This window comes from Callorhinchus milii, unplaced genomic scaffold (genome assembly GCF_018977255.1).
Source record: "Callorhinchus milii isolate IMCB2004 unplaced genomic scaffold, IMCB_Cmil_1.0 Scaffold30, whole genome shotgun sequence".
Classification (NCBI taxonomy): Eukaryota; Metazoa; Chordata; class Chondrichthyes; order Chimaeriformes; family Callorhinchidae; genus Callorhinchus; species Callorhinchus milii.
Window position 1 is genome coordinate 1,370,293 of NW_024704771.1, and position 72,089 is coordinate 1,442,381.

At 46.8% G+C, this 72,089-nt stretch overlaps 1 protein-coding gene across 2 annotated transcripts; it reads right to left on the minus strand.

Annotated features, from left to right (window-relative positions):
- Window positions 1-4,665: 4,665 nt before the first annotated feature.
- LOC103181032 lies at window positions 4,666-39,481 on the minus strand. 2 transcript variants are annotated; one of them, XM_007897228.2, is made up of 7 exons: window positions 39,354-39,481; window positions 37,592-37,665; window positions 35,478-35,577; window positions 17,577-17,745; window positions 13,389-13,505; window positions 8,621-11,497; window positions 4,666-5,911 (listed from the first exon to the last, which is right to left on the minus strand). In XM_007897228.2, the coding sequence occupies exons 5-7, from the start codon at window positions 13,477-13,479 to the stop codon at window positions 5,400-5,402; spliced, it is 3,480 nt and encodes a 1,159-aa protein (XP_007895419.1). In that variant the 5' UTR covers window positions 13,480-13,505; window positions 17,577-17,745; window positions 35,478-35,577; window positions 37,592-37,665; window positions 39,354-39,481; the 3' UTR covers window positions 4,666-5,399. The 2 variants fall into 2 exon arrangements, with proteins under 2 accessions (XP_007895419.1, XP_042200731.1); XM_042344797.1 differs by lacking the exon at window positions 39,354-39,481 and adding an exon at window positions 39,081-39,145.
- Window positions 39,482-72,089: the final 32,608 nt, after the last annotated feature.

Genomic DNA, 72,089 nt, shown 5'->3' on the forward strand with positions numbered 1-72,089 from the left:
CTCTCCATCTTTCTCTCTCACTGTGTGTTTCCTCTCTCACTCTGTCTCTAACAATCTGTCTCTCTCTGTCTCTCTCAAACTCTTTCTTGCAATCTCACTCTCGTAACATGTCTCTTGCAAGCTCTCTCTCACAATATCTGTGTCTCTGTCTATGTGTGTGTATCTCTTTCTTGAGTAATGTGTATCCCTCTCTCTTTCTCTGTCTCAGTCTCTCTCTCACACCGTCTCTCTGTCATAAAAACATAAGAACATAAAAATTAGGAGCAGGAGTAGGCCATTCGGCCCCTCGAACCTGCCCCGCCATTCAATAAGATCATGGCTTATCTATTCTAACTCCACCTACTCACCTTATCCCCATATCCCTTAATTCCTTTATCCACAAGAAATCAATCTCAGTCTTGAACATGTTCAAGGACTGAGCATCTACAGCCCTTTGGGGTAGAGAATTCCATAAATTCCATAAATACTGATTTCCTTTCTGTGTCTTTCTGTGTTTCGCCTCATCATCCTGGGCGACTTTAACCTACACTTCACACCCTCCTGCTCCATCTCCACAGACTTCTCTTCCCTGCTCTCCTCACTCAACCTCTCCTTACACATAAACTCCCCCACTCACAGTCACGGCCACCCACTCGATTTGGTGATCACCCGGGGCCTCAGTGTCTCGGATGTCACTATTACCGACAAGGCCATCTCTGACCACTACTTCATCTCCTTCACCACCTCCACCCCCCTCCCCACCTCCACCAGACCCACCACCATCTTCTACCGCCCTTGGAAGAAGTTACCCCCACAATCCCTAACCGATGCCTTGGAGTCCTCTGAACTCCTCTCCCTCTGGCCTTCAACCCTCACCGACCCCTCTTCTCCTCTCTCCCTCCTCCACAATACCCTCTCCTCCACACTCGATACTCTTGCCCCCATCACTTCCCGCACTGTCTCCTACTCCCGCTCCTCCCCCTGGTACACCACCCACCTCCGCTCACTGAAAAGCCAGGTGCGGGCTGCTGAACGCACCTGTGTCAAATCTGGCCTAACGGTCCACCGACAAATCTGGCTGGACCTCCTCAAAATTTACCGCTCCACTCTAGCCTCGGCCAAGTCGTCCTTCTACTCCAGGATAATCCTGGAGGCGAAGAACAACCCCAGGCTACTGTTTTCCACCACAACCCGACTCCTCCGTCCCCCCCGCCACCCCGCGCAGGTCATCTCCTCCAACCTTCACTGCGAGGAGATGCTGGATTTCCTTGAATCCAAGATCAAGGGAATCCGCTCCGCGGTCACTTCCCCTCCAACTTCCACCCACCACCCACCCCTTCCCTCCCACACTCCGACTCCTACCCATCCTCCCCTACACACCTTCGTACCCGTTTCCCCACCCTCTGTCACTGAACTCATCCTATCCCTAAAACCAACCACCTGCTCCCTTGACCCCATCCCCACTCCACTCCTTATCTCCCAGCTCCACTTTCTTGCCCCACATATCACTGACATCATCAACCTGTCCCTCTCCTCTGGCTCTGTCCCCATTCCATTAAAAACTGCCATCATCACGCCCACCCTGAAAAAACCCTCCCTTGATGCGTCGCAGCTATCAAGCTACCGGCCCATCTCCAACCTCCCCTTTCTCTCCAAGGTCTTGGAAAGAGTTGTCGCCTCCCAACTGCGCTCTTTCCTTCCACCCATTCTCCTTTCGAACCCCTTCAGTCAGGTTTCCGTGCTGCCCATAGCACAGAAACTGCCCTGGTCAAGGTCACCAATGATATCCTGACCATCTGTGACCAGGGCTCCCTCTGTCTCCTCGTCCTCCTCGACCTATCGGCAGCATTCGATACGGTCGACCACGCTATCCTACTCCACCGCTTGTCCTCCCACCTCAACCTTCAAGGCACTGTCCTTGAATGGTTTAGGTCGTACCTTTCTCACCGTCTTCACTTTGTCTCGACGAATGGCTTCTCCTCCACCCCCCGTACTGTCTCATGTGGTGTCCCTCAGGGCTCTGTCCTCGGTCCCCTCCTCTTCACCCTCTATATGCTCCCCCTTGGTGACATCATCCGCAGACATGGAGTTAACTTCCACATGTATGCGGATGACACCCAACTCTACCTTTCCTCCTCTACTCTCAACTCCACGACCACCGATGTCCTGACAGCTGCCTGTCCGACATCGAGTCCTGGACGAGAGACAACTTTCTTCAGCTCAACGTGCGAAAAACCGAGGCCCTCCTGATTGGCTCACGTCAGCGCCTCCGCACCTCAGGCGCTGACACCATCAGCATCCAAGGCTGCACTCTCCACCTCTCAAAGCCAGTCAGGAACCTCGGCGTTTTGTTCGACCCTGAGCTGTCCTTTCTCCCTCACATCCGCACCACAACTGGCACCGCCTTCCATCACCTCCGGAATATCGCCAGACTACGGCACTACCTCACCCCTCACGCTGCTGAAACCCTGGTTCACGCCTTTGTCACCTCAAGGCTGGACTATGGGAACTCTCTCCTCGCCGGCCTTCCCGCCACCTCCCTCCACAAGCTGCAGGTCATTCAGAACTCTGCAGCTCGTGTACTGTCCCGCACCAGGCTTCGGGACCACATCACTCCCACCCTCGCTCGCCTCCACTGGCTCCCCATCCCCCAGAGGATTGATTTCAAGATCCTCATCCTCACCTACAAGGCCATTCACGGCCTTGCTCCCTCCTACCTCTCCAACCTACTATCCCCCTACCTACCTGCCCGTACCCTCCGTTCCTCTGGCTCCGGTCTGCTCCACGTCCCCCGCCCCAACCGCCCTACCATCGGTGGTCGGGCCTTCAGCCTCTCAGCCCCAGGCTCTGGAACTCCATCCCCCAGTGCCTTCGCCTTGCTTCCTCCCTTTCCTCCTTCAAGGCCGGTCTCAAAACCTTTCTCTTTGACCGTGCCTTCAGCTCCCCTCTCGACTCTCTTCCCCTCCTCGCTCCCTCCCTTCCCTCCCCTCACCCTGACCATTTCCCCCTCCTCGCTCCCTCCCTTCCCTCCCCTCACCCTGACCATTTCCCCCCAATGCTCGGGTCATGACCCAACTGTGCAGCGCCTTGGGACGTCCTCCTGACGTGAAAGGCGCTTTATAAATGGAATCTTGTTGTTGTTGTTGTTTCTCTCTCTCTCTCTTAGTCTGTGTGTGTCTCTATCTTCTTTCATCCACTCTCTCCCTCTCTCACACTCTTCCCTCTCCCTCTCTCTCTTTATCTCGCTCACACACTTCCTATCTCTCCTCATCTATCTCATGCTCTCACTTTCCTATTCTCCCCATCTCTTACACACACTCTCACGCTCCCTTTAACTCACACACTTTCTCTCTCTCACTCTCTCCGCAGGTCTCTCCTGCTTCTCTCTCTCTGCTCTCGTTGTCCCAGAATACTCTGAGATTAAACTGTGATTTGACTCTCAACATACAGCTCGCTCCTGCTCTCCTTTCTCAGTGAAATCCCTTCTCTCTCATTCTGACATATCACACGTTGAACGGAATCAGTCACTTGGTAATTACGAGGATGGTACCAGGAATGAGGGACCTTGATTATGAGGAAAGGCTGGAGAGGTTAGGATTATTCTCATTGGAGCAGAGAAGGTTACGAGGAGACCTAATAGAGGTCTTCAATATAATGAGGGGATTTGATAGGTTAGAAAGGGAAAAACTGTTGGGCGTGTCGGTGACTCGAGGGCACAGATTCAAAATAGTATCTAAAAGAAGCAGAGGGGAGGTGAGAAGAAATTTCTTCACGCAGTGTGTTGTTCGAATCTGGAACACATTGACTGAAAGGGTGGTCGAGGCCGATTCGATAACTACTTTCAAAAATGCGGTTGATGGGTATTTGAGGAGGATGGGTTTGCAGGGTTAAGGGGAAAGGGCTGGGGAGTGGGATTGACATTACGTTGCTCTTTTCAAAGAGCCGCACAGACTCGATGGACCGAATGGCCTGTTTTTGTGCTGTACGATTCTATGATTCTATGATTCTAAGTGTGACAGAGAGAGATACATAGAAAGAAAGAGATCCTGAATGATTATATGAACTCCTCTGCTCAGTTATAAGCTAATTGTTAACATCAGCTATACTGAGAGAGAGAGAGAATGAAACAGAATGAGGGAGAGCGAATCAGGGATAGATTGAGATGGAATGAGAGTTTGAGTACGAGAGACAAAGAAAGAGTGTGAGAAGCTGGGAAATGAGAGAGAGATTGAGTGAATGAGGAAGGAAGGGAGGGAGGATGTGACTGAGGAATTGGCTGATGTGAATGAGTTCATGATTGAGGGCCAAACTGATTGACTGAATAAGAGAGGGAGTGACAGAGGGAAGGGCCAGTCATTCAGTGAATGAAGGAGGGATGAGTGAGTGATTGGGTGAGTGAGTGAGAGTCAACTTTCTCCAGTTGGACGCCCCCCTTGCTCGCCTACTTCAAAGGCTGTCTCAAGAACTTCCTCTTCGACCGCACATTTGGTCATCATCTTACCCCTACCTTCCAATAACAGTGACGCATCTATAAAGTCTGATATTAACAGTGACAAGTCCATATAGGCTGTCCTACCCTGTGACACCGCAGTCTGGCGTCTCCTGTATCTACTCCTCGTTCTGTTTCGTGTCTCATATTTCATCACAGCCAATCCTGACATTACGGTTTCACACTTCAAAAGATTGTACATTCGTCAATTTTATTGCGACACGAACTCAACACAAAACAAAACAGCATTTGTGTATAGCGCTTTTCACATCAGGAGGACGTTCCAAGGCTGAAAGTGTTAAATTATGAGGACAGCTTGCATGAACTTGGTCTCTATTCCCTTGAGTTTAGAAGGAGGAGGGGTGATTTAATCGAGGATTTTAAATAATAAAGAAATTCGATAGTGTAGATACAGAGAAACTAGGCCCCTTGTTGGGGGGCAACGTGGAGCAAGGGGGGCATTGTCTTAGTATTACAGCCAGGCCATTTGGGAGTAAAATTAGGAGCAGTTTTTCACCCAAAGGCCAGTGGGAATCTGGAACCCTCTCCCCCAAATGGCTGTGGATTATGCTGGATCCATTCACATTGTCCAGACGGAGGCGGAGAGATGTTTGTCAGGTCGGGGTGTTAAGGGATACGGGGCAAAGGCAGGTAACTGGAGTTGAGATACAGATCAGCCGTGATCTGAAAGAAAAGCCGAACAGGCTCGAGGGGCTGAATGGCCTCCTCCCTTTTCTATGTTCCTACATCACCTCCATTCTCTGCCCGGTAACCCCCATACCCTCTCTCTGAATGGTCACCCTCACCCATCTCTCTCTGCCCGGTAACAGGTGACTCACCCCGTATGCACTCTCTGATTGGTCCCCATCATATCTCTCTCTGACTGGTAATGGACCCCGTTCCCCCTCTCTGATGGTCACCGTCGCCCCTGCTATTGGATCAGTGTCAGCTCGGTGCCCCGCCGTATGCTGAAGTAAGGGTAGAGTTTCTCAGTGAACGTGTCGATGAAAGTGAAGAGACGAGACATGTGGACAGCGTTGTACAGCGACACCTGTCCTCCCTCATAGTCCAGGTACACGCCCAGCACCCGGGGGTTCACACTCATGTGGAGGGGTGCAAGAGGTGATGTTAAAGCTTGATATTCCCGATTGACCAGCCTCACAGCCCAGACTCCAGTCTCAGGTTCATGTGTGAAACTCTCCTTCCTGGGCACAGACTCTTGGGCCACCCCCACTATCCAATATGGGCTGTTTTCCACTGCTACCTCCCAGTAGTGTCTCCCTGATGTGAACCCCTCAGACCCCAGGACACTGGCCCAGTGACTGAACCTCTCCGGGGTGTCAGGAAACTGCTGACTGTAACCGAGTCTCACTCGGGTTCGGTCCGGCGACAGGAAGAGCCGGGGATTGGCTGTGTTAGGATCCAGAGTCAGAGAGGCTGGAGCTGAAACAGAGAATGTTGACATGTTGGTGTTCATGTGGTGAACGGTTGATGTTATATTTCAATGGTTCATTCAGTGAGGTTTGGATTCCTGCTATGTGTGTCTCAGCCAATTGTGCACAGAATGGCCCACAAACAGTCATGGATTGAGTGACAAATTAAATTTTTTTAAAGGAAGTATTACCACCACAAATGTAAGTTGCCAATCGACTGACAAACCAGGTTCCTATTTACTTCCTATTTACAGATACAGATAGCAGAGGCATGTGGAGTAAGAAAATTTGCCCAACCAGGAATCGAACCCATGTCTCTCCTTTGTAAGATTGAATGCTCTAAACGCTGTGCTACAGGTCTCCATTTCATATGGATTTGCAAGTATGAAAAAAGTGGGTTATAAACTCTCTAATATGATATGTGAAAAGGTTAATTTGGCTGTTGAGACTATGATTTCCAAAGCCACCAATATTGTTTTTTCACCTCGTTGTGGAGCAGAAAAGTATAAAGAGTAGAATATATGTTGATTTTCTACTTTGATTACCTTTTAGTGTGATCTTTCAGCTCTGTAGCCTCTCAATGTATTGTTACTTTAGTGATACTTGTGTAAGACAAGGGTGCTCACTATTTTCAATGTAACATTTAGGTTTCAAGGAGACTTTGGATTATTTATTTAATATTTGGTTGATGACCAGCTGCATCACCGCAAGTGTGGTGTCTTTGCTGTGTTCCCTTTAGTGTCAGAGGTAAATGTGTACAAAACGGTTGGGTTGCACACTGGGGCTGGTGTAAGGAGAGTCAAGGCTTTATTGAGCAATAAGAGTACAGATACTTATCGTAAAGTTACGTGGAGTTCCTGGCAGCTTCCATCTGCACTTGTTGGATATCAGATGACAAGTGACTAAACTCTGGGGGACAGCGGGATTCGGGAGAGGGTGGAGGGGGGGAGGGGTGTGTGTGAAACGGGGGCTGTTTAGCGGGGATCCCTCGTAGCTGAACTGTCTCAAAGTAGGGTAGAGAGCGGGGGAGTAGAATTGATTTGGGTATCTCTAACTGGCACAGATACGATGGGCTGAATGGCCTCCTTCTGTGCTGTATAATTCTATGATTCTTTTCAGTAATATGCTTACAATGAGATATGAGAATCGAGCTCACCATCTGTGGCAATCTCCAGCCTGGTCTCTGAGCCTGGCAGTGCTCCATGCCTGATGACAGTGCAGTCAGCCTGTCTCATTGGCAGGACATAGAAGGGCAGCCGTCACTGGGGATAGGGATTCTCCCAATAGGCCCTTAAGCATGCCAAAGTCCTTGTGGGTTGAGCAGCCCTTTGGCCCAGCAAAGGGAACCCTGCCAGAGGATACCCTGAATGGCGAATTATGTGGTTTCAGCTGGTTAGTTTCCAGCAGTTACTTCAACTCAAACTCCGGTGTCACTAAGCCATGGCTCTCGCCAATTTGCAGCTATTATTCTCCCGAATTATGTAAGCAGGATGTGTCCCTCCAGGAAGAGTATGGATTCCATTCCAGATATGGGAATATCCATTGTCAGTGGGATACATGAAATTTTACGTCTGTTTTGGATTCTCTTTAGCTTGTTGATGAGAATAACCTATGTCAGATACCTAGCTGTCCACAAAAAATGCCTGTATACAGATTCAACGTAAAGTAAATAGCACAAATTTGTGCATCAGCATTGTGACTGATAATTTCTCTTCTTTTACATATCAGATTTCTAATATGTTGAGATATAAAGCACACAAAATACCCTGACCATTACCCTGAACATACTCTTCCCACGCAATCATTGACCACCCGCCACATCACCCACTGGTCGATCACCTCTTCAACCCCTCACCTCCCCTAACTTTCCATCACCTCACTGCCCCTGCACCATTCCCCCCTCCCCAGTTCTGCTTTGCCATATGATATATCCCACAAACTTGTCATGCTCCCTGGAAGCTTATATCATTCCACTTATCCCTCACCCAATATTCTCCTTATTTCTCACGCGATATTCTCCTTATTTCTCATACAATATTCTCCTGATCTCTCACTATTCTCAAAACGTGAATCTCTGTATCTTGTTCTGAACAACTCAGCCCCCAGTCCCAGTTCCTATTATTCCACTGCCCATACCCAGTGTCTCACTCAATGTGTCTCCATATCTCACTTTTGTGTCCTTATTACTCCTCATACCACACTCCTCCTTCATGAACACTCTCCATCTGATACATTAATCATTGGTGTGAATTGATATCTTTCCTTGAGCCGGTGCGGTCACGAAGGGCCAAATGGCCATGTTGTGCACTGTAGCTTCCATTGTTTCTATAAACATATATGAGTTATTTGCATCCCTCTTGGTCATAGTCAAAATGTTTGAAAGCGGATGTTTGAAATCTTGTGGTCGAAGCCTCTATTATATTCTCCCTGGCTTCCCTCAGACTTCTATTAGGGATAATTTGACTCTTAACTGCCTTTGATTATAAAGGAAATGTATTGCTATGGCATGATTTTCTGTTCATCACTCGAATTTATGTGCAGTATCTCGCACTCTACCCCATTTCCATTGCTGTAGATGTCAGTGAAAAAATTCAAAAAGAGGAACAGTTCAATTCATACCTTGCCTTCAAATTCCATTCATATTATTCTGATCCAATTTTCAATAGAATCTTGATTAACAACTTCACTCTCCCATTTTTCCTATCTCTCTCTCACTTACCTTTATGAAGAACCCCCGTCAAACTTTTTGTTTTCATCTTGCTCAGAGCTGTAAAGAGTTGTGTCATACTGTGAAAGTTATCGTCCTCCCTATCACTGTCATTGCAATTGGTGGGCTCTCCAGAGGTTACGGTATTGGTGAACATAGCTGAGGTGTTGAATCTGAAGTGAACTGGCATCTTGTCTTCTTTGGGACATGGTAAGTCAGATTGGACGATGGCTTCGAGAACAGGAGGAAGCTGTGTATCTGCGAAGGTGACCAGTACACGGATGTTCTCAGTCACATCTTTACTAAACAGGGAAAGAAATGAACTAAATTGATATTCCTGACCAGAAGTTAATTGCACTAAATAGGCTTGGACAACAAGATACAAAGCATCGATGTGTTTTACACCATCTTGAGAAGAAAAGATGCCTTTGATCTGATGATAAAGCTTGTACCATCTAATGTATTCAGGCACATGCTTATTTTGTGATGTTTCCCCCAATCTGGGGATATCTACAATATTCAGAGAGAAAGGAATCCTGAATTGCTCTTGGTGGTTGACTTCATAGACAATGATTGAAGATGTTTCAGCCTGGGAGCGGTTTGTTACTTCCTCGGTCATTTTGTAACGGAACGAGTCCTCCTGCTCCACACCAAGGATGTAGTTGATCATAGCATTGATGAGACTGTTTTTTCCAAATTCTCTTTCTCCGAGAAGCAAGATGGTCTTTTCACTCCGTGTGGGTGAGCAGCTTCCAAAGCTGTATTTTATAAGCTCTCCATTCTTGCCAAGTCTCTGTGTATGTAATGGGAGCTTGTAAATAGCATGACTTCTGGTTATTAATGTGCTTCCTGTGAGAGGCCTTCGGGCCCCTGACTTTGGTTCTTTGTCTGTTGTTATTGAGGCCAGCTGACTGGGTGCACTCGCTACCTGTCCACACACAGCAGACACCCTCAGTGTGTAAGTTGTGCCGGGGTTCAGCCCCTTCAACATATGAAGAAGTTCACTGCTTTTCGTCCTAATCGTTTTCCATATGTTGGGCTCAGGGCTGGGGATTCCGCTCATGGTTTCTCTATACTCTAACTTGTAGTGGTCTATAATGACCCCATGTCCAATCTGGGCAGGCATGTCCCAGGAGACTTCCACATTACACTCCCCTACCAGGCACATTGTAACCTTCTCTGGGGCACTTGTGGGCAGTGTTGTCACACTCACAATATCACTAGGTGGACTACACGCTGCTCTGTATTGGATCTGATACTCCAGGTATGGAGATAAACTAGTTATGGTGCATAAGTCTGATTCCATCTCTGTGTTTGAAGTTGCCCATTCTTCCCCCTGGGCATTGCGATATTCCACCCAGAACTGGACGGACTCACCATTGCCAGGGTCTAGTGCCTGTAACTGTAGCTTTATACTGTCGTGTGTCTTTCTACAAACTGAGGGAGCCTGTGGTTGTGCTAGAGGCTTGAAACAGCGGCTTACCAACACTCCCCCTTCATACAGGTAAATGGAAGCTCCCACATGCTCCTCGTCTGGCTCAGAAGCAACAATGAACTTTGTGTTTTTATCCGCTTTGTTGGCTTTGTGAAACATCAGGAATAATCGTGCTCGCTCTCTCATTTCACGGGACACATTCACTGAGTAAATCCATTCCTTCTCATCTGATGTTGCAAGCTGGGTCTTCTCAGTGGTTTCACATTGAAGATAGTTGGCCATTTCTAACAAATACAAATCTTCCTTGTGCAGCGATGTGAACATGAAGCAGATCACATACACTGTGGTCATGTCCAGTATCTCCCTATCCAGCTCACTGCGTGATTTTACCATTTTTATGTCATTCATTTTGCTGAGGTAACCTCTGACCAGAGAAATTTCCCTGTTCTTGTTGTCCAGCCATTGTATGAGTGATTGGCTTCTGAATGGAGATTGTTCCATGTTCTTCAGAATATCTGCCAGTTTCCCTTCCTCCTCCTCACCTCCCCGTATCGATGGCAACACTCTAGCCAAGACTTTCTGGAAATCCTGTTTGTACTCCACGCACATCGCTCTGAACCTTTCGATCTTTTTTTTTATCTCTGGACATTGATCACTGACTTGGTCTTTCATCATATCATTGCATCTTATCTCAACCTCATTGATTTGCTCCAGAACAGCCTGGGACCGATTGACCATATTTATACTGATGTCTGTTACAAACTGAGCTGCTTTTGAGTCAAGTTGGTGGAGTGGGTAGAGCCAGGCTTTGACAGGCACCACTTGCTTTCCATCCTCTCCCATCAGCTGTGGCAGAGTTGTGTACACCCTCATGGCATCTTCAAATGTAGTGGGATTGTTTGGAAGTGCAAAATCACCATAAAAAGTGCAGCTCAACTTCTGGGCAATTGATTTTTCTTCTTCTTTCATTTTCAATGCACCTTCACCATGGATTCCAATCTTTGGGATGATGTTAATAGACATTTTCATTGTACCCTGAATATCTGTTACATTTTCTGAGGAAGAGACTTCTCGATCAAACACAAAGAATGCCTGAGCGCCGTACAGCACTGCTGTGATCACGTGCGTTGCTGTGCCCTGATCGAACACGTAGGGATAAGACACATTCTGGCGCCCCAAGTGGGTCATTGTCAATTGTTCAAATGTTGTTGTGGTGGAATACTGGAGGGTCACTCGGGCCTGCTGCTCAGATTCCTTTCTGTCATTCAGGAACTTTGCAGAACCTTCCACCTGAACCAATCCACCCAGAAAGCTCCCCTTCAATGTCGCTGTGACATTCAGGGCATTAGTTTTGTCCTCAATGCAGTCAGAGACAATGGTATTAAACTCTGTGTTGGGCTGAGATCGCACATCCAGATTATTTTTCAATGTTTCCAAGTCCCACAGTGTGACACCTGGAAAATGAGACATGGAAACATACTGACACCGAGTCTAGTAACAGGACAGGATTAAGAGGGATAGTAGTGGAATCTACAGTGGATTCATAAGCAGGCAAGCGGAGGTTAAACAGAGTTTACTCAGCAAAGTTACCGAAGGTAGTAAGGTCCATATTGATTCTAGTAATATGTTAATATGTTGCTTTGTGTGCATGTGTGTGTGTGTATGTGTGGGGTGGGGTGGTGGGGGCGGGGTGGTGAGATCATCCAGGTTTTTGCCACATGCGGAAAACTCTCACTGTGGTTAACAGTATCCAAATCAAGCTGAGATTTCCATTCATCCCGCCAAAACATGGAAATCCCAAGAGGTTATTGTAATGGAATATGCATTCTCTTCCCAGAGGGACACATTCTGCTTACCTAATTCTGGAATTTATTAGATACAAATTGTCGACAGTCAAGGTTTGAGGAGCCCAGAGTGTATGTTCTTATACTGCTGCAGTCTATTCAGATACAACCATATTACTATATTAATATTGCTTTCTCATTGTTTGTCCAGCTGGAACCCTACCCATTAGGACTTTAGCTTACAGGATTAATAAGAGCTGAGTGGGATGACTCCCTGCCCCTACTGAATAGTCTGCCCTTACAGTTCCTGCTGATGAGCAAGGGTGGGCTGTGAAGTCATTTCCAGTCCCCTACAATACTGCCAGCTTGCCCGGCTTAGAAAACTGATGACCGAAATTGTCAGAGATGCCTGGCTCGATTCCAAACATTTTATTGCCTCCCATGTCTCCTTTGAGCTGGTTCAGCAATATACAGGATCGTTGCAAAATATAACGTGCTATATACTGAGTACAGCAAATATAGAGGATTCAGACAGAACATAACTCTGCCCGCACTCAGTACAGTAAATAATAAAAATAATTCTTGCATTCATCGTGTCCTTTCATATCTTCAAGAAAGTGCTTCACAGAATGTACCATTAGGTGAATTGGCTGTATGTTTTGAAGGAAAATGCAGCAGCCAGTTACACAAACAGTTCATGGATTGACTGACTATTTTTTTGAAGAAGTTATTACCCCTGTAAAGCGATCTGCCAATTGACTAAGAACCAGGTTCCTACTTACTGTTACGTAAACAGAGGCGTGGGGAGAAAGGAAACTTTCCCAAAGTTTTGCCCGCTGCAAATTGAACCTGCGAGGCTCGTTTGCGAGGCTAGTGCCCTAACGACTGAGCCACAATATTCCACAGGAGTAAACTGTAGTAAATGTATGGAACAGCCTCTCTCGGGAGGCAGATAGTGGAAGCGGAAAGTGCTATTTTTCTCAAGAGCAAATTAGATAGATTTCTGTTGGGAAATATTATCTGGAAGTATATTGTATAGAGGATTCACACAGAACATAACGGTGCCCAGACTGAATAAAGTATTCCCGGGCAGAGCAAAATCTTAGATAGCTTTCCTCACTCCACACACCACTATTTGTAAGTAGGAACCTGGTTATTAGTCTTGGCAGATCAGTTTCCAGAGATAATGTTTCCTTCAAAAAACAGGTGCACAAAATACAGTCAACTCACTTAGCAGTATATTCTGCAAAGCGCTTTGAGAGGTCTCAATGACATGATAATTCACTAAATTAAAGAATTATTATTCATATCATTATTAAAATGTGCCACTTTGACTGCGCCTAATCACCTTCCCCCACCTCTTCTTTTCTCGGGGTCTGAGGCCATCCATGGGCAGCACTCTGAGATATTATTCTATGTTAAGGAACCTATACACGTTTTTTTAAATTGTTGCTGTGGTGTGCTTAAATGAGTTCACTGACATGTTTGTTTCACTTCCAGCTATTATACTTCCTGTATCTTGACACATGGCGGTGTCAGAGCACAGATTGGCTGACATTACCTGGGATCAGAGAGTCTGAGCGACAATCGTACAACATCCCCAACTGGAATGGACGGCCTAAACACGCCAGCTCTGTGCTCACATTTGCCATCGTCAACACAGGCCAGAACGTCACTGCTGCAGAGAGAGAGAAACAATTGTTATTATCATTGCATAGAAATATCTCATTATTTCATAGATACATACTGTGAAATAAATTATAATAATAACTATTATTAGAACTAGAGCATCAAGCTCCATATCAGGTGAAGGGCGCTATTGAAATACAAGTTATTCTTCTTGTGTTATTGTTAAATGTAGTATTTAGGCATTAATTTAATTCTCCGTCAACCATTCTATTCTTCTCCACCACCTTTCCTCTCAGCTCCAGATTCACGGTTCTGACTTTATTTGGATTCATGCTTATCTATCACAATGTCTCCACTTTATATCTGCCAATGGCTTCTCTTCCTGCCTCTGCACTGTCATATGTGGCATCCTCGGGGCTCTATCCTCTGCACTGTTCTCTTTAATATCTACGTGCTCCTGCTCATTACTGTCATCTGCAGGAATGGGGCTAATTTCCACCAACAGATGTAACAGAGTTTAGGAGGAACTTGGTTTTGCTCACAAAGGGTAGCGTAAGACAATTGAAGAATCTTAACCCTCCCCACACCCCCTCAATGTCGTGCTCCACCACTGTCAAGCACTCTGAGGTGCTACTCTGCGTGAAGGGCGCTATAGAAAGTTAACCAAAAAATGTTGACCAAAGGCAAAGCAACCTGTCTCCTAGAGAAGCTACTGATTACATGTGCAAGCAAGCAACCATCGTCGGCAAATGAGGTAAGAGACAGTATCAAGGTGGAAGGAAAGACAGTATCAAGCTAATGGAAGGAAAAGTGGAAATCCAGCGAACTGAGACAGGTATAAAAAAGGGACACAAATCAAGAAATAATAGGTCAAAATGGAAATGGCGGTGGTGGTGGTGGAGGGGCGGGGGGTGTCGGGGACCTTGCAAGTGATATTAAGGGCAACAGTAAAAGTTGTTATGATTAGATTAAGATAAAAGGGAGTGGTAAAGGGGAATTTGGGCCCTGTAATAAATATAGGTGAGACAATTCTGGATAATAATGAAATGGCAAACTAGGTAAACTAATACTTCCGTCTGAACATAGAGGAAGAGGACAAAATACCAGTGATACAAGGAAATGGTAATGGAGACAATAGTGAGACTAAGGATAGACAAATCTCAAGGAACTGATGGTATCCACCCCAGGGTACTAAAAGTAACACAGTAGGAACTTCAGTTGTGGGGAAGTTACTGGAATCTCTCAATGACTGAGCATTTGGACAAGTATGCACTCATTAAAGAGAGTCACCATGGATTATTGAAGGGTTGGTTTCATCTAATGAATCTAGGAGGAAACTTTACACAGGATATATTGTGAAAAGGGGCTATGGAGTGTATTTTGTGGGTGAAAACGGCAGAAAATTTTCACAAATTAATGTCCTCCACACAAACATGGAACCATTGTTAACCAGGAACCTGGCAGAAACTCTCTTCTCTTTGCCGTGGGATCTTTATAAACAACAACAAATACCTTGCATTTATGTAGTACCCTCTTTCAAGATAGCATCCCAAAACCCTTGACAGTGGGGGAGCGCGACTCTGAGACTGGGTTAGGGTAGAGGTGAACATATGATCATGGGAAGGAAGGTATGTGGGGAGGTTAGGCATCAGTATTTATTATGAGTTTAGACTGAAATCGCATGAACTAATTGGACTGAGTGGCATTTTTCAGCATAAATAAAATAATAGTAATCTTTCATTTGGTATATTACCTTTCACATCAGGAGCAGGTCCTTCAAAGTCCTTCACAGAAATACACTCTGTGAGCCTATAAGGTTGAATGCCAATTAAAACCCAGCTTAGTCCCACAAGTATCGTTGAAATTAACCACAATTTTGGAGGGAATTGTCAACCAGGACATCGGGAGAAACCCCTTCTTTGTAGTACTTTAGATTCTGTTCATGTAAATTGTGTTGATTATTGTAGGTGCAACAATATCCCAGACCAAGCTGGAAATTACCATCAGGAAGTGTCCCGCTGTCGCTTATTCACAACAAAAAACTCTCGCAAAGTTAAATTGGAATAAGTGTCCTGTCACCTTAATTTCTGAACAGTTTATATTTTGTAAAGCGCTTTGAGATGCTCAATTTTACATGAAAGATTAATGTGAGTTATCGTCATACAAGGACTGCAGAGAATACAAATTGTACGGGTTTTTTTGGTGAGCCAGATTGCTTCCACTCATCCCCCACTTACCCGAATTAAACTGAATCATATTCCTCCAGCAGGAAGACATGTATCCTGCAGACAAGTCTCCACGTCCACCCCCCTCACCCCATCTAATTTCTAGCTCATCAACAACCACAAATTACATCTATATAGCGCTTTTCATGTCCCAGGAGGACGTCCAACATCAATAGAAGATGTCGATCCGATTCCTTACTCATGGTCTCTCAACCAGATTAGGTGACGGGATCGCCTCTCCAGGTCAAGCCCGAGCTGAGCCTGGTGACTAAGTGCTCAGTGCATTTCAGTTTCTTCGGCTCCTCTATGTGAGGGCGGATCAAACTCCTCAGAAAGGAAATACTGCAATACTGATGCCAGCCACAAGGGGACCGACAGTATCGCTCTCCAGACAGAAGCCCGTCCTCCCATACTGTAATGTGGCAAGCAGGTCCAACCCTGTGGCTGCTGAGAGCAACATGCTGGATTTGAGAAATGTGTCGGGGCTGCGAAAGCAATATTTGTTTGTTTCCCTTCCTAACCCTTAAAAATACCCCACCACCCCTTAGACAATGAGCTTGCTTCTATCCCATCACTATTCTCAATCAGTCCTTCTCTCTCACCACCATCCTCACCCTTTCTTTCTCCTGGAAACCTCTAAACCAGTCCGAGTATTCTCTGCTCCAGCTTAGGCATCCACCATGGTTCTCAGCCATCCCAACTAGCCCATCACCCATTCTATCCAAAACAGTGGCCATCACTGAAAGGCAAACACCCCTTCCCTCCTCCACATCCTCACACTTCGCAACTCTCCACCGCCACCTCGGTCACTTCTCCCCCACAGCCAAAAAAACACCTTACCTTCTCTCCCTACCCCTCCACCATTAGCACTCAGCATTTCAATATATCCGCTCCCTTTCCAATAAAGCCCCCAGTGAAGCCCCTTCCCCTTAATCATCAATGGACGATGTGGATCTGATTCCCAACTCATGGCAAGTCATGCGACTGGATTACCTCTCTGGCCTTGGCATGCCCAGCCTGAGCCTAGTAACCAAGGGCTCAAGGTAGATCCATATTTTGTTTTCTTTGCTCCTCCTGAAAGGACAGATCAAATGCCTGAGATAAGGCTTCTGACTTTCTGACCCAAGTCAACAGAGAACCAAAGGTATAGCTTTCCTAGCTTTAGCTCCAACTCCTATGAAAAGCCTTGGAGATGTCAGGGTTGTGGAATCCCCGAATGACCAATCCTCAAAGGTAGAGCACTGACAGCAGTACAGCCCAGGCAGTAACTGATACAAACAAATACTATGCCAACAAAAAACAACATATAGCGTCCTTTATGTATGGTAGTATCTCGGAGTGCTTACCAATTGGTGGGGCCTGAAGCTGAGCTATTGGGAAGCACAGCTGAAATGTAATGTCTTCAGGCGCAATTTGAAAATGTGCAACAAAAGGGCAGGGCAGAGGGATTGAAGAAGAGACGTCCAATGTTTCAGGGTATAGTGGCTGAAAGCACGGCTGAAAGCACCATCATCGATGGTAGAGTAGTGTGCGGAGGAGTGTGGAGGAGGGATTAGCAGGAAGCTTTGGTCAGTCGAGCAGAGGTGGCAGGTTGTTGGTTGGACAGTAAGCAGGTTGGAGAGGGAGGGAGTTGCCAGACCACAAAGGGATATGAAGACCTGTGTGTCGATCTTGAAGTTGATCGGTTCTGTGATAGGGAGCAAGTGGAGCCCAGCAAAGACTAGTGTGATGGATGTATGGAGTTTAGAGGGGTGAGTACACGGGAGGTGGATTTCGGAATTAGTTCGAGTTTGTGGAAAGTGTAGCTGGGGAGTCCAGCCAGGAGGGCATTGGAATAGTCCAGGCAGGAGATGAAGAAAGCGTGGACGAGGGATTGAAGTTTCACTTGATCTTACCTAAAAGATGAGAAGCGATCCCTTGTTCCCTTCTTTGTTAAATAAACTGCAGCAGGTCCCAGGTTGTCTGTCTCTGTCACTGTTCGTCTCAGTGAAATAAGTAGATTCCTGACCTTTGTGAGTTTCTCTTCTCCCGTTACTTCAAATACTTTTACATATAAACGACTCACTGTAGAATGATACAAGGAGGAGGTTCTCTGACTTTGAGGATCACGTGTAAGGGTTTGGTTAGCTGCCAATACTGCTCTTCAGTCACTGCAGTAAACAGCAAACATGACGCATAGCTATTTTGCCAAAGTAGTCAAGTTCGGATCTTCACAATTAAGCTAACAATATCGGAAAGTATTGTTCTTGGTTCACTTTCTCAAACCCATTTAGAGTGTTATCTACCTCTACAAGGTCAATTGTGAGATGCTATATCAAATGCAAGATTATTATTATTATTATTAATAATACGCTTTATAAATAGGGGCATAAAATACAAAAGTCAGGAAGTTATGATGAACCTTTAACAAAAACACATTTTAGGCCTCAGCTAGAGACTGTTCCATACTTTCAGAAGGATGTCAATGCATTGGAGAAGTTGCAAAAGAGATTTACCAGGATGGTGTCAGAAATGAGGGACTTCAGTTATCAGGAGAGGCTATAAAAGATAGGATAATTCTCTTTGGAGCAGAGAAGGTTAAGAGGAGACTTAATACAATTTTTCAAAATTATGAGGGCATTCGATAGGGCGAACAAGGAGAAATTATTTCTACTGATGGGTGAGTCGGTAACCCGAGGAAACTGATTTAAAATAGTTGTTAAAAGAAACAGAGGGGAGGTGAGTAGAAATTGTTTCACATAGCCGTTATTGGGATCTCTAATGCATTGCCTGAAAGAGTGGTGGAAGCTGATCCGATAACAATTTTGAAGAGAGAAGTAGATATTTATTTGGAGAGGTCAAGTTTGCAGGGCTATGAGGAGAGCGCGGGGGTATGGGATTGATTTGGAAAAGCTCTTTTCAAACAGCCATTTCAAACAATGAGCCGAATGGCCTCCCTCTGTGATGTACAATTGTATGATTCTAAGCTGTGGCTACAACCTAGGATAATAGGATCGGTAAAGAAATCCAGACAAGCCGGACAAATTAACTTCTTGGTCAGGTTGTGAGCTTGTTGAGATGCCTTTTCACCGTCAGCAATTCCTGATTCAAAACTGCTTTTACTTTCCACATCAGTGTTGCTCCTCCAAGATAACCAGACAGAGGTGTTGTCCAGCTCCGCCCTGTAAGCGTGACATATCAATGGAGTCCATCCTGAGCACAACTACAGAAGACTTTAGGGACGGTTATCTGACTGTGTGTTTTGTGGATGAAATGCAGCAGCCGATTGTGCCCAGCAATGTCACACACACAGTCCTGTGAATTTTCGAGGTCGTGGCATAATCTCCCATCAAGCCTGCTGCTGTTTCCCTTGAGTGTGAAGGAAGGAGGGTTGGAGGGGATAAGGGAGTCAACCTCAGGTGATGTGACTGATGATGTGAGGTGGGAATCCAGGCCACCCTCTGTGGTGGTCTTGATGGTCCAGTTCCCGAGCTGGGTGTAACTGACCACTGAGAGCTCATTGGCTAGGTTTGGAAGCATTGAAACACTTAGCTGTAAATAAGAAGCGCTTTGGGACGTCCTCCCGACGTGAAAAGCGCTATATCAAATGCAAGGATTATTATTATTATTATTATTAAGAACAATACTTGCATTTGATGTAGCGCCTGATCGCATCTTCAAGCCATCTCAAAGTGCTTCAACAATTAGAAACTATTTCCACTGGCAGGTGGGCTGGTAAATTGGACACCGATTTAAAATAGTTGTTAAAAGAAACAGGGGGACGTTGAGGAGAACATTTTTTTTTACACAGCGAGTCTGTTCACAGTTCATGTCTGGAATGTGTGGCCTGACATGGTGGTGGAAGGCGATTCAATAATACCTTTTAAGAGAGTAGATGATAATTTGGGGAGGACAAGTTTGCAAAGCTATGAGGAGAGCGCAGGGAAGTGGGATTGATTTGGGTAGCTCTTTTGAAAGTGCCAGAACAGATACGATGGGCCAAATGGTCTCCTTCTGTGCTGCATAATTGCATGATTCCATCTATAGCTAGAATGTAGGCTAACAGGATTGGTAAAGAAATCCAGAGAAACTGGACAAATTAAATCCTCGGTCAGACTGTGAGCTTGATGTTGAGACTCCATTTCATCCTGAGCAATTCCTGATTCAAAGCTGCTTTTAATTTCAACATCAATGTTGCTCCTCCAAGATAACCAGACAGAGTTGCTGTTCAACTCCGCCCTGTAAGCTTGACTTATCAACGGAGTCCATCTGGAGCACAACTACAGAAGACTTTAGGGATGGTTATCTTTGAAAGGGGTTTAGAGACACAACCAGTGTTTGCAATGGCAAAGCAAAATTCTAGCAACTGCAATGCACACCACCCCCACCCCACACACTCCCTGCTCCTCAAGCCTTGGCACTTGGCAAACTGATCCTCATGCAGCCAAACCTGTCATCAACAACGACTCAGTGAACTGGCCCAAAGTATAAACCCTGAGAAACGTTTGGTTGTTAGCAGAGAGTGGGGGCTCAACATAATAATCCTTGCATTTGATACAGTGCCTTACCATGTCTTTAAGACGTCTCAAAGCACTTCACAGGGTATAAAGTGTAGTGACTCTGTATTTTGGGGGTGAAACACGGAAGTGAATAGTGCATGGCAGTGCCCTACAAAGAGTCGTGCACTGAGCGACCAACTTACTGTTACTTTTGCAGGGACTATTACCCCTAGCAACTGATCCACCAATCGACTAAAAAGGGGGTTTCAGTGGCTTGGGCTATCATCCCGATGTGAAAGGTGTGTTATAAATGTAATGTTGTTGTTGTTCCGACTTGCTGCAGGTACACCTGTGTGTGCGGCAGTTTGTACGGAGTAAGGAAACGTGCCTAAATTTGTGCCCTGACCTGCCAGGGAATCGAACCCAGCTCCTCTAGCTTGTGAGGCGAGGTTCTAACCACTGAGCTAAAGGACGTACAGGACAAGACCACCTGGTCAAGAGCTTCGTGGGGAGGGGGCGGCAATGGTGACGTAGCAGGAGCCCTACGCGGTGAGACACAGAGAGACACAGAACTGCGAGAGAGAGAGAACCACCCCCCCACCCCACCAGCACCCCAACAGGGACAGTTAGAGAGAAAGAGAAGAGCACACCCTCACCCCCACCAGAGGGACTGTTAGTGAAGGAGAGGACACCCTACTCCATAGGGTCAGTCAGAGAGAGAGAGAGAGAGAGAAGCCCCCCTCCCTCCAACCCCCTTAGTGACAATTAGAGAGACAGAAGATCTGCACCCTCCCCCCCACACACATAGGCACACTTAGAGAGAGAGAGAGAGAGAGAGAGAGACAGAGAGAGAGAAAGGAACCCCAATCCCTCCAGAGCGACAGTTAGAGACACAGAGGAGCACCCAACCCCCCCCCCCCCACAAGGGACATTTAGAGAGACAGAGGAGGCCCCCTCCCCCACAAACAGGCACGGTGAGGGAGATAGAGGAGCCCCCCACCCACAGGAACAGTTAGAGAGACAGAGGAGCTCCCACCCCCCCACAGTAACAGTTAGAGAGCGTGAAGAGCCCTGATTCCTCAGAACCAACAGCTCCCCGACTCCGAGGTGACAGCCTCCGCTTGAGCCAGGCTGACTGACCGACGTCTTAAACCAATAACAATAATAATAATGATCCGGGCATTTAACACAGGGTCTTATCATTTCTTCAAATCGCATACAAAAAAGTTAGTCAAAGGAAGAGTGGCGCCGATTAGGAACTAATTAAGAGATTTTCTTCTGGAGGCAGAGGGCATGGCTGCCGTACTGATTAAATAGTTTACACAAAAGAAGGTCTTTACAAAAGAAGGGGATGCAGCCATTCCCGCAACATCGGAGCAGAAGCTAGAGAAATTGGATAAGGTAAGAATAAACTGAGAGGAAGTACTAAAACGTTTGTCAGCGCTCAAGGTAGATAAACCACTCAATCCGGATGAGATGCATCCTAGGTTACTGAGGCAAGTAAGAGTGTTAATAACTGTGGTCAAAATCTTTCAATCCTCCTCAGTTAATAATAATAATCCTTGTATTTGATATAGCACATGTCATGTCTTCTCGACGTCTCAAGGTGCTTCACAGAATATACTGTAAAGTGAATTGCCTGTATATTCGTGGGCGAACCGTTATGATGAACCTTTATAAAACATTGGTCAGGCCTCAGCTGTAGTATTGGGTTCAGTTCTGAGCCCCACTCTTTGGGAAGTATGTCAAGGCATTGGAGAGGAAGCAAAAGAGACATACCAGGATGCCATCAGTAATGAGGGACTTCAGTTATCAGGAGAGGCTAGAAGAGCTAGGATTATTCTCCTTGGAGCAGAGGGGGTTAAGAGGAGACTGAATAGAAGCTTTCAAAATTATGAGGGTATTTGACAGGGTGAACACGGAGAACCTAGTTCCAATGGTGAGTGGGTCGGTAAACCTGAGGGCACTAATGTAAATTAGTTGTTAAAAGAAACAGAGGGTAGGTGAGGAGAATTTTTTCACATGAATTGTGGGCATCTGGAATGCATTGCCTGATAGGGGAGGTGGAAGCCGATTCGATAACAAATTTTATGATAGCAGTAGATATTCATTTGGGGAGAACAAGTTTGTAGGGCTATGAGGAGAGCGCGGAGGTGTGGGATGGCTTTCAAAAATCTATTTTCAAAGAGAGGGCATAGACACGATGGGCTGAATTGCCTTCTTCTGTGCTGTATAATTGTATGATTCTAAGCTCTGGCTACAACACAGCATAACAGGATCATTAAATAAATCCAGACAAACCGGACAAATTAACTCCTCAGCCGGACTGTGAGCTTGTTGAGATGCCTTTTCACTCTTAGCAATTCCTGATTCAAAATTGCTTTTACTTTCAATGTCAGTGTGGCTCCTCCAAGATAACCAGACAGAGTTCCTGTCCAACTACACCCTGTAAGTGTGACTTATCAACTGAGCACAACTACAGAACACTTTAGGGACAGTTATCTTTGAAAGGGCATTAGAGACACACCCAATGTTTGCAACTGCAAAGCTAAATTCCAGCAACTGCAATGCACGCTGTACGCTCTGGGAATACCCCCTCCCCCCCCCACTCCCTGCTCCCCAAACCTTGGCACTTGCCAACCTGCTCTTTATACATTCAAACCTGTCATCAACAACCACTCAGTGACTGACCCAAAGTATAAAGGTTGGTCTCTGAGAAAGGGTTGGTTGTTAGCAGAGAGTAGGGGCTCAATATAATAATCGTTGCATTTGATACCGTACCTTACCATGACTTTAAGACGTCTCAAAGCACTTCACAGGGTATAAAGAGTAGTGACTGCGTATTTTGGGGGTGAAACACGGAAGCGAATAGCGCACTCCAAGGTAAGAGCCTCCGCCGGAGCCAGGCTGACTGACCGACGTCCCACAAATAGTCGTGTATTGAGTGACCAAATTGTTATTATTTTTGAAGATTATTATCCCCGAAAACTGATCCACCAATCGATTAACAAGTGAGTTCTTGCTTGGTGCAGGTACTTGGTGTGTGTGTATGTGTGTGGAGAGCAAGGAATAATACCTGAGGTTGTGCCCTGAAATGCATGGAAATCGAACCCAGCTCCTCTGGCTTGTGAGGGGAGATACTAATCACTGAGCTGCAGGACTTATAGGGCGAGAGTACGTGGTGAAGAGTTTTGTGGGGAGGGGGCAGCATTGGTGATGCAGCAGAAGTCCTAAATAATGAGAGACCCAGAGACAAACAGAATCGTGAGAGAGGGAGACCCCCTCCCCCCAATAGGGAGAGTTAGAGAGAAAGAGAAGAGCCCCCCCACCCCCTCCACCGATAGGGACAGTTAGAGAGACAGAGCTTGCCCTCAACATCACCCCCCACACACCCATACCCACAGGGACAGTTAGAGGGAGAGAGAAGCCCCCCCCTGCATTGGAGGATCGAACCCAGGTCTCTCGCTTAAGAGGCGAGTGTTCTAACCATTGAACTACAGGACTCCACAGGACTTATGCGAGGCTGGGAGAAACACAGAGGAGAACAGTTGGAAATAGGAAAAGGCAGGTTAGTGGGAAATTACAAAGATGACATTGAAATAGCAGGAAGAAAAGGAAATAGAAACAAAAATATTAATAAAAACACAGTATATAAAATACCATTTTACACAGTGAAAGTACAGGCATTGTGGTTAATGAAAGGGGACTATGAGGACAATGTAAAACCAGTAATATAGCCACTGAGACGAGTGCCAGAAACCATGAAAGAAAGTTTGAGAGAAACATTAATGAAAGTGGAAATAGGAGAAAACCATAAAGAAAATAGAAAAGCCTGGTGACTTTGGGAGTGCAATAGTGATTGTGGAAAAGCCAGACAAGTCACTAAAAATATGCTTAAACATAAAGAGAAAAGGCCTGGCTTGTTATACAGAGATCAGGCTTGTTATACAGAGATCAGGCCTGTTTTACAGAGGCCAGGCTTGTTATACAGAGACCAGGGGTGTTATGTTTCATTATAAAAGTCCAGTTTAGAACAAAATCCCATCATAAAATATAAATTCTCAAATGGAGAGTCATGTTCATAGTAATTTATAAATACACCAGCTGTACCTGTTGTAGTTAAGCTTGCAATCAAAGAATCCAATATGGAATACAGATTGACACACAGACAGAAACACAGATAGACATTTCAGCTTTATCTATACTCATCTTTGAGGACTCCTGTGGGAGGACTCATTTTGGCTGTGCTGTTCTTTTAATGGGCAACTAACTATGGCGCGCTTTTGCAGTCCTTTCAGCATTGAAGTGCAGCCGTGCTGTTCTTTGCTATTCAGTTTTATTTAATGGAGCTTCTCTATTTGATCCAGGAATTTTACTTATCCTCGAGAGGTTTGATTTTCACTTTGGTATCTTTATAATGATCAATATAAATGTACAATTTATAATCACTGGGATGTCCTCCTGATGTGAAAGGAGCTTTAAAAATGCAATTTGTTGTTGTTGCCGTGGCTTAGCTACGTCTGTTTTCTTTATTTTGTTCCCGCCACCGCTTGGCGACGTGAGTGCTGTATGATACAGATTGCCACAACGCCACGGTCAGCTGGCGTGGACACCAAATGTAACTGCCTGATGCCAAAGCACCACTTTGACTCGGCGGCCAACAGGTGTAACTGCAGCAAAAGATGCTAAAATCTAATACATTTTAGGTCTAACCCATAAATGATAGAAGATACCTAAAACAAATATGCCTTTGTCACTCCCAGTCACAATACTTTTCTGATGAGTTGTAAATCAAGTCTCTACATCAATTGGTTAGTGAGATCCTTCTTGAAGCGCATGCAGATGGAGAGGCAGACATTGTTGTTGCATTAGTATAGAAGATTATTGGACTTGGGGGAACCTTGCATTGTTGTTAACGAGACACGGACTTAGTGGTTGAACAACAATAACTTAGAAATTGTAACCATGTGTCACAGACTCCACCTAAATCAGTCTGATATCATTGTGGAAGGAGAAAGTTGGTTATTTCTATCAAGAGACCTGGGAGATCACATGGAACAACAACAAATTACACTTGTGTTGCGCCTTTCATGTTAGGAGAACATCCCAAGGCACTAAAGGATCAGAAGCTTAACATGACAAGAAATACAAAATACTGCAGATGCTGGAAATAAGAAAACAAAAACAGAAGTCGTTGAGAACACAAGGAAGGGTTCTGACAAATGATCGTGGACCCGAAACATTGACTCACTTTCCTTTCTCCATAGAAGCTGCCTCACCTGCTGAGTGGTCACAGCGACTTCTGTTTTGTTTTCAGAAGCTTAATGTGACTTGACTGAACATGTCTGAGGGTCCAGGATTCAACTGTTGGCTGGAGGGCAGGTAGTTTGAAACTTAGTGTGTCTGAAATCAACATGAGAGGATTTGAGCTGACGGGAGGGGAGCTGAGCTGAGCGTAGTTGAGGTGAGGGTAGTTGAGCTCAGGGGAACTGAGTTGAAGGGAGAGTAGCGCAATATCAAATGCAATTATTATTATGATGATTATTATTGACCCTGGAAGCCACAGCCCTGAAGGGTAGAGTGTTCTTAGGGAATAGCTTCCCAGACAGTGTTTTCAATGGCAAGCTGTGGTTTTAGCTGGTTAGATTCCAGCAGTTTCCCCAACATGCATTCTGGGGTCCTCAAGCCTTGGCTCCTGCAAACCAATGCCTAATACCTTACCCGAGCCCCTGGCTCAGTCCCTTGGCCTTGCCCCCTCTTTACCTGGATCACTTTCATCTTGAACACTTTCTTTTGAAAACTCTTAAGTACTCTGAGACAGGAGCTTACAAATTACCCCAATGTGCTAAACATATGTATTCCTTTGTCATCAGGTGAATGTCCTTTAAAAACAGCAGCTGGTCTGTGAGTCCTGCCCAAACAGCCACTTCCTGGTTTGGGTAAAAGTGAAAATCACAAACAGAGCAGAGAGCTGATGGTGAAATGGCATCTGTACAGAAACTAGAGAACATGAGAAATGAAGCCACTTGTACAATCAGTCTGGAGTTTTACACGGATTTGGTGACTATAGACTGTGGCCGCAACTTCCGCAGAGCCTGTGTTTTACAGTGTTGGGGCACAGTGCAAGGAAGTGTGTCCTGTCCATAGTGCAGGCAGCAGATTCCCCAGAGGGGTGTTTGGCCCAACAGAACTCTGTCTAACATGGTGGAGAGTGTTCAGAGATTGAGCCTGAATCCGAGACTGGAAGAGGCAGAAATCCAATTTGAAGAATGTGAGGAGAAGCTATTTTGTGAAATGGATCAGAGAGCGATCTGTCTGGTCTGTGCAGTGTCCCAAGATTACAAGGATCACACAGTCATTCCCATTAAGGAAGCTGCTGAGCTCCGCAAGGTATGGAATTCATATTAATCCTAACATTTCATACAGCGTCGGGAGGATGTCTGCAAACCATATTATGTTTAGAGAATACACTTAGGAACACAGGCACTGGTATTTACCATTCAGCCCCTCAAGCCTGTTTACCATTCTATTAGATCATGGCTGATCTGTACCTTAACTGTAAATCCTCACCTTTGTGCCATACTAATTGATACCCTGACCTAAGAAAAATCAATCCACCTGAGTCTGAATCCTCCGAATTTTGGGGGAGAGAGTTCCAGATTTCCACAATCTTTTGTGTTAAAAAATATGCTTCCACATTTCACTTATGAAGGTCTAGTTTTAACAATAATATTAAGCCCCTTGTTCTGGAGCCTGTGACCAGAGGAAATACTGTCTCTGTAACTACCCTATCAAAATCCTTCATCATTTTAAACACCTCAATCAGATGACCACTCAACCTTCTAAACTCAAGGGAATACAGACCAGGTTTATGCAACTCTAAAGTGTTGACTGTGAACACAGCTGCCTATTTGCACACACCAATGTCCCACAACCTCCTGACTCAGAGTTCCACAATCTAATCAACTGCACCAGATTGGTTTGATGACTAAGTTAAAGTTTAGTCTAACAGATGAAGCTTTGTCAATGTGCTGTTACACTCTATAATGACATATTAGGAAAGACATGATATTGTGTACAGCTGGTCACTGAACAGCAATCTCACCTGCCTGTGTGTCACAAGTTTGTGTATTCAAGCCCTGGTGTTGGCTGGCTTGCTGCCGGCATATTAGGTAAATGCAGGAGTTCTGAGCGGCCTTGCCATCTGGCTGTGTTTATCGAGTGGAATGGAATATTCCAGCTCTGTCACACAAATGGAATATCCTAACCCAGTAATAATGACTCTGGCCCTTCTCTCTGTTTATTTACATTCACTTTGTTTCAGCAAAAGGAAGCCCTGGAAACCCTTCAGAAACAGCTGGATGAAATGTCCCAGTGTCAGAGAGAAGCAGCAGCTACTCAACTGGAAGTGAAGGTGAGGGGTTTGTATATCAGCTCTGAGCCCATCCCATTGATATTGCTGTCTGACAGGCTTTCCCGCTGTTTCCAGCCAAGACGACCCAACAATTTAGGGCTTGATATTGCAGGGTTAACAGATGAGTAGGTTTATTCCTTGCCAATGAACCACGCTGGGCTGTCCAGGTATCAGATGCTGCCTGGAATACTGCGACCCAGCCTGCCTCAGGAACTGGATAAGAGACCGTCACAGGGGCTTGGGTCGTCAACTTGGAACCAGTTAACTTCAGGAGACCCTGCTAACTCCCCCACCCCCTCCTCAGGAAAATATCACCAGGTTTGTGGACTATGTGACCATGACTGCCAGGCCGAGCCCCTGTTCTTGTGTTGGATAAAGTTAACGTTATGTTTATTGTGAAAGAGGCAAGCCGAGCATCTGGGGAAGAAAATCAACATTGTATTTGATAAACGTCACGAGCTGCTGACTGAGGGGCAACGAGACTTGATTGCCAAACTCAGGAGGCAATCTTAGGACAATCAGAAAACATTTCCAAGCAAATTAATTCTATTAACCAAATAGCGAAATCCAGACAAGACTGACTCTCCAGAACACCGAATTCCTGAAGGTACATAGGCTGTATGTCTGGTGTGATAGACAAGACAGCGAGTGTGTTAATGCTGGTGTGTGTTTGGTGTGATAGACAGATGGGTGAGGGTGTTAAAGCTGAATATAGAAAGAGATATAGACGAGGGGGAAAGGTTGTGTGTGACCTAAAGTGTTTGAGTTACTACAATCTGCTGTGACTCAAATCAGAAATTTAGTCTTAATTCATTGAAACTGTCGATTGCTGATAACACAACACTGGCTTAACTTGTCAAGACCACTTAAGCCATCATGTTGTCGCTATCCTGGCCATTTTTTTAACGTATTTATAAACTGGCTCCTCCTGATACCTCACCATTGAGACTTGTTGCCTTGGAATGACGAGTTAAGTTTATCTCAATTTAACACGAATTGCAGCATCAATCTGCCTAATACCTGTTCAAAGTTGTCTCGATGGCTCTGCAAGATTGACTCTAACTCTCCTTGTTTTTATTTCATTACATCCATCTAGTTAGTGACATTTCCTAATCCCAGTGTGTAACAGAAGGAATATTAGATATTGAGAACATACATGTGTGAAAGATTGGAACATTATATCTGTCCTGTCTATTTACACTTACTCGGTGTAAGCAGGAAAGTACTGAGGTGTGAATTAAGGAAAGTTACCTAATGTTTCGTTCTACCCGGGAATCGAAACAGAGTCCTCTGGCTGGTGAGGCGAGTACTCTTAACTACTAAGCGACAGGACTCCACAATAGTGGTGATGGCGAAAATCTCCACCTGAGTCATTGATACTGTATTTGAATTTAATTAAACTCTATCTGTGCCCAGGTCTGGTGTTGACTCATGAAACTCACAACACTGCCTGTTGATGTGGCTGAGAGGGACCTCATTGGGCCTCTGCTGAGCAGAGAGTGGAAACGGATGTTAAAGGGAATCATTGCAGGTAACGCTGGCTCTTATTGTGTTCCTGTGATCAGTCCGATAGATGTGGAGTAAATGTCTTATTCTCGCTCCTCATCCCCTCGGTCCGGAATGCTAAATAAGATCATTGGGAGCTCAGCCCACCTCAGCCCTGCGGTGGCTGGGCCCCGGGTCACAGCCAGATGTTACTGGTGTCCCACGTGTAACCTGAGACACACAGAGCAGGAATCCAAACCTCACTGAATGAACCATTGAAATATAATGTCAACCGTTCACCACACGATCTCCAACATGTCGACATTTCCTGTTTCAGCTCCAGCCTCTCTGACTCTGGATCCTAATACAGCGCATCCTGAGCTCATCCAGTCTGAGGACCGGACACGAGTGAGATATTGTGGCAGTCAGCAGGTTCCTGACACCCCGGAGAGGTTCAGGCAGAGGCCCAGTGTCCTGGGGTCTGGGGGCTTTACATCCGGAAGACATTACTTGAAGGTGGGGGTGGGAAGCAGCCTATACTGGATAGTGGGGGTGGCCCGAGAGTCCGTGCCCAGGAAGGGGTATTTCAGATATGGACCATGTGGGAGTTTGGGCTATGGCTGGACAATGGGAAATATCAAGCTCTAACCTCACCTCCTACCCCCCCCCCCCCCCCCCCCCACCCCGAGTGTGAGCCCCCGGGTGCTGGGCGTACCTGGACTATGTGGTGTCGCTGTACGATGCTGACCACATGTCTCATCTCTTCACTTTTACCCACACGTTCACTGGGAAACTCTACTCTTTACTTCAGCACATGGTGTCTCACCGAGTCCCTGACATTGACTCGCTAGCAGGGAAGAGATTGACCAATCAGAGAGGGTACGGGGGTTACCGGGCACAGAGTGGAGGTGATGTAGGATCATAGACCCTCATACTCCTTTCATTACATCCAGGCTTGGCTAAGCAAACTCCTTCTTTGTTGGCCTTCCCAACTCCTCCCTCCATAGGTTGCAGATCAGAGTTCTGCAGCCCGTGTTCTCTTCTATACCAGGCTCCGCGACACTATCAACCCCATTCTCGTCCGACTCCACTGGCTTCCCATCTCAGAGGATACAGTTCAAAATTCTGGTCCTCCATGTTCTTGCTCCCCCTAACTCTGGGACCTCCTAACCCCCTACCATCCTGCCCTCTTTTTCCGCTCAGCACGCTGCGGCCTGCTTCACATCCCGTCTCACTCGCCCCACCCTTGGCGGGCCAGCCATCTGCCACTCTGGCCCCAAACTCTTGTTACTATCATACTGTATAGAGGTGTCATTGTTAATATCAGACTACATAGAAGTTCTCTCTGGATCTCCATCCCGCAGTTCCTCAGCCTCGCCCCCTCCCGTATCTCCTTCAAGATCCAGTTCAAGACCCTCCTCTTCAACTGTGCTTTCGGTGACCCCGCTTAACTCCTTGCCTCCACCGTCCTTGTTCCGAAACTCTGGCTGTCCAGCTCCTTGGGACGTCCTCCTGACGTGAAAGGCGCTTTACAAATGTAATTTTGTTTTTGTTGTTATTGAATAGAGACCAAGTTAATGCAATCTGGCCTCATAGTATAAACCTTTAAGCTCCCGATGTTAAAGTCTCTATATACAAAGTAATTATGTATTGTATTGTGTTGGTATCACAATAAAATAGACGAGTGTACAATCTCTCAGTGTTGCTTATGAGGCTGTGACGTCAGGATTGGCTGTGATGAGATATGAGACACAACACAGAATGAGGAACAGATACAGGAGGGTCCAGACTGCAGTGTCACAGGTAGGATGGTCTATATGGAGTTCTCACTGGTAATATCATCTTATATAGAGGTATCATTGTTAATATCAGACTATATAGTTACTGTCAATAGCAGACAATATAGGTGTCACTGTTAATATTAGACTGCATAAAGGTATCACTTTTATATCAGGCTATTAGTTTCTCACTGTTAATATCGGACTATGTAGAAATATCACTGTTAATATCAGATGATATACAACAATTCACATTTGTATAGCATGTCCCAAGGCGCTGGCGAATGGGAGGAGGAGTGGAGGGTAGGGTTGGGAGGGTGACAAAGGATGCTCGTCCGGCTTTGAAGGAGGAAAGGAAGGGGACGTTCACAAATGGAGAAATTTAGCTCTCATTCAGGACTCCCTCCCTCCTTCACTCACTCAATCCCTGTCCCCTCCCTCTGTCACTCCCTCATTCATTCATCTCAATCAATTGGCCCTCAATCACGAATTCATGTCAGCCACTACCTCATTCACACTCTTCCTCCGTCCCTCCCTCATTCCCTCAACTCTTTCTTTCCAGCCTCTCACTTACTTTAATTCTCTCTCCTTCTCCCTCAATTTATCTCTCATTCACTCCCCCTCATTCTGTTTCTTTCTTTCTTTCTCTCTCTCTCTCAAAATATCTTATGTTGGCAATTAGCCTATGACTGAGGATAGAGGACTCTCTTGCTATGTGTGTGTCTCTATCTCTGCCTGTCTCTCGATCTGTCTCTCTCTTGCTCTGTTTCTTTCTCTGTCTCTCTCTGTCTGTGGCAGGCAAAGTGGTGGAAGAAGGTGGTCCTGGTCAGTAACCGGATATGGTGGAGGAAGGAGAGCTGTGGGTCCAACCGGACGCCTAGACTGTTACTGGTTCGCTGAGTTTGAAGGAGAGCCCAGGGAGATTTGAGGAGTTTAGATCCGCAGGAGTAAAGACGATGACGAGAGCCAAGGAATATGGCTTCCGTCTTGTTCACATTCAGCTGCAGGACGTTTGCTCCCATCCAGGCCCTGAGTGAGTGCAAATTTATCAGAGAGAGAGCCACAGAGAAATTTATTTTTACAAATTATATTAATCATCTTATAACTCGTGATGTCTGTGAGAGACTGAGATAGAAAGCATGAGAGGGAGAGAGAAAAATAGTAACAATACATACACCAGTTTTCTATTAAAACCACTTAAATTTATTTGTGTAAGTCATATTAATCATCTACTAACTCATATTGTGTATGTGAGAGTGAATGAGAGAAAGACTGAGACACAGAGAGTGAGAATAACTTTCTTTGTATAAGTCATATTAATTTTCTTTTAACTCTTATTAATCATTTTGAAACTCGTAATGTGTATCAGAGAGATTAAGAGACAGTGAACAAGAGAGGGAGGGTCAGGAAGGGGGTCCAAACATGGGGTCAAAGGATGGCAAGGATGATGGCAAGGGTCACAGACCTCCCCCCCCCCAAAACAGACAATCCTGAAATGGTAATATCCTTCAAGGTCAAATTATTTCCTGAGTCCCACACCTGCGTTGGTGAGAGAGAGTGAGATAGAGAGAGATTGTGTGTGAGAGAGAGACTGAAAAACAAGGATTGATAGGGAGCAAGAGAACGTGAGAGAGAAAACATTGGAGGGTTTGTAATAGAGGTAACAGAGAAAGTGAGCGAATGTGAGAGTGTGTGTGAGAGAGAGAGAGTGTGTATGACACAGAGAGAGACACGGACACTCTCCATATCTCTCTCTTTCCTGAATCCCACATCTGTGCATGCGTGTGTGAGAGAGAGAGAGAGAGTGAGAGAGTGTGATTGAGTGACATTAATTGATAGGGAGAAAGAGAACAAGAGAGAGGAAAATTGAATTGGAGGGTTTGTGATAAAGGGGAGAGATAATGAGAATGTGAGAGAGAAAAACAGAGTGTAAGAGAGACTGAGACAATGTGGATGTGAGACCACAAAGTAGGGAGTTTGACAGACAGAGTTGGGTGAGAGAAGCAGAGATTGACAGGGAGCAAGAGAATGAGAGAGAGGAAAATTCAATTGGAGGGTTTGTGATAAAAGCGAGAGAGATAGAAATGTGTGATAGACAGTGTCTGTGAGAGGGAGTCTGTGTGAGAGAGAGTGTCTGTGTGAGAGAGAGTGTCTGTGTGAGAGAGAGTGTCTGTGTGAGACAGAGTGTCTGTGTGAGACGGAGTGTCTGTGTGAGACGGAGTGTCTGTGTGAGAGGGAGTGTCTGTGTGAGAGGGAGTGTCTGTGTGTGAGAGAGTGTCTGTGTGTGAGAGAGTGTCTGTGTGTGAGAGAGAGTCTGTGTGTGAGAGAGAGTCTGTGTGTGAGAGAGAGTCTGTGTGTGAGAGAGAGTCTGTGTGTGAGAGTGTCTGCGAGAGAGAGTGTCTGCGAGAGAGAGACAGAGAGTGCGATGGAGAGAGACAGATTGATAGGGGATGAGAGAACGAGAGAGGAAAAAAGAATTGAAGGGTTTTTGATCAAGGTGAGAGCGTGAGTGTGAGAGTCAGAGAGAAAGAACATAAGAATTAGGAGCAGGAGTAGGCCATTCGGTCCCTCAAGCCTGCCCCACCATTTGATCAGATCATGGCTGATCTTCAGACCTAACTCTAATTACCTGCCCTATCCCCATATCCCCTAATCCCTCTATTTTTTAAAAAAATCTATCAGTCTCAGCCTTGAAGATGTTCAAGGACTGAGCATCTACAGCCTTCTGGGGTAGTGAATTCCATAAATTCACTATCCGATGAGTGAAGAAATGTTTCCTCAACTCTGTTCTAAAAGGCTGACCCTTAATTTTAGAACTGTAACCCCTGGTTATAGATTCTCCTTCCAGGGGAAACAGACCCTCAGTGTCTACTTTATCAGCCCTTTAAGCAACTTATATGTTTCAATAAGATCTCCCCTAATTCTTCTGTATTCTAGAGAATACAGCCCTAGTTTATTCAGCCTATCATCATAGGTCAGTCCCCTCATCCAGGAACTAACCGAGTGAATCTACGCTGCACCCCCTCCAGGGCAAGTATGTCCTTTTTTAAATAAGGAGACCAAAACTGCACACAATATTCTAGGTGCGGTCTCACCAAGCCCTATAGAGTTGCAGCAAGACTTCCCTACTCTTGTACTCTAAACCTTTTGCAATCAACGCTAACATGCCGTTCGCCTTCTTACTTGTTTGCTGCACCTGCAAACTAACTTTTTGAGACTGGTGTACAAGGACACCAAAATCCCTCTGAACACTAACACTATCTAATCTCTCCTCTTCTGGAAAATAATCTGTTTTTCTATTTTTGCTACCTCGGTGAATAACTTCACACTTCCCCATATTAAATTCTATCTGCCACCTACTCGCCCACTCCCCTCGCCTATCTATATCCCGTTGCAATCTTTTTGCATCATCCTCAGAGCTTACTCTCCCACCGAGTTTAATGTCATCTGCGAATTTAGATACGTTACATTCAATGTCCTTGTCTAGATCACTGATGTAAATTGTAAATAGCTGAGACCCAAGCACTGATCCTTGTGGCACTTCACTCGTCACATCCTGCGAATTCGAGAATGACCCGTTTATCCCTACTCTCTGTTTTCTACCCATTAGCCACTCTTCAATCCATGCTAATATGTTCCCATTAATCCCGTGGACCTTAACCTTGTGCAATAGCCTTTTGTGTGCTTTGTACAATAGGCTTTTGGGTACTTTGTCAAATGCCTTTTCAAAATCTAAATATACTACATCTACTGGTTCCCCCCCATCTAACCTGCTAGATACATCTTCAAAAAATTCTAAAAGATTAGTTAAGCATAACTTCCCTTTTGTAAAGCCATATTGACTCTGCCTAATCTTGTTAAGGTCTTCCAGGAATCCCATAACGACATCCTTAATTAAGAAATTTTCCTACCACTGATGTCAGAAGAGAGAGTGAGACTGGGAGAGAAGGAAAGAGATTCATAAGGGTGTGAGGGAACGAGAGATAGAAAAAAAAGATTCAAAGAGTTTGTGATAAAGGTATGAGAGAAAGAGAGAAAGTGAGAGAGACAGAGATTGATAGGGAGCGAGGGAAAGATACAGGAAAGGAGAGATGACAGAGAGCAAGAGACTCATAACAAGAGAAAGAGAGAATGTGTGTCAGTCTATCTCTGTCTCTCGGTAAAACAATGGGAGAAAGAGATAGACTGACACAATGGGAAAAAGAGACCGAGCGAGAGAGACCAAGCGAGAGACACAGATTGATAGGGAGAGAGATCCTCCAGTCAAACCTGTTCCAGTCATACTATGAGAAACAGACATTGGGCAAGTTTCCTTACTCCACACAGAGCCTAATAATAATCCCTCCAAAAACCAAAAACAATAATAAATTGGTCATTTTCAATCTACCACTGTTTGTGGGACATTGCTGTGCGCAATTGGCTGCCGCGTTCGCCCACAAATATACAGTCGATTCACTTTACAGTGTGTTCTGTGAAGCGCTTTGGGATGTTCTCCCGACGTGAAAAGCGCTATATCAAATGCAAGGATTATTATTATTATTATCGCCACTGGTATCAACCATCTATACCAGAGAGAGAAAATGAGTGACAGAGAGAGTGTGAAATAGAGAGAGAATGTGAAAGAGATAGAGAGAAACTGACCCATATATTGTGAGATGTGGAGAGAGGTTGATTCAATTGGATATTTTTCTCCTCAAAGCTTTTTGTTTCTTCATTTGAACTTCTTATCATTCGAGCGACACTGCGAGAGGGAGAGAAAGGGAGAACGTGAGAGAAAATGAGCGTAGAGGGAGCTTTACTGTGTCTCTAACCCTGACTTGATAGTGTGGACGCATAGTGTAGATGGAGCTTCAATGTCTCAATAACCCTGAACTGGGAGTGTGGACGGATGCACAGTGCAGCGGGAGCTTTACTGTGTCTCACGCACAGTGAGACTGAAACAGACTGAGACAGAGAGAGAGACAGAGAAAGGGATAAAGAGTGAGTGAGATTCAGAGAGAGTTTGAAAAATGGGATTAATAATAGAATTGGAAAGCAGAGTCAGCAACAACAACAACAAAATTACATTTCTACAGCACCTCTCACATCGGGAGGATGTCCCAAGGCTCTGGACAATCAGTGTTTTAGACCCGAGCTGCGGGTCGGGATCGGGGAGGGTGCAGGGGGCAAGAAAGGTGACCAAAGGTATGGTCAAAGAGGAAGGTCTTGAGATGGGTATCAAAGGAGGCGAGGGAGGGGGCGAGGCAGAGGGATTGCGAAATGGATTTCCAGGTGGGGGCAGAGTGCTGAAGGCTCTACCGCCAATTGTGGGGCGGGTGACGTGGAACAGTCCGCAGCCCACTGAGCGCAGGGAGTGGACAGGTTGATCAGGGGTTAGGAGGTCGCAGAGGTCGGGGTCATGGAGGGCTTTGAAGGTGAGAAACTGGATCTTGAACTGTATCCTCTGTGTGATGAGTCGGGCGATAGGGATGATAGGATCACGGAGCCTGGCGCGGGAAAGAGTTCTGAATGATCTGCAGCCTATCTTCATAGTTGGGGAGGCCGACAAGCATGGATTTTCCATAGTCAAGCCTCAATGTAATAATGAAGGTGTGTATGAGGGTCTCAGTGGCCTGTGGTGTGAGACAGCGGCGGAGCCAGGCGATGTCGCGGCAAGGCAGAGCGGGTTATGGCACAGATGTGGGGTAGAAAGGATAGTTGAGGGTCCCAAGGTTCCAGACTGGCTCAGTGAGGTGGAGTGAGCAGCCATGGATGGTGATGCTGTCAACGCCTGAGCTGTGGAGGTGCTGACGGGAGCCAATCAGAATGGCCTCAGTCTTGTTGACATTCAGCTGTCTGTAGCTCTGATCCAGGACGTAATGTCTGACAAACATTCTGTCAGGACAGCAGTGGTTCTGGAGTTGAGGGTGGAGGCAGAGAGATAGAGTTGGGTGTCATCCGCATACATGTGGAAGTTGACCCCAGGCAGAGGGAGCCTGTGGGCGGCACAGAAACTCGATTGGAGGATTGGAGGAGTTCGTGGAGGGAGTGGCGGGAGAGGAAGGAGAAAAGCTAGGAAGCAACGACTCGTGCTAGGACCTTGGAGAGGAAAGGGAGGCTGGAAGTAAGTTGGGTCCAGGGAGGGTTTTTGAAGGATTGGAGTGATGACGGCCATTTTTAATGCGGTGGGAATGGGACCAGAGGACAGTCACGGGTTTATGATGTCTGTCAGTAGGGAGGAAGGAGGTGGATCTGGGAGGTAAGGAGAAGGGTTGGGATGGAGTTCAGGGAGTAGGTGGTCGGTTTGATGCGGGTTTATAGGTCCCCAGGTGTAGTGCTCCTCCCAATATGAGAGGCAATCTACGAGGATGATCCTAGGTGGTCAGGTTACTGCTATCAGGATAGACTGGAGACTAGGTCTTTCTTCACTGGAGAAGAGTTCAAGAGAGGCCCTAATAGAGGGGCTTAACATTATCCAATGGTTTGATAAGGTTAGCAGATATAGGCTGGTCTGACTTGTTGGGAAATCTGTAACCAGGTGACACACGTATAAGAATGTAATTTGTTGTTGTTGTAGTTACCATGGGATCTAAATGAGATGCATTTTAGAGTAAGTGAGATAGACACATGAGGAAGATGGGAATAGAAGGGAGGGAGTAAGGAGTGGATGGAGAGTGGAACATGTGGAGCAAACAGTAGGATGGACTAGCTGGGCCGAGTGACCTGTTTCCGTGCTGGAAATCAATGTAAAGTGTATTTAACATTGAGTTAGTTACCTCCTTGCTTTTCTCCCTCGCTGGCTCCCTCTTACTGGCTTCTATCCTGAACGCAGGCTTGAAACATTTTACTTCTGAGAGGTAGACAAAAAGGGCAGCTCATATCAAGGACACAAAACTCTGTCTCCCCATCACGCAGACTCTATTGGCTCTCAATTACCCAACGGATCGATTTCAAGATCCTGTCACTAGTTTTCAAACCCCTTCCTGCCCTCGCACCTCCCTACCTATCCAATCTGCTTACCTCCCACTGCACTCATATGGCTCCGGCCTCCTGTTCGTCCCCGTGGCTTGAGCAACTGTGTCCCGAAACTCTCTCCCACAATCCCTCCTCCTTCACTCCCTCCCCTCTTTTAAATCCCGGCTAACAAACGTCCTTTTTGATCGACTCCCTCCCCCTCTCCCCTGGCTCGGGGTCAGAATCCGCCACGGTCAAGCGCTACTGTACACTATCACACGTGGAGGACTCTAATATAAAAGCAAGATAATAATAAACCTTGCATTTGAAAAAGCGCTTTTCACGTCGGGAGGATGTCCCAAAGCGCTTCACAGAACACACCGTAGAGTGAATTGACTGTATATTTGTGGGCGAACGTGGCAGCCAATTGCGCACAGCAATGTCCCACAAACAGTCGTAGATTGAAAATGACCAATTTTATTATTGGTTTTGGAGGGATTATTATTAGGCTCTGTGTGTAATAATAATAATAATCCTTGCATTTGATATAGCGCTTTTCACGTCGGGAGGACGTCCCAAAGCGCTTCACAGAATATACTGTAAAGTGAGTTGACTGTATATTTGTGGGCGAACGCGGCAGCCAATTGCGCACAGCAATGTCCCACAAACAGTCATAGATTGAAAATGACCAATTTAATTATTGTTTTTGTTTTTTGGAGGGATTATTATTAGGCTCTGTGTGGAGTAAGGAAACTTGCCCAAGGTTTCGCCCTGCCTGGAATTGAACTCAGGTCTCTCACTTGCAAAGCGAGTGCTCTAACTACTGAGCTACAGGACTCCACTGTCCTGAGCGAGTGATGTTGTTACCACACCCCCCTTAGCCCCACACCCCATTAATGCCACACGGCCCCCACTGCATAAACAACACAGAATTTCCATTCCCCTTTCACCACCAGGACTGTTTGCCACATTAATAACACACACGCCATGTACTCCCCTTGAAGGCAGGTTTAAACAATTTAAAGATATAAAAATAATAATCCTGGCATGTGATACAATGCCATATCACGTCTTCGAGACGTCTCAAAGTGCCTCCCGGAATTTACTGCAAAGTGTAGTGACTGTGAATTTAATGAATGAAACGCGGCAGCCAATAGCACTCAGCGATGCCCCACAAACAGTGGCCATTGAGTGAGCAGTTTATTATTTTTCAAAGGGATTATTAACCCCAGAAAGTGATCCCCCAATCGACCGGAAACCGGGTTCCTCCTGACCGCTGGTAATCAGAGCGCGTGGGGTGAGGACACTCACCCAGTGTTGTGCTCTGTTGGCAATCAAACCCTGGTCCTCTGGCTTGTGAGGCGAGAGCTCGAATCGCCACCATATACCCTGAGAAGCGCTTTGAGACGTCTCAACGCGGAGAGAAGGCGCCGTGTGTGTGTGTGTGTGTATTTTCCAGGATTATTATTATGACAATGAGCCAAACTCGGAGCCACGTGTCGTTTGGAGATGTACAAAGGTGTAGAGAGAGAGAGAGGCGGTCCCCCCCACAGCTGCAGCTCACACCGTCACACACGCTCTCACACTCTCTCTCTGACCGCATCAAACATCAGCGCCGGGTTGTCCGGCCGCTCGGGGCCGCTCCCTCTTCAGCTGATCACCGCCTCCGCCATGTCTGAGCTTCTTGTCTTCCTCCAACCGTCACTGTCTCCCCGCCCACTCGCTCACCCATTGGTTCTTCCAAACATCCGCCCCCTCATTCAGCGTTTTTCATTGGACAGCTTTGATGTCAATCAGACACTGCGCTGTCGTAGCCCCGTTTCCACGTCAATCATCTACACATCGCCGCCTCGCGCCCTCTGTCCAACCGTCACTTTCGCCCCGCCCACTCAATCCCCATTGGTCCCGTATACTTGCCTCCTCAGACTTAGCTTTCCATTGGCCGGACGCTTTGTCAATCAGGTAGCGCGGACTCTCACAGGCCTGTGTCCACGTCAATCATCTCCCCCTCCTCCCCACCTCGCTGTCCAACTGTCACTTTCGTCCCGCCCACTCGCTCCCCATTGGTTCTGCTGGACACCCGCCTCCTCAGTCCCATTGATCGGCTGCCTTGTCAATATGACGCTTCGAGCTCTGATAGGCCGCGTGACCACGTCAATCAACTCCCTCCCGCCTCGCGCTCGCTGTCCAACCGTCACTCTCGTGCCCTTTTCTGAAAGAGAACCGACCTCCTGCGGTTACGGGGAAAGACCGGTCAACAAAACTGAAGAGCTGTGAATGTGTCCTTTTGCGCAAGAGATTTCTACGGCTCTGCGCTGCCTCTTTGGGGAGGAAAGAACAATTTGGAAAGTGTTGTGGATAATATCTGAGACAGATCACACACACAGACGTGTCAGTTGGCACCGACTGCGCAGACTTTCTCTGCGGCTTCGCTACAGGATCGGGATAATAATAATAATAATCCTTGCATTTGATATAGCGCTTTTCACGTCGGGAGGACGTCCCAAAGCGCTTCACAGAACACACTGTAAAGTGAATTGACTGTATATTTGTGGGCGAACGCGGCAGCCAATTGCGCACAGCAATGTCCCACAAACAGTCGTAGATTGAAAATGACCAATTTAATTATTGTTTTTGGTTTTTTGGAGGGATTATTATTAGGCTCTGTGTGGAGTAAGGAAACTTGCCCAAGGTTTCGCCCTCTGCCTGGAATTGAACTCAGGTCTCTCGCTTGCAAAGCGAGTGCTCTAACCACTGAGCTACAGGACTCCACTGTGGAATTTGTGTTGTTGAAGTAATCCACCGTTAACTTGTTTCCCTTTAGAATATCCCGCAGAGAGAGAGAGAGAGAGAGAGCGTGGCTGGGGCCGGGCCGGGCACGGACGCCGCGAGCGGGCGAGTCAGGCCGACAAAGCCGTGTCGTGAGCGGTTGGAGAGACTCACAGCTCAAACCGCCCGTTTTATCGCCTCTTCTTTTATTCCCGTCTCTTTCGCTGCGGGTATCCGCTCGGCTCAGCGGCTCCCACTCTGCCCTCTCAGTCAAAAGGCTGTGAGCTCGGCCCCCCCTCCTCTCGGGCCCTCCCCTCGGGTTGGACTGAACTCACAGCCCAGTGTCAGGAAAGAGTGACAATAAAACGCGAACTCTGCAGAGATCCTGAGCCGCTGCTGCCCTCGAGGCCTCCGGTTGTTCCCCAGGAATGTGCAGTGGCTTCTGATTGGGGAACAGGAAGGAACTGGAGCCAAAACTGAGAGTTTGCACCAATCACATTGAGAGCTGTTGGGGTTTGACCACTGCAGGTAAACACACCCGACACTGTCAGCCAATCAGCGAGAGCACCAGGGAGCCGGTGCCGTGTGATTGGCCGGAGCTTCACCCACAGTAACCAATCAGGTCAAAATATATTGTCCCCACACACGGCAGAGGGAACAGAGGCGGCGACATGGCCTGTGGAGCTGCCAGTGAGGGGCTGAGCTCCACACACCACCGAGCGAGTGGAGGGGAGGCCGAGAGCAGCAGATACTGTTTGAGAAAGAGGGCGAGAAGATCTGACACTGAGGACACTATCCCGGGGAAAGGTCATGGTCTCCGACTCAATTACAGCTTCTGTTGTGTTTAACAATATTTAAATATTGCTTAATTACTACATGTTCTGAACTCCTCTCCCTCCGGCCTTCATCCCTCACTGACCCCTCGTCTCTCACCCTCCTCCACAACACCCTCTCCTCCACACTCGACACTCTGCCCCCATCACCTCCCGTACTGTCTCCTACTCTCGCTCCTCCCCCTGGTTCACCACCCACCTCCGCTCACTGAAGAGCCCGGTGTGGGCCGCTGAACGCACCTGCCTCAAATCTGGCCTAATGGTCCCCTGACAAATCTGGTTGGACCTCCTCAAAATCTACCGCTCCACTCTAGCCTCAGCCAAGTCGTCCTTCTACTCCAGGATAATCCTGGAGGCGAAGAACAACCCCAGGCTACTGTTCTCTACCACATCCCGACTCCTCCGTCCCCCCCGCCACCCCGCGCAGGTCATCTCCTCCAACCTTCACTGCGAGGAGATGCTGGATTTCCTTGAATCCAAAATCAAGGGAATCCACTCCGTGGTCACTGCCCCTCCAACTTCCACCCACTCCCCACCGCTTCCCTCCCACACTCCGACTCCTACCCATCCTCCCCTACATACCTTCGAACACGTTTCCCCACCCTCTGTCACCAACCTCATCCTGTCCCTGAAACCCACCACCTGCTCCCTTGAACCCATCCCCACTCCACTCCTTATCTCCCAGCTCCACCTCCTTGCCCCACTTCTCACAGACATCATCAACCTGTCCCGCTCCTCTGGCTCTGTTCCCATTCACCTAAAAACTGCCACCATCACTCCCACTTTGAAAAAACCCTCCTTTGATGCGTCGCAGCTATCAAGCTCCCGGCCCATCTCCAACCTCCCCTTCCTGTCCAAGGTCCTTGAAATAGTTGTCGCCTCCCAGCTGTGCTCTTTCCTCTCCACCCATTCATTATTTGAACCCCTCCAGTCGGGTTTCCGTGCTGCCCATAGCACAGAAACTGCCCTGGTCAAGGTCACTAATGACATCTTGACCATCTGCGACCAGGGCTCCCTCGTCCTCCTCGACCTATCGGCCGCATTCGATACGGTCGACCACGCTATCCTCCTCCACCACTTGTCTTCCCACCTCAACGTTCAAGGCCCTGTCCTTGAGTGGTTTAGGTTGTACCTCTCCCACTGTCTTCATTTTGTTTCCACAAACGGCCTTTCCTCCACCCCCCGCACTGTCTCGTGCGGTGTCCCTCAGGCTCTGTCCTCGGTCCCCTCCTCTTCACCCTCTATATGCTCCCCCTGTGGTGACATCATCCGCAGACATGGGGTTAACTTCCACATGTATGCGGATGACACCCAACTCTACCTTTCCTCCTCTACCCTCAACTCCACGACCCCCGATGTCCTGACAGCTGTCTGTCCGACATCGAGTCCTGGACGAGAGATATCTTTCTTCTGCTCAACGTACACAAAACTGAGGCCCTCCTGATTGGCTCACGTCAGCGCCTCCGCACCTCAGGCGCTGACAGCATCAGCATCCAAGGCTGCACTCTCCACCTCTCAAAGCCATCAGGAACCTCGGGGTTCTGTTCAACCCTGAGCTGTCCTTTCTTCCTCATATCTGCGCCATATAACTGGCACCGCCTTCCATCACCTCCGGAATATCGCCAGACTACGGCACTACCTCACCCCTCACGCTGCTGAAACTCTGGTCCACGCCTTTATCACCTCAAGGCTAGACTATGGGAACTCTCTCCTCGCCGGCCTTCCCGGCCCTCCCTCCACACTGCAGGGCTTTCAGAACTCTGCAGCTCGTGTACTGTCCCGCACCAGACACCGCGACCACATCACTCCCACCCTCGCTCACCTCCACTGGCTCCCCATCCCCCAGAGGATCGAATTCAAGATCCTCATCGTCACCTACAAGGCCATTCACGGCCTCGCTCCCTCCTACCTCTCCGACCTACTATCCCCCTACCTACCTGTCCGTACCCTCCGTTCCTCTGGCTCCGGTCTGCTCCACATCCCCCGCCCCAACCGCCCTACCATCGGTGGCCGGGCCTTCAGCCTCTCAGCCCCTATGCTCTGGAACTCTATCCCCCAGTGTCTTCGCCGCTTCCTCCCTTTCCTCCTTCAAGGCCGGTCTGAAGACCTTTCTCTTCAACTGTGCCTTCCGCTCCCCTCTCGACTCTCTAACTCCTCCTCGCTCCCTCCCTTCCCTCCCCTCAGCCTGACCGTTTCCCCACTGCTCGGGTCCTGACCCAACTGTCCAGTGCCTTGGGACGTCCTCCCGACGTGAAAGGCGCTCTATAAATGAAATGTTGTTGTTGTATTCAAGTACACATAGTATTTGAACAGTATTAAGCAGATAAAATGGTGACTAATGTACAGAGAAATTGAGTATGTTAATTTGATTTCTAAAATAAAAGTAAGTTGGAGAAACAGAAGCCAGCAACTTAGACTGTGGAAGTCTCAGGGAAGAGAAACTTATTGCTTCTCGATCTCTCTGTCTGTTAGTCACGATTTTAGTTGCTTAAGATATTCATTAAATACTACATGTACATACTACTAGCGCATTTCACGTTGGGAGGACGTCCCAAGGCGCTCAACAGTCAGAGTTTTGGACCCGAGCTGGGATTTTGGATGGGGAAGGGTGGAGGACAATGGGGGAACCAGGGTAATCAAAAGCACGGTTGAAAAGGAGGGTCTTAAGGAGGCAAGGGAGGGATGAGGCGGAGGGACCGTGGAATAGAGTTCCAGAGGGAGGGGCAGAGTGGCAGAAGACCCTCCCACCAATAGTGAGCGAGGCGGGAGGACGTGAAGCAGGCCAGAGCCCGGTGAGCGGAGGGAGCGAGCAGGATTGTAGGGGTTTAGGATGTCGCAGTGGTCGTGGGAAGCAAGACCATGGAGGGTTTTGAAGATGAGGACCAGGATTTTGAACTGTATCCTCTGTGTGATGGGAAGCTTGTGGAATCGGGTGACGATGGCGGTGATAGGGTCACCGAGCCTGGTGCAGGAGAAGACACAATGCTGCACAGTTCTGGATGATCTGCAGCCCACGGCGGGAGGAGTTGGGGAGGCCGACAAGCAAGGACTTTGCATAGTCAAGCCGAGATGTAATGAAAGTGGGTAAGAGGGTTTCAACGGCTTGAGTGTGAGACAGTGGTGGAGCCAACATCTCGAAGACGTGATCAAGTGCTATTTCAAATGCAAGGATTATTATTATTAAATATTCTGAGACGGAACCTCACAAATGGCCGAATGTGCTAAACATCTGTGTTCCTTTTGCCTTCAGGTGTCTGTTCCTTTCAACAGCAGCTGTTCTGTGAGGTCCGACCCAAAGTCCCAAACAGAGCAAAGAGCTGATGGTGAAATGGCATCTGTACAGGAACTGGGGAACCTGAGAAATAAAGCCACTTGTTCAATCTCTCTGGAGTTTTACACAGATCCAGTGTCTCTTGACTGTGACCACAACTTCTGCAGAGCCTGTATTTTACAGTGTTGTGGCACAGGGCAAGGAAGTGTGTCCTGTCCACAGTGCAGGCAGTAAATTCCCCAGAGGAGTGTTCGGACCAACAGAACTCTTTTCAACATGGTGGAGAGTGTTCAGCGACTGAGCTTGAATCCGAGACTGGAAGAGGCAGGAATCCACTTTGAAGAACACGAGGAGAAGCTGAAACTGTTTTGTGAAACAGATCAAAAACTGATCTGTATGGTCTGTGCGATGTCCCGTTACCACAAGGATCACACAGTCGTTCCCATTGAGGAAGTTGCTGAGCTCCACAAGGTATGGAATTTTAAAAAATCCTGACTTTTCATACAACTTCGGGAAGACGTCTCAAAGTGCTTCAGAACACACTGTAAACATAGGAACATAGAGACAGGAGGAGACCATTCAGGCCTTGAAACCTGTTTGCCATTCTGTTAGATCATGGCTGATCTGTACCTCAACTGTAAATCCATACCTTTGCCCCATATCCCTTGATACCCTGACCTAACTAAAAATCTAACCACCTCAGTGTTAATCCAGCGATTTTGGATTAACACTGAGGATGAACACTTCCAGATTCACAAACTTTTGTGTAGAAAAATATGCTTCCTGATTTTACTTATGAAGGCCTAGTTCTAACTATAATATTATATCCCTTGTTCTGGAGTCTGCCACCAGGGGAAATACTGTCTCTGTACCTGCCCTATTGAAATCCTTTATTATTTTAAACACCTCAATCAGATCACCCCTCAACATTTTAATCTCAAGAGAATACAGACCACGTTTATGCAACTCTAAAGTGAACTAACTGTGAACACGACTGCCTATTTGCACTCACTAATATCCCACAACCTCCTTACTCTAAGGCCACTATCTGGTCAATTGAACTAGGTGTTTAATACGTAAGATTGGTTTGATGACTCAAGTTGAAGTTTAGTCTAGCAGTCAAAGCTTTGTGAATGTGCTGTTACACTCCATGTGTCATGTTAGGAAAGACATGAGCTGGTCACTGAGCAGCAATTTCGCCTGCCCCTGGGTCAGAAGGTTGCGTGTTCAAGCCTTGGTATTGGGAGGCTTGCTGCCGACATGTTAGGTAAATCCAGAAGTTCTGAGCGGCATCACCATCTGGCTGTGTTTATCAAGTGGAATGAAATACTACAGCTCTGTCACACAAGTGGAATATCCTAAACCAGTTATAATGATTCTGGCCCTTCTCCTGGTTTATTTACATTAATTTTGTTTCAGTAAAAGCTGCAGGAATCCCTGGAAACCCTTCAGAAACAATTGGATGAAATGTTCTAGTGTCAGAGAGAAGAAGGAGCTACTCAAGTGGAAGTGAAGGTGAGGGTTTGTATATCAGCTCTGAGCCATCCCATTGATATTGCTGTCTGACAAGCTTTCCCGTTGTTTCCAGCCAGGACCACCCTACAGGTTTGGGCTTGATATTGCAGGGTTAACAGAGGATGAGTAGGTTTACTCACTGCCCACAGTGACTCATCTGCCTATCCACATCCTGCCGATAAGCCAGGATAGGCTGTGCTGTTATCAGCAGTGCCCTGGGATACTGTGGACCTGCCTCGCTCAGGAACTGGACAAGAGACCATCACTGAGGGCTGGCTCGATGCCACATTCCATTGCTAGGCAGGTCACCTTGGAGTCCTTTCAGGAGACCTCGCTACCCACCCCCTCAGAAGGATATTAGCAGGTTCAAGGCAGCAGGTGGTGGGTTTTAATGAGGTGATGGTGGGTGAGAGGGAGGAGGGAGAGATGGGGAGGAAGGAATGTAGGATGGGGGTCAGAAAGGGGGACAGCAAGGGCTTGGTGGTGGGTGACAGGAGGCAGGTGGCTGAGGCTGCCTGGGGAATGTTGTGTATTTTAGATGAAACGAAGTCCATGACCTCCTCGTACTTGGCATTGGATATGAAGATTGAGGAGGCCTGAGGGGGTGCACGGAAGACGTAGTGGGTGATTGGTAAAAAAGGATTTTAGGGTTGTTTTTAGCCTCCAAGATGTTGGAATAGAAGACCGTATTTGCGCATGTCAAAGAATGGCGGTAGTTGGGGAGATGCTCGAGCCACAGTTGGCGGTCAACTGTCAGGTCAGTTTTCTGCCATCTGCGCTCGAGCTGGAGACAGGGATGGGGAAGGGAGGGGCAGGGAAGGTGTGTGGCCGATGGCATGGTTGAAGAGGAGGGTCTATAGATGGGACTTGAAGGAGGCTAAGGAGGGGGCGATGCGGAGTGACCTGGGGATGGAATTCCAGAGGTTGGGGGCAGAGTGGCTAAAGGCTCTCCCGCCAATGGTGGGGCGGGTGGGTCGGGGGACGTGGAGCAGCCAGAGCCGGCTAAGCGGAGGGAATGGGCAGGTTGGTAGGGGGTTAGGAGGTCGCAGAGGTATGGTGGGGTGAGGCCATGGAGGACTTTGTATGTGAGGACCAGGATCTTGAACTGGATCCTCTGAAGGATAGGGAACCAATGGAGTCGAGCGAGAGTGGGGGAGATTGGGTCATGGAGTTTTGTGCGTGAGAGGATACTGGCTGCAGAGTTCTGGATTATCTGCAGCCTGTGGAGAGAGGAGTTGGGAAGGCCGACAAGCCGGGCATTTGCATAATCAAGCCTGGAGGTGATGAAGGCATGAACAAGAGTTTCAGCACCTGAGGGGTGAGGTAGTGGTGGAGTCGGACATTTTACGGAGGTGAGGGAAGGCAGAGCGGGTCATGGTTTGCATGTGGGGGAGAAAAGACAGTTGAGAGTCGAACAAGACACCTGGGTTCCTGACTGCTGGTGAGTTGTAGTGAGCAACCATGGAGGATGATGCTGCCGGAGCCTGAGGTGCTGAGGCGCTGGTGCGAGCCAATCAGGAGCGACTCAGTCTTGTTCACATTCAGCTGTAGGAAATTTGCCCTCATCCAGGACTTGATGTCCGACCGCAGTCTGTCAGCACAGCAGTGGTCCTGGAGTTGAGGGTGGAGACAGATAGATAGATTTGGGTGTCATCCACATACATGTGGAAGTTTTCCCCATGTCTGCGGATGATGCCACCGAGGGGGAGTGTGTAAATATTAAAGAGGAGACAAGGACAGAGCCCTGGGGGACCCAGACGTGACAGTGTGGGGGCTGGAGGGGAAACTGTTAGAGGCAACAAAGTGGAGACGTTGAGAGAGATAGGAATGGTACCAGGCAAGGACAGACCTGTGAAGATTGAGTAAAGCAGCGAGGTGTGTGTGAAGATGGAGTGGTCGCCAGTATCGAAGGCGGTAGAGAGGTCGAGGAGGACAAGGAGGCAGAGGGAGCCCTGATCACAGATGTTCAGAATGTCATTAGTGACATTCTCTTCTCGCCGGCCTTCCCGCCACCTCCCTCCACAAGCTGCAGGTCATTCAGAACTCTGCAGCTCGTGTACTGTCCCGCACCAGGCTTCGGGACCACATCACTCCCACCCTCGCTCCCCTCCACTGGCTCCCCATCCCCCAGAGGATTGATTTCAAGATCCTCATCCTCACCTACAAGGCCATTCACGGCCTCGCTCCCTCCTACCTCTCCAACCTACTATCCCCTACCTACCCGCCCGTACTCTCCGTTCCTCTGGCTCCGGTCTGCTCCACGTCCCCCGCCCCAACCGCCCTACCATCGGTGGTCGGGCCTTCAGCCTCTCAGCCCCCAGGCTCTGGAACTCCATCCCCCAGTGCCTTCGCCTTGCTTCCTCCCTTTCCTCCTTCAAGGCCGGTCTCTTTGACCGTGCCTTCAGCTCCCCTCTCGACTCTCTTCCCCCTCCTCGCTCCCTCCCTTCCCTCCCCTCACCCTGACCATTTTCCCCCTCCTCGCTCCCTCCCTTCCCTCACCCTGACCATTTCCCCCCTGCTCGGGTCATGACCCAACTGTGCAGCGCCTTGGGACGTCCTCCTGACGTGAAAGGCGCTTTATAAATGGAATCTTGTTGTTGTTGTTGTTGTTGACCAGGACTGTTTCCTTGCTGTGGGCAGCGCGGAAGCTGGATTGGAGGAGTTCAAAGAGGGAATGGCGAGAAAGAAAGGAGTGGAGCTGGGACGCCACAACTCATTCAGGACCTTAGAGAGGAATGCTGTCTCCGCCAATACCTCTCTCCGACAGCCACGGAAACCCTAATCCATGCCTTTGTCACCTCTTGGCTGGACTATTCTAACACCCTCCTCGCCGGTTCCCATCCACTACCATCCATAAAATCCAGATAATCCAAAACTCTGCCGTCCACATTCTCACCTGCACCAAACTCCGCTCCCCGATCACCCCAGTCATTGCCAGACCCAGAAAGGATCGACTTCAAGATCCTCACCCTTATATCAAATCCTTTCACTCCTCTGCACCCCCATACCTCTCTGACCTCCTCTCTCCTCAAAATAGTACCTGTTGCCTTCGTTGCTCTGGGTCTGGCCTCCTCCTCGTCCCCGGAGTCCTCCGCTCCACCCTCGGTGGCCGTGCCTTCAGCCACTATGCCCCGAGGCGCTGGAACTCCTTTACTCACTCCCTTCGCCTCGCCCCCTCTCTTCCTATTTTCAGGTCCCTGCTAAAGAACTTTCTTTTCGACCACGGCTTTGGTCACCTTCCTCGCCATCCCTCTGGCTCGGGATCCGTTACTGTGAAGCACTCTGAGACGCCATCCAGCGTGGAGGGCGCTATGTAAATCCAAGTTGTTGTTGTTGAATGGGCGATTAGAGATGGGGCGGCAGCTGGAGAGGAGGGATGGATCCACGGAAGGATTTTTCAAAATTGAGTTGATGACGGCTGTTTTTAGGGGGGGTAGGATCTGAACCGGTGGACAAGGAGAAGTTGATAATATCGGACAGGAGAGGGGTCAGAAGGTGGTGCTGGGAGATGAGGAGAGAGGTGGGGATGGGATCCAAGGAGCAGGTGGTGATTCTGAATTTGAGGACAGTCATGTGAGGGAGGAGGGAGAGATAGGGTCAAAGGAGTATAGGTGGGGATGGACGGATGGACAGGTGGTGGATCAGGAGGGAGAGGTGATGTGGCGGTGGCTGTGGACTGGCTGAGGTGGCTGAACATATCCCCTTGATTTTAGATTCAAGGAAGTCCAGCAGCTCCTCACAGTTGGAGTTTGAGGAGAGGATGGGCGAGGTATGGGAAGGTGGACGGAGGAGACGGTTTGTGGTGGAAAAGAGAAGTCTGGGCTTGTCCTTTGCCTCCAAGATAACCTTGGAGTAGGAGGAGGGTTTGGCAGAGGCAAGGGGTAGGGGTAGGTGTGGTGAAGCCAAATCTGCCAATGGACCGTTAGGTTGGATGTGGTCCAGGCTCGTTCGGCAGCTCACACTTATGCCTTGAGGGAATGGAGATGGATGGTGTACCATGGGGATATACGGGAGTATGTGGTAGATCGGGAGGTGAGGGGGCAAGGGAGTCCAGAATGGAGGAGAGGGAGTTGTGGAGAAAGGAGAGAGAGGAGGGGAGATCGGTCAGTGAGGGCCAGAGGTGTAGGAGTTCAGATGACTCCAGGGCAGTGGAGAGGGAGAGGGAGGAAATTTTTTTCCATGGACGGTATGTAATGGTGGAGGGTTGGGAATGTGGAAGGGGTAGTGAGGTGTTGAAAGAGATGAAGTTGTGTTCCGAGATGGCTTTATCGACAATGGTGATGTCCGAGATGGTGAGGCCCCGGGTGATCACCAGGTCAAGGGGGTGGCTACGGTCTTGGGTGGGGGAGTGGATGAGGAGGGATAGGTTAAGGGAAGAGAGGAGGGAGGAGAACTCAACAGAGGTAGAGCAGAAGGAGGTGGTGGAGGTTGAGGTCGCCTAAGATGAGGAGTTCAGAGCAGAGGGAGTGGGAAGATAGGAGGGTGGAGATGTCCGAGAGGAAGGTGAGGGAAGGCTTGGGGGGAACGGTAAACAAGGTGGATTTTGAAGAAAAACCTGGAGGGGTGGTAAAGAGTAAGGTGTTCAAAGGAGGGTAAGGTTCCGTAGGAGTAAGGGGAAAGGCCGAGGGGGAACGGGAGATGAGACCCACACCACTGCCACAGCGATAAAGCTATGGGGTTTGGTGAAAGGTGTAACCTGGAGGTGTGGCCTCGACTACAACAAGATTACGTTTGTATAGCGCCTTTCAAGTCAGGAGGACATCCCAAGGCGCTGGACAGAGTACAGTATTTCAGTGTACTAGTGTGAAGGTGTCGCCTCGGGTGACCCGGGTTTCGGTGAGGACGAGGATGTCGATATTTTCCTCGACAGTGAGGTCATCGATTATGAGATCATGAATTGTTGGTTAATGAGCGGATGTTCTTCAGATTGATGCGGAGGGGACAGTTAGTGGTGGGAGTGTGGGCGGGATGAGGGGTGGGAGGGTGTGGGCAGACGGATGGGAATGTAAGTGAGGGAGGAAAGGTTGGCTCCCATGAGTGAGGGCTGGTGGGCCTTGCGGCGAGAGTGGGAAAAGGGGCAATCAGGATGGGTGCTGTATGACAGCCGACGGCGTCTACCACAGTGGGCACGATGGAGAATGTGAAGGGAGGAGCAGAACAAGGCCGTGGGGCAGTCGAGGAGGGATAGGAATCAGGGTAGGCGGAGGGAGAGGAGGGTTGGGAGAGAATCGTGGCACAGGGAAATGATAGAGGAAAAAGATATTATGGTATGTTTAAAAAACTATATCGTAGCTTGTGCCCTGGCCTATCGCTGTGTAAACGCTTTTAAGCAGATATAAGTAAGTAGGTTAGACTTGTTATTGTAGAATTCCGTTATCTGAAGGCCACAGTGTAAGGAACGGCGGGTGATAACATAGAAATGGCCTTCTAGCAAAACCGTAAGATTAGTGCAGTTGAAACTAGCTGAAGCAAGAAATGTGGGAAAACGTGCAGCAAACGTGATTGGTCTGTAAGGAAAAACACCCCTTCTGTGTATTTTTGTGTACTCCTGTATAAAACTTAATTGTACCGACGAAGAGGATCTTTTGTCTGACGGGGAGACATTAGATCCTATTTGTATACGGGAACAATTGTGTGCTCCTGTATACAAGTAGAAATAAAAACCCATTCTTTGTTTCTTAAGTTTACTTGTATCAGATTTTTTCTCTCCAAATACAGACACATAATTCGCGGATCTAACAATTGGGGGCTCGTCCGGGATCCCAACATCTCATCGCACTTTATGGTAAACCCACCAGACCAGTAGTTGTATGCGTGAGTTGTCCGGGACAACCCGCTGCTGGGCGGACCTTGATCGAGAAGGATCGGAAGGCCGTATACAAGAATTATCTGGGATAATTCGCTCGCACACTCTACAGCCTCAAATCGGTGAGGGTTCCCCTGAGAGAAAGTCGTCCTCGACGTACAAGTGGGGTGAGTTGTGAGAGCCGGTCTGGGTGCAAACCGGGAGAGTGGGTGAGTGACAGGACTACCCGAAACAAATATATATATATGCGAATAACAAGTGTCTGATTGAGATAAGTCAAATACAATTAAACATGGGCAATGGAAATGGTAAAGGGGGTTGTTGTACGTGTTGTAAGCGAGTAGAGGAAGTGGAATTGTCTCCTAATGGCTGACGTATGGAGGCCGTAGTTACGGGGAGCGGGAAACCAGAATTCATGTGGAGAAGGAAGTTTGGATTTGATGGTAAATTGAAGCCCGAAAGTACTAAAGAATTATTAGATAAATTGAAACAAAAATGTGATGATAGCAAAAAAATGAGAAAATACCATTATTCTGAAGCCCAAGTCTGGCACTTACAGGCAACTGAGTATCGTAAACGACTCAGTCAAGAAGGAAAAGCTAAAAAGAAAAAGGAATCAGAGGGGCTGATGTATACAGGAAAGGAGGATCTGGAGACACCTAATAGGGGCCCTACGCCACCTCCAAACCCCCCTAGGAATATAACTGACCAATACCCTGATCTCCATGCACCAAACCTGTCCCAACTCTCACCCCCTCCTTACATTGCCCCTTGTGGCGCCTCCGTTCCGGCGCTTAACCAAAGTTATCCCCAGAGGAAGACTCCTTTAGATAGTCCAACGACTCAGTGGGTAAAAGATAATTTTAGCATGGAATATCCCCATACCGACGATCTTGGAGATGGTCTTGTCGCTCCAATGATCCAGGTGGCAGATGGAAAGGGGGATACCCAATATGTCTACAGAACCTGGGGAATGGAGGATGTTAAATGGGCCATGGCAGCATGCCCGCATCCTAGCCAAAGGGCAACTGAATTTAGGGATTTTATTCACCAAGCTATGGCAAGTTATAGATTGAACAGTCTGGAAATAGAGCAATGCTTGAGGGAAGTATTACGACAAGAATGGTGCCAGGTGGGGGGGGATTGGACTCAGGAGAGAGCCACCTGCGGCGGCAGAACGACCAGGGAATAACTATTGTGGCCCCCTAGATGCACTTATGGGAAGGATTGCCACATATTATAAGGCCAGGTGTAATTACTCCGCTATCACTGATTGTGTCCAGGGTAAAGATGAGACGTGTATGCAATATTACACCCGATTGCGAAAAGTCTTTATCCAATAGCGGAATAGAGCTCCCCAACCAACACGATGACAATGGGGTATGGGCTCAGCAAATAAAAAATGCATATTTGGCGGGAGCGGCGCCACAAATAGCTAAATTGGTTAAACAACACCTTATCACTTGGAGCACGGGGGCACTCCAGCCTGTTTTTGATCACGCGATGCACTTTGAGCGAATGTTACGTGAGGAAAAANGACAAAGAATGTCTCGAGAGAATGGTCCCTCCACCTTCTCGAGTCAAGACCAGGGTGCAAGACCCAAATGGCAAAAGAAAAGGTGGGACGGGAGAAGATCAGATCGAAATAATGCCTGTTATGTTTTGTGGGAAAACGGGGCATTGTGCGAGGGATTGCCCGAACCGGGCCCTAAACCCCGAAAAACAAGCGGCAGAAGGACAACTAATTTTACATAGCTCAGAGGAAATACATATAGATTGCACGATGGTCAAGGATATGCAAACTGAGTCTACGGCACTCGAAAAGCGGTGCTGGAAAAAACAGGGATGTAAGATGACAGACACAGGAATCTGGGTTGGGCCCAATGGATTACCCGTGCTACCCAAAGCACTTTTCCCTATTGCGGCGGAATTGAGCCATGGTAAATGTCATGTCTCAAAAGGGGGGATGGTATCGATGATAAATGGTAGATATACAACCTTCGGATTCTCATCCTATACCAAAAATTTTTGTAAAAAGTGCCTTACATGTCTACAAAACAACCCACAGGGAGGAGTAAAGTGCCCAAAAGGACAAATACCCCCCACTCAGAGCCATTTGCTCATTGGATGATGGATTTCATTCACTTGATGCCAAGTGAGGGAAAGCAGCATTGTTTGGTAATGATATGCCCATTCTCAGGGTGGGTGGAGGCATTCCCCACCGCAAAAATAGACGCACTAACGGTAGCAAAAATATTATGCCGCGAGATAATACCGAGGTGGGGAATACCTCAAGTCCTATATAGTGATAATGGACCCGAGTTTCGAAATGCAGTCCTTGATCACGTCGGAAAACAATTAGGCATAAAACTGAAAAAGCACTGCGCTTACCACCCTCAATCGGCCGGATTAGTGGAGAGACATAACGGTACACTTAAGAATAAATTAAAAAAGGCAATGCAGGAAACAGGCAAGGGATGGGTAGCCTGCCTGCCATTGGCACTTACTAGCATGCGCATTGTCCGAGGGAATAAACCACTATCACCATTCGAGATAGTACAGGGAAAAGCCTATCGCATTCCCCAGTTGGGAGACAACGAGGGGCAGTTAAAGGACGCATGTCCAGCCGACTACATGCGAAACATGCTATCTAATAAAAAAGAAATGCTTAATATTCTACCCCCTCAGACTATCACCGAGACATCGTTGGTCCCCTCGCTGCAACCGGGAGACTGGATCCTGATTAAAGACGTAAAAAGAAAGACCTGGCATCACCCTAAATGGAAGGGACCGTTTCAAGTCCTCCTGACTACTCCCACCACCGCTGTTAAAATTGCAGAAAGAACTACTTGGATACATTTGACACATTGTAAAAAGGTAACAGGACAGGAAAATACCACGTAAGTGTTAAAGTCTGGTTACAAAGGGGGGTGTATGCACCAGGATACGCTCACCTCAACCCAGTGAAGACTCAAGAAAACACTGCGGGTATCAGGTAACTGCCCAATTCCCGCCATGTTTATATTATTATTATTAACAGGAGTGGGAAGTCTTGTCCTAGCAAACGAAGATAAGCATGTCTCAGGGGAAAAAGGGAGCACCATCTCCTTCGACTGCAACCCTTGGCCCTACAGGGATTCGGGTAAAACTAAAGTTCACTTCCGCCACCAGCGTGATGAAAAGTAAGAATTGATTGAGGAAATGGCAGTCTCTGGGGAGGAGGATGATTGGATTCCTGATGGCCATCAAAATTTGACAAACGTCATCTCTCACATGCGGTCTGCCATCAAGGAACCTCAGAGACCCTCTGATTGGCTTAGTAAGTGGCTTTCTCAATGGGGATGGGGAGCTTGGCTATGGGAATTGGGTATGTACCTGTTGATAATAATAGTAGTTCTCATGCTGTGCTGCTGTTGTATTATTCCCCTTATTCGGGGTACTATTTCTGAGATGATTCCTGCCACCACATTTATGATGACTAGTGAGGACAACCTTAGCTTGCTTGAAGAAGGCACTAGAGGATTGCATGATATGCACCTGGGAAAACTTTTTCTGCAGAATGAGTAAACTATAAGCACCTGTGATGTGTCTGATCTAAAACCTGTAACTGCAGAAGGATCGGACTACTGATGTTATGCTTAAAGGTTGCATGTAATGCACAGAAAAAGGACATAAATATCAGTTTAAAATACCATAAAAAGGAGGGAATGATAGAGGAAAAAGATGTTATGGTATGTTTAAAAAACTATATCGTAGCTTGTGCCCTGGCCTATCGCTGTGTAAACGCTTTTAAGCAGATATAAGTAAGTAGGTTAGACTTGTTATTGTAGAATTCCGTTATCTGAAGGCCACAGTCTAAAGGAACGGCGGGTGATAACATAGAAATGACCTTCTAGCAAAACTGCAAGATTAGTACAGTTGAAACTAGCTGAAGCAAGAAATGTGGGAAAACGTGCAGCAAACGTGATTGGTTTGTAAGGAAAAACACCCCTTCTGTGTATTTTTGTGTACTCCTGTATAAAACTTAATTGTACCGACGAAGAGGATCTTTTGTCTGACAGGGAGACATTAGATCCTATTTGTATACGGGAACAATTGTGTGCTCCTGTATACAAGTAGAAATAAAAACCCATTCTTTGTTTCTTAAGTTTACTTGTATCAGATTTTTTCTCTCGAAATACAGACACATAATTCGCAGATCTAACAGAAATCTTGCCAGGCACTGTTCTCAAGATGTGTGATTTCAAATGGTTAGACTCAAGCAGTTACCGCAATGTGTATATTGTATATTAAATTGGCTTTACAGTCAATTACTGTGAAGCACTTTGAGACGCCTTGAAAAAAATATAAAGCACTATATCAAATGCAAGGAATATTACTCTGTATTCAACACGGTAACCTCCATGCAGCCCACGACCTACTCCCTGGACCCCATCCCAACCCCTCTCCTTAAATTCCAGCTCCACCTCCTTGCTCCACTACTCGCCGACATCATTAACCTCTGCTTGTCATTTGGCACTGTTCCTACCCCCCCTCAAAACAGCCACTATCACCCCCACCTTGAAGAAACCTTCCGTCGACCCATCACATCTATCTAGATACCGGCCCATCTCAAATCTCCCCTTAGTATCTAAGGTCCTTGAGAGAGCCGTTGCCTCACAGCTTCGCTCTTTCCTCTCTCCCTTGAAGAACCCCTCCAATTGTGTTTCTGTGCTGCAAAGAAACTGTTCTGGTCAAGGTCACAAACGACATCCTGATCATGTGTAACCAGGGCTCCCTTTACCTCTTAGTCCTCCTCGACCTCTCGCCGCCTTCGACAGGTGGATTACTCAATCCTCCTCTGCCGTCTCTCCTCCTACCTCAACCTTCAAGGTTCTGTCCTTGGTTGGTTCAGGTCCTAAATTTCACACCGCCTCCACTTCGTCGCGGGAAACGGCTCCTCCTCCAGCCCCCACACCGTCTTGTGTAGTGTTCTTCAGGGATCTGTACTCGGTCCCCTTCTCTTCACCCTCTACATGTTCCCCCTTGGTGACATCATCCGCAGATATGGGGTCAATTTCCACATGTATACGGATGACATCCGACTCTACTTGGCCTCCACCCTGAACTCCAGGACTACTGGCGTCCTGACCGATTGCCTGTCGGACATCAAGTCCTGGACGAGGGCTAGCTTTCTCAAGCTTAACATCAGCAAGACCGAGGCCCTCCTGATTGGCTCACGCCAGCGCCTCCGCACCTCAGGCACTGGCAGCGTCAGCCTCCACGTCTTCACACTCAACCTCACCAAGCCAGTCAGGAACCTGGGTATCTTGTTTGATTGTGAACTGTGCTTTCTCCCCCACATCCGCGCCATGACCGGCACTGCCTACCTCAACCTCCACAACATTGACAGACTCCGCCACTGCCTCACCTCTCAGGCTGCCGAAACCCTGACCCATGCATTCGTCACATGAAGGCTCGATTACGGGAACTCCTCATCGGCCTTCCCAACTCTTCCCATCACAAGCTGCAGATCATCCAAAACTCTGCAGCTCGTGTACTCTCACCCACCAGGATCCGTGACCCCATCACTCCCACCCTCGCCCAACTCCACTGGCTTCCCATCCTCCGGAGGATCAAGTTCAAGATCCTCGTCCTCACCTTAAAGGCCATCCATGGCCTTGCCCCCTCCTACATCTCTGACCTGCTGACTTCCTACCAACCTGCCCGCTCCTTATGTTTAGCGGGCTCCAGGCTGCTCCACGTCCCCCGCCCGACCCACCCTACCATCGGTGGCCGGGCTTTCAGCCTCTCTGCCCCCACATTCTGGAACTCCATCCCACGGTCCCTTTGCCTCGCTTCCTCCCTTGCCTCCTTCAAGGCCAGTCTCAAAATCCTTCTCTTACGACTGTGCCTTTGGTCTCCCTCCCACCTCTCTGCCTTCCCTCACCCCTACACCACCCCTCCTGCATGCTCGGTCCCTGACACCTGACTGTTCAGCGCTTTGGGACGACCTCCCGATGTGAAAGGCGCTCTATAAATGTAATTTTGTGGTATTATAAGCAGAAGTTCCCCACTGCTTTATGCACAGTTGCAGCTGTTATTTTTAACTGAGAAGAAACAGACCACCAGTGAGCTTCTGGTAAGTAAAGACTTGGACAACAACAGCAACAAATTGCAGAGCTTTTCACGTCAGGCGGACGCCCCAAAGCCAATCTTTGAGAACAGTATGATCAGGTGAAAGAAGAACCATCTCAAGAACATTTCAGTTTTATCTATACATTGATAGGACAGTTATGCTGATAAATTGGGACAATTTTGCCAAGAAATCCTTTGTCACTGTGGGCATATTTTCATATGACTAATTTATGACTCGAGAAATCAATTAAGACAATGCGTTACACAGAGACCAAAGCAGGAATTGAATCTGGAATGCTCTGGTTGCCTTTGTGTACTCCAAATTCAGAAGCCTTATCGATTAGACAACATGGTCAATGTTATGCACAGAAATGTCAGAAATAATTGAAATACTACTCCAAGTTATTCTGTTCAATTACATGTTATCTCGTTTTATCCAACGCTCAAGCTAAATGGAAATCTAGAAGAAACTATAATTATCATAGAATGTTACGGCACAGAAGGAGGCCATTCAGCCCATCGAGTCTGCGCCGGCTCTTTGACAGAGCAACTGACTTTTATTAACCCCAATCACTAGCTTTCTCCCCATAACCCCACAAACCTGTCTTCTCCAGATACCTATCCAGTTCTCTCTTAAAAGCTGTTATCGAATCGGACTTCACTGCCCTTTCGGGCAGATCATTCCAAATTCTAACAACTCGCTGAGTGAAAAAATTTCTTCTAACCTCCCCTCTGCTTCTTTTGGTAGATATCTTAAGACTGTGACCACGAGTCACAGACGCACCTACCAGGGGAAACAGCTTTTCCCTATCTCGCCTGTCAAAACCTTTCATGATCTTGAAGACCTCTATCAGGTCCCCGCGTAACCTTCTCTGCTCTAATGGGAAAAGTCCTAACTTTTCCAACCTGTCCTCATAGCTAAGCTTCCCCATTCCTGGTATCATTTTGAAATTGTATTTGCATTGGATTCACACCAAATAACTGGCTATTATATTGTGCCAGTAAAACGGATCTCTGTAAAATCAAGAGAAGTACAAGAAAATTTACAGAAAATTGATAATATGAGAGAGTCATGTGTTTGTTGTTACCTCCAGTGTGGTGTAAAATGCACAACTGTTTTGGGGAAACTGCTGTGCGTAATTGACTGCTGCATTTCGCCCACAAAATATACTGACAATTCATGTTACAGTATATTCTATGACGTGTTTTGATACTTTTCAAGGCGCTATATCAAACAAAGTATTATTATTACGTAACACGGTCAGTCTCTAGTGTTCAGCGCAATATAAATGCAAGTTGTTGTTAGCAGCAAGTATGTAGCTTGGACTAAATCACAGCATTTCCCATGTAACCATTTAATTTTATTAATGTAAGATTGTTCAATAATTTATTCTTCGACCTATCTCGTGTTGTTGTGTTTTCCTTTCCGGGTCTACTACTGATCCTGTTGTGTAAGAGAAACTGTCGACCTCATGGCGCAATGGTAGCGCACCTGACTCCAGATCAGAGGCTGGTTTTAATTCATGTCGACTGACTGTGGATTCTCTGCCCACAGCACTTGTACAGAATGTATCTATGAGAGTGGAGTGGATTCATGATTTCTGGTTTAATCAATTCTTACCAGAATTTCTAACCTTAAGTGGTTCATGAGCTCCGGCCTCTCAGCCTCTCGAAGGCTGAGGTTGTCGATTGTTTGTGTCGAGGAGGTCCTAAGTGTAACTGAAGTTGTCGACTCTGTATCGTCAGGAGGCTGTGTATCTATTCTATATTCCTGGAGGAATCTTGAGCCACTAATTGGAGTGAAGTGATCAGAAAAGGACCAGGTCAAAGTCTTCGTGCCAATCAAAGCAATCCAACATATCTTGCGACATGCGGTTTGGAAATAAACTTAAATGATCCAGCTACAAGTTGGTTAAAAGGATCGGAAGATTATTACTGAAGCAAAACAAAAAGACAAAACAATTATGGAGTTGTTCATGACATTATTTCAAGCGCCAAAATATTGAAGATTATATTTCTTCCAGAAGAGGAGTCCCTGGGTGGGGTTTGAACCACCAAACTTTTGGTTAACAGCCGAACACACTAAACCATTGCGCCACAGAGACTTCTGTCCACACATATCCTCCAGTAAAAAATCAGCTTTTCAAAGACTTAATTGCTGACACAACATGTGGATTTATATAGTGCCCTCCACACTGGACGGCGTATCAGAATGCTTCACAGTAACGGATCCTGGGACAGGGGGAGGGGGAGGAAGGTGACCAAAGGCGTTTCGAAAAGAAAGATCTTCAGCAGAGACCTGAAAATGGGAAGGGAGGGAGCGAGGCGAAGGGAGTGAGGAAGGGAGATCCAGAGCCTCAGGGCATCGTGGCTGAAGGCACGGCCGCCGAGGGAGGAGCGGAAGACTCAGGGGACAAGGAGGAGGCCAGATCCGGAGAAATGAAGGCAATGGGCACTATTTTGAAGAGAGAGGAGGTCAGAGATGTTGGGGGGTGCAGAGGTGTGCAAGGACTTGAATACAAGGGTGAGGCCATGGATTGATCAGAAATGACACCACCTTGTAAGTGAATTATTCAAAGGTGAAATCTGAATACAAATAGAGGAAACAGTGATGACTGTGTGATGTGTGATTATTTGCTCATTGGGAATCTTGTCCTCCCACACAAGCTTTTAAATGAAGTATAAATGGCTTTAAAACTTGATTTGAATCAACTCAGCAAATAATTTAGGAACAACGGTTTTTGAGAATAGTTTGAAATTTACTCAGAAATATATGTAGTTATGTGATTGTAGATTACCATCAATTATTTTATTCACTTTGAGCTGCAACACTTTACTCAGAAATATTGCGAAATTGAATTTGTTGAACGGTTCTGGTGTCTTTTTTTCCCAAAATATTCCAAAATATTCCCCACTTGCTTCATTGCTGAATGGGAACAACTTTTCCTTTTCCTGGAAATTCAACGACTTTGTTCATCCTTTCTTACGATGCATTGTATTTCAAGGACAAATTACTAGTCAGAAGAGATTTACCTCTTGCCATTGAATGGGATTGTTGGAGCTGTGTGAGTGGAGCTAATTTAGGTTGTACTGAAAGTAATCGAACGGCTGTTGATCCTGTTGCATTTTCAGAATGTTGCCACATGGACAAAAAACGTTTGCTGCTGGTAAGTCATTGGAAGATGGTACCACTCTGCACACAGCTGTTTCTGTTCAGAAAATATATCCGATGTGGACAATGTACAAGATGAACAAGATTGTAAGCATTTGAAAGCAATGGTATTCGAACCTATATCCCCGAAGATACTGGAGCCTAAATCCAGCACCTTAGGCAGCTCGCCCATGGTATCCTATGTGTGGCCTTGTCTGCAAAACAAATTTACCAACATCTCTCACTACTTTGTTAAAAGTTTCTCCTGCCATGATGGGGACCCGGGTTTATCCTTGCAAAATTTGCTGACTTTAATGGAATGAAAGAGTGCCAACTTTAGCAATCTCATCAATAATTTCAAGTATTATTCATGCAATATTCATACAAAGCTCTTTGGAGAAATGATTGTATTTATTGCACTATTGTTCTAAGAAATTGTCAGAAATTAAACTTGTTAGGTTGAACCTTTGGTTCGAAGTGTTTTGCAACACGCCAGTGATTTGATTTATGGCTGCGTAATAATAATAATAATCCTTGCATTTGATATAGCGCTTTTCACGATTTCTAGACATCCCAAAGCGCTTCACAGAATGTACTGTAAAGTGAATTGAATGTATATTTGTGGGTGAACGCGGCAGCCAATTGCGCACAACAATGTCCCACAAACAGTCGTGGATTGAAAATGACTAATTTTATTACTGTTTTGCTTTTTTGGAGGGATTATTATTAGGCCTGTGGAGTAAGGAAACTTGCCCAAGGTTTCGCCCTCTGCCTGGAATTGAACTCAGGTCTCTCGCTTGCAAAGCGAGTGCTCTAACCACTGAGCTACAGGACTCCACGTAGACCTTGAGCTCTTCTTATCTTCCTATTTCAAAGGCTTTCTAAATCACTTCTTCAACAAGCACTCAGAAGATTCATTTTTTTTCAGCTATTACCTGCTAACCCTGCATTTCAGGAGTTTTTTTTTTCAAAGATCCGAAAGCATTTGATTTCCATTCATTTCTTGATAGTAGTTAGTTCACTGACGATTCCATAGTGTAGCGGTTATCACATTCCACGCACACGCAAAAGGTCCTAGGTTCGAAACCTGGTGGAAAAATGTACTGAATGTTTGTGACAAAATATCTCATTCCTAAATAATTCAAGCAAAATCACTCGTTCAATTGAAAGTGGTTGGATCAGGAGAAAATGTAGTCAATTTGGAAATGGGTGATATTTTGGAGAGATTAATATAGCTGCAAAAAACACAGCCAAAAAACTAAATATCAGCCAATGTTCCTGTGGCTGAACTAAATTCTGTTTTGATACTTTTGAAGGTCATGATTTGGTATGAAAATGTGAAGAATCCTGTTTGATGTCACTTTCTGGAACTAACTTTGTCACCTCTCAGCTGGACTACTCTAACTCCTGAAAATATGAAGGGATAGAGCAAGACGAAGGGAGTGAGGAAGGCAGTTCCAGAGCCTCGGGGCTTAGAGGCTGAAGGCACGGCTGCCGAGGGTGGAGCGGAGGACTCGGGGGACGAGGAGGAGGCCCCCCCCCCCACCGGAGGAACGAAGGCAACGGGTACTGTTTTGAGGAGAGAGGAGGTCGGGGGATGCTTTACTCCTTGCCGGTCTCCCATCCATAAAATCCAAATAATTCAAAATTTTGCCGCCTGCATACTCACCCGCACCAAACACCGCTCCCTGATCACCTCAGTCCTTGCCAGACTGCACTGGCTGCCTATCCCAGAGAGGATCAATTTCAAGATCCTCACCCTTGTATTCAATCCCTCCACTCCTCTGCACCCTTGACCTCTCTGACCTCTCTCCTCAAAACAGTACCCGTTGCCTTCGTTCCTCCGGGGGGGGACCTCCTCCTCGTCCCCTGAGTCCTCCACTCCATCCTCGGCGGCCGTGCCTTCAGCTGCTATGCCCCAAGGCTCTGGAACTCCCTTCCTCACTCTGTTCGCCTCGCCCCTTCTCTTCCTATTTTCAGGTGTCTGCTGAAGAGCTTTCTTTTTAACCGCGCCTTTGGACACCTTCCTCCCCCTCCCACTGGCTCGGTCCCGGGATCCATTACTGTGAAGCGCTCTGAGACACCGTCCGGCGTGGAGGGTGCTATATGAATCCAAGTTGTAGTTGTTGGCTAATCACAGAGAGCTGTGTCCAAGCATTTTATCATTCAAAAACAACGACTTGCATTTGACTGAGGACTTGATAGAGTGGTGGGTTGGATGTCAAGTCTCTATAAAGGGGAGAATATGAGCAGTGGAAGAGCTGGGTTTAATGTGGGAATTCATGGCAGGTAGAACGTGAGCGAGGTGGGGAACATAGGTAGAGAGTGACAGAGGCTCGTGCCTTCTGACTGAACGTAAACACTGAAACTGAAGGGAAAGACATGGAAGATCAGTGTTGGCTGAGGACAGGAAGTCGGCAGAGAAACGCACACAGAGAAGGTCAGTGTTAGCTGAGTGCAGAAATTGGGCAGAGACACACAGGGAAGTTCAGTGTTAGGTGAGTGCAGGAGGTAGGCAGATACACACAGCGGAGATTAGTGCTAGCTGAGTGCAGGCGGTGCGCAGAGATACACAGGGAAGGTGAGTGTTAGCTGAGAGCAAGAGGTGGGCAGAGATACACATGCAAGATCAGAGTTGGCTGAGTGCAGAAGGTGGGCAGAGACATACAGGGAAGGTCAGTTAAGCTGAGTCCAGGAGGCTGCAGAGATGTGCGTATCAAGAACCAGAAAGATAGGGTGGTGCTTGGCATGCAAAGTATGTGAAGGTGCTGACCTTGAAGCTGACCGTTTATATACAGGTGAGATGTGGGTGATGGGTGAGAGCTGTTTGTTGTGGGTGAGGATGATGTGGTGGAGTTTGGGAGGAGCTGGACCTTGTGGATGAATGAACTGTGGAGACCAACGTGAAGTATATTTGAGAAGTTCGATGCACTTCATGATGTGGTAATATTTTAGTGAAGGACATAATCAGTAACACTTTGCTTAAATGTTACGACTTCTTGATCGAACACATTGTCAATACTGATAAAACAGACGATTCAATTATAATCACTGTTCATTTGTCTTTTATCCAGACAAATTGGCTCTGAGGCTGAAACCAGACTGTGGTTATGAAGCTAGAATATCAGCGATTCATCATCCTCATTATCTCAACCCTGTAGTTTGGATTTCATTGCTATTACGTGCAGTGACACTTAAAATTGAGGACCCGCTCAATTTCAATTACAAATCAACTGATGCAAGCTCTTAATGATTGTCCATTCAGTGACCTGAGGCTTCGCCAACCGGAATCTCACCCAACAATTAACATGTTTATGTGGATATCACACTTGGTTTGAATCAGCTGAATCATTAGACGAACAGCACCGAATTGTTCAAAACAACCAAAGTGGGTGACAGAAAATGTAATTCAGTAACATTGATAGCTCAGTGGTTAGAGCACTCGCCTCGCAAGTGAAAGACTTGGGTTTGAACCCCAGCAGGGCGAACCCTTGGGCGAGTTTCCTTACTCCACTCGCCTGATAAAAATCTCTCAAGATAAACTGAATAAAGTGAGGCTGCAATCCACGACTGTTTGTGGGAAGCTGCTGTGTGCTATTGGCTGCTGCGTTTCGCCCAGAAATATACAGTCAATTCACTTTACAGTATATTCTGTGAAGCGATTTTGAGAGGTCTGAAAGATGTGAAAAGCGCTATATCAAACACAAGGATTATTATTATTATTGTTTTTGGAGCCTACGGGGTCGCCTGGAATACAGTCAGGATCTCGAGATCTGCAGCAATATGAGATACCAATGAGTTACAATACATCTGTGTGTGGGAATGTACTGCCAGATTCATATATCAATATTGCTATCATTTGGTTAAAAAAGGGTATTTAATACCCGGCAGGAAAATATAACCTCAGAGAACACTGTAAATTTCAATTGCAAAAATAATCTCATTCGGTCAGCTTCAACCAACCTCTCTACAACAAGAATAAACCTGAATAAGATTATCCAGAGCCACACCACAGCTTAATAACATAACATGCAGGAGTAGGCCATTCGGCCCTTCGAGCCTCTGCCCCACCATTCAATCATGGCTGATCTTCTAATCTAACTCCAGCTAATAACCTGACCCTGCCTTATCCCCATATCCCTTAATCCCTTTTGCAATAAGAAATCTATCTATCTCAGTCTTGAATATGTTCAAGGACTGAGCGTCAACAGCCCTTTGGGGTAATGAGTTCCACACATTCACCGCCCTTTGAGTGAAGAAGTTCTTCCTCAACTCAGTGCGAAAGGGTTGCCTCTGGTTTTAAGGTTGTGACCCTGGTTTTAGTTTCTCCAACCAGGGGACACTATTTACTCTATCATGCCCTTTGATGTTCTTATAGGTTTCTATAAGATTCCCTCTAATGCTTCTATATTCTAGAGAATATAGGCCCAAATTGGTCAGCTTATCCTCGTAACTCAACCCCTTCATCCCTGGTACTAACCCAGTAAATCTACGCTGCACTCCCTCCAAGGCAAGTACATCCTTCCTTAAATGAGGAGACCAAAACTGCACACAATATTCCAGGTGTGGTCTCACCAGGGCCCTATACAGCTGCAGCAAGTCTTTCCTACTCTCATACTCTAACCCTTTCATAATGAATGCTAACATACCGTTCCCCTTCCTAATTGCTTTGCTGCACCTGCAGACTAACTTTCTGTGATTGGTGTACAAGGACACCCGAGTCCCTCTGGACGCTATAACACATTCCAATCTCTCCCCTTCTAAAAAATAACCCGCTCTACTGTTTTTGCTACAGATGTGGATGACTTCGCACTTCCCTACGTTATACTTCATCTGCCACCTACCTGCCCAGTCACCTCACCTATCTATGTCTCACTGCATTTTTTTAATGTCGTCCTCTGTGTTGACACTTCCTCTTTGCTTTGTGTCATCCGCGAATTTAGATATATTAACTTCGATGTCCTCATCAAGATCGTTGATGTAGATTGTAAATAGCTGAGGCCCAAGGAATGATCCTTGTGGCACTCCACTAGTCACATCCCGCCAATATGGAAAGGACCCGTTTATCCCTACTCTTTGTTTCCTACCCGTTAACCATTCCCCAATCCACTTTAATATGCTCCCCCCAAATCCATGGGCCCCTATCTTTTGGACTAAACTTTTATGCGGCACCTTATCGAATGCCTTCTGGGAGTCCAAATAGACCACATCCACTGATTCACCCTTATCCAGTTAACTGGAAATATCCTCAAAAAACTCTTATGAGATTTGTCAAACATGACTTCTGACTTCCCTTTTGTAAAGCCGTGTTGACTTGGCCTAATTATATTGTGCCCTAAATACCGCACTACCACATCCTTAATCAACGATTCTAAATTTTTTCCTATCACTGATGTGAGACTAACTGGCCTATAGTTCCCCATCTTTTCCTTTCCACCTTTTTNAAATAGTGGTGTGACATTTGCGATCTTCCAATCCATGGGGACTGTTCCAGAATCCAAGGAATTTTGGAATTTCAGACATAAGGCCTCCACTATCTCATAAGCTCCACTATCTCACTATCTCTTTTAAAACCCTGGGATGTAAGCCATCCTGACCAGGGGATTTGTCACTTTTTAGTGCTAACAGTTTCCCAGCACCAATTCTCTACTAATGAAAATTTCCCTAATTTGCTCCCTGTCCTTATCCCTTTGGTGCATCTCTATTGTTGGTAGACTTGTTGTGTCTTCTCGAGTGAAGACAGATGCAAAGTACCCATTTAGGGACTCTGCCATATCCTTATCCCCCGTTACAACTTCTCCCGTCTCTGACTGAAGTGGACCTACATTTACCCTCACTAGCCTATTCCTCTTAATATATTTGTAAAAACTTTCACAATCAGACTTAATGTTCCTCGCTCGCTTACCCTCACACTCCTTTTTCTCGAGTTTTTTAGTTTTATTTTGCTGGTTTCTAAAACTCTCCCAATCTTCAGATTTGCCGCTTTTCTTGGCAGTTTTATAAGCCTTTTCTTTTAATTTGATGCTTTCCCTAACTGCTCTAGTTATCCACGGATGAATTGCTTTCCCTGTGGTACTCTTATTCCCCAAGGGAATATGCGACCGCTGAGAATTTTGCACTACATCCTTAAATATTTGCCACTGTTGGTCTACATTTTTACCTCTTAATCTTATTCTCCAGTCTATTTTATCTAAATCTCTCCTCATACCTACAAAATTAGCCCTATTAAAATTCAGAATACTTGCCTCGGATTTAACTATAACCCTCTAACTTAATGCAGAATTCAATCATAATATTTCCATATTACATTTTTTGTGATTTAAAGCTGATTCCGATGTTACTGTAAATCACAAATGAAAAATCTAGATAATCCCCGAAAGGAAAGATATGTTATATAATAATAATCCTTCAAAGAATAGACTGTAAAATGAAATGATTGTATATTTGTGGACGAAACGCAGCAGTCAATTGCGCACAATAGCGTCCCACAAACAGTGGTAGATTGAAAATGAACAATTTTATTATTGTTTTGTTTTTTGGAGTGATTATTATTAGGCGTGTGAAGTAGGGAAACGTGCCCAAGGTTTCACACAACAATGCCTTGAATTGAACTCAGGTGTGTTGCTTGTGAGCGAGTGCTCTAACCACTGAGTTACAGGACTCCTTGGAGGGAAGTGAGCAGTTTCTCATTGGAGCTGATCTAGAGTTTGGCAACAGATTGAACGAATAGAGCCAGTCCTCTGTGATGGTCTCTAGTCCTGTTCCTGGTCCAAGAGGGTCTGCAGTATTCCAGGGCACAGCTGATGACAGGACAGCTCATCCTGGCTCAGTGACAGGACCTGAAAGGGCAGACAACTCGCTGGATAAGACATACGTCTATACTATTGTGCCGGCCATTCTACACCTTGTAATGGTTTCTTTAATCTCTTGGTTAAAGCAGGTATTGAATAGTACAAAACGGAAATCGGAACATGTGGAGCTGCAAAATTAATTAAGGAATGTTACTGAAGGATTGAAATACATATTTTCTCATTCTGCATGTGGCTGTAAGATTCAATTAAATAGCTGATGAAATATTAACCATTGCATCATCAGCACAGAGAAAAGATCAGAGGCGACTGAACATTAAAAAACGCTGCTTACGTTGTAAAATGGATTAAAACGTCTAGTCTAGTGTATAGTCGTACGACAAGAGGAAATAGCTGGATCATGTGGATTTGTACTGTTTAAAGACTAAGAAATGCTAAAGCCGTATAACCTTATGTGAAGTTGTTCAATAACTACGCCCACAGCACAGAAACAGCTTTGGTCAAAGTGACAGACATAACATTTTGTCTATTTGCGACAAGGATTCCCTCTGCCTCCTCGTCCTCCTTGACTTACCTGCTAGCTTTGATACCGTTGATCACTCTATCCTCCTCCACCAACTCTTCTCTCATCTCAACCCTAATGGTTCTTTCCTTGACTGGTTCAGATCCTACTTCTCACACCATTCAAATTAATCTGCACAAACGGCTTCTCTTGCCCCACACTTTCTTGTACAGCACTCCTCAGAGCTCAATCCTTGGTGCCCTCCTCTTTAATATCTATATGCTCCCTCTTGGTGACACCCAAGTCTATACTCTGCCTTCACTCTCGAGCCACAGGGCCACTGCTGTCCTAACAGAATGTCTGTCGGACATCAATTCCTGGATGACAGCCAACGTTCTACAGTTGAACGTCAACAGGTTCGAGGGCCTCCGAGGGACTGTCTCCAATTAGTGTCTCCACACCTCAGGTACCCTCAGCATCCATATCCATCGATACACACTCCACCTTACTGAGTCAGTCCGGATCCTTGGTGTCTTGTTTGACCCTCAACTGTCTTTTCTCCCCTCACATCCGTGCCACATCCTACTTTATCTTCCCCCACCTGTGCAATATCCACTAGCAATGGGAACCTGCTATATATGAGCCAAGTTTTCTACTCATTTTCAATCCACGACTGTTTGTGGGACACTGCTGTTGCGCAATTAGCCGCCGCGTTTCGCCCACAAAAAGACAGTCAATTCATTTTACAGTCTATTCTGTGAAGCGCTTTGAGACATCGAGAAGACGTGAAAAACGCTATATTAAATGCAAGGATTATTATTATAAGGAGGACAAATGATTTTACTGAGAACATCGTGAGAAGTTGGCAGTACAACGCCACCTTCTGGCGGCAGTAAAGTGGGACTGCAGTTTTTATTTTTAATTTGAACTCACAGTAACTCACAGTAAATGATTATATTTCTCAAATACATAATAGCTGTCAGGAGAGATGAAGAAGAAGTAAATTGATTTCTCTATCTTACCGCACTCAAGCATTAGCTGCTGATAACCGGACCGAGGGAATGGGGAATACAATTACTCTCATGAGACTCAGTGGCTAACTTTTTATTTATATAAACAATAATGATTTATATGAACTCTAACCAACCCACGACTGTTTGTTGAACATTGCTGTGCATATTTGCTGCCGTACTTTGCCCACAGTGCATTCTGTGAAGTGCTTTGAAACGTTTCAAAGACGCGATAAGGCGCTATATGAAACGCAAGAAATTCAAGGATTATTATTGTTTATTATTGTGAGGAGCTACAGGACTGTTTATTTTAAAACAAGTCTGGATCCTGTCGATGGGGAGTCTGGCCCAGCTGACCAGCTGCTGCCGGAACTTGCTCTGAGTGAGAGCATAGACGCCTGTGTTGGTGCAGGTGTTGGCCAGGAGCAGCATGAACCCCGTCTCCTGAAGGATGTAGATGGCGTCTGTCTCCCCTGAGGACCCGGAGGTGTAAGTCCTGATTTGCCAGTTCAGGAAGTACACCACCATGGTGGTCCACAGCAACACGAAGATCCCCGAGATGGTGAAGAGCAGTACCAGCGATCGTCTCCGGCTCTCTGCCTGGGGGTCCCTCTCCTCGCCCGCCTTGCCCAGCGCCCTTAGCCTCCGCCGAGCCCGACCGGCCGCCAGGATGTGCCGTGCGGTCAGGGCGTTGGCCACCAGGATGACACAGATGGGAACGATCGGGGAGAACACGGGCTCGAAGCGGATGAAGGCGGCCCAGGCTGGGGAGGTGAAGAACACCGCTCTCTCGGTGCAGTACAGCGGCACAGAGCCCACCACAGACACCGGCTCGAACACGAAGTACCAGGGGATGCTCTTGAGGCAGCAGGTGAGGGCTGAGCCCGCGATGAGGCGCCAGGCCACCCTCCGCGTACAGTAAGTGGGTTTCAGCCTCTGGCAGCAGATGGCAACGCAGCGATCGATGGTGAATAATGTGGTGAGATACACCGACGTGTCCGTCACCGACACGAAGAGCATGAAGCGCAGGCTGCAGACCGGCGTGAGGGACAGGAAAGTCACCGGAAAATAGGAAGCGTTAACTCTCCCCAACAAGACCTCCACCACCACCACACACAGGTCAGCTGTCGCCATGGCCAGCAGGTAGAGGGTCACACATCTGGACAGCCCACACTTGCCCAGCGAGAACACGGCGATAGACAGCAGGTTAACTGTGGATGAGAGACATAGAGAGAGAGAGCGTGGGGAGAGGTTAATAATAATAAGAATCCTTGCGTTTGATATAGCGCCTCATCACTTCTTCTAGACGTCTCAAAGAGTTTCACACTGTATAATGTAAAGTGAATTCAGTGACTAGTTTCTGGGTGAAACGTGGAAGCCAATTGCGCACAGCAGTGTCCCACAAACAGTCGTGGACTGAGTGATCAATTTATTACTTTATTTTATTTGAAGTAATTATTACCCTCGGTAAAGCGATCCTCCAACCCACCAACAATCAGATTCCTGCTGATTGCAAGAAAAACAGAAGCGTGTGGGGTAAAGAAACTTGACCAATGTTTCACCCTGCTGAGAATCGAACCCAGCTTCCTCACTTGTGAGGTGAGCACTCTAACCCTACGCCTCCACAATAATAAATAATAATAATAACCCTTGCACTTGATAGCTCATCTTATCACATAATTGAGACATCTTCAAGACCTTCACAGGATTCACCGTAAAACTGTTTGTTCTCTGAGTGAATAGAACCAGCTAATTTGCACACAGAGACATCCCTGCAAACAGCCGGCAAGCGAGTGACCAATTTTATTTGAGGAAGTTGTCGGCCAGGACAAAAAGAGTGGGAGAGAGATGGAAAATCTCTTTCTTTGCCAGCAACGGCATGAGTTCTTTAACGACTGACATGAAAAGGTAACATGTAACAGGCAACAGAAGCCAGTCAGGTTCAATGTCCCCATTGTGGCGTTCCCTCCCCCTGACACAGCGGCTGAATCAGGCTGACACACAGCGACTGAGCCAGGCTGAAATACAGAGACTGAACTAGGCTGACACACAGAAACTGGTCCAGGCTGACACCCAGTGACTGAGCCAGGATGACACACATTAACTGAGCCAAGGTGACACACAAGGACTGAGACAGGCTGACACACAGTTCTTTGGATGAGTCATGAAATCTTATATCCTGTCCATTGCTAAAAAAAATTCCCGTCGGGCTGTCGGGGGTGTGGGGGATGTGGGTGGGGGTTGCAGTTCGATGGATGAATAGGAGTTACACTTTATACTGAAGCCTGGAAAAAAGAGGAAGAATCCTTGCATTTGATATAGACCTAATCACCCCTGGAAAAGTGATCCATAATCGACTAACAACCAGGTTCCTACTTATACGAGGTAAACAGAGGTGTGTGGAGTAGGGAAAATTTCCCAACTTTTTGCCCTGTTTGGAATTGAACACAGGTCTCTTGCTTGCGAGTCGAATGCAATAACCAGTGAGCTCTAGGTTTCCATGTCCTCCCTATGTGAGGACTGTCTCAGAAGCAAGA

Bases quoted from the DNA above. Each gene is read 5' to 3' on its own strand.
- LOC103181032 (XM_007897228.2), bottom strand. From the start codon at position 13,479: ATGGCAAATGTGAGCACAGAGCTGGCGTGTTTAGGCCGTCCATTCCAG. The intron at 11,498-13,388 runs GTAATGTCAGCC...CTCATTTTCCAG, and splicing joins CTCAGACTCTCTGATCCCAG to GTGTCACACTGTGGGACTTG. The intron at 5,912-8,620 runs GTAAGTGAGAGA...TCTCTGTTTCAG, and splicing joins GACGGGGGTTCTTCATAAAG to CTCCAGCCTCTCTGACTCTG.